Below are 72089 nucleotides of genomic sequence, written 5' to 3' on the forward strand. Positions count from 1 at the left end.
GTTAAGTAGTGCTTTTCAGCTTACTGCGGTTGCCCGCTTAATACAAAAAAATACCACGTGACATACCTGCTTGCGCGCCGTGATTGCAGCGCTCCCAAACTGTCCGCGTACAGACGAACATAGCATGTAGCAGGGCGTGCTGCCGCTTAAAAGGCGACAGGACTGTGACGAAGGCGTTGGCTGTGCGAATTACGCCAGCGATGTACTTCCCTCGCGGCGGTTCATGATAGCGATAAGCAGGCGCAGCGGCAGCACACACGGCTAAATGCTATGTTCGTTTGTGCGCGGAACGCTTGGGAGCATGCAGTGCAATCACGACGCGCAAGCGGGCATGTCACGTGGTGTTTTTTGGTATTTCGCGGGCATCCGCAGTAAGCTGAAAAACACTAACACTTCATAGATAGAAAGACAGAAGCGGTTTATTTGTTGTATCTGTTGCTTTTCGGACATACGTTATTTCCGTTACTGTATGTTCACTCTGTCATAAATCTGCGAAGACCATCGCTTTTGTCGCCGGAGCACGCCAAATCTAGTGCGTTTCGCTCAGTTTTCCTCCACTCGCCTGCAACAATACAGGGCTTTGACACTGCTGTCAAGAAGGTCTGGCTAATGTATGTAATTCCAACTTATACGCCTGGCACATTTAGGCGACAAGAGCGGTTGGATACACTTTTTCGACGCACCGTAAGTACAAAGATATGCAAGCAAATCTGTTTTGTTGCACATTCTTTTGATCCTTCTGTACCCTCTCCCCGTGGTAGGGTAGCAAATAGGACCGCTTTCCATTCAACCATCTACGTACTCTTCTTCTTCCTGACTCTCTTTTTGTTTTGTTGTACAAAAAAAAGAGAGTGCATTCCACATCAGCTTTCTACTTATATTTGTGTGGCGGTGTGCGAGGGAGGCCCTTTTAGGAAAATATTACCTGGAGTACCAATATAAATTGTCGCATGCTTCTTTTCTACCCTTCAACTACGCCGTTGCTAAGAAAAATTCCGCAGTGAGCTAGTTGGTTTGATAATTATAATTAACACTGTGGCGCAAAGAGACGAAGGGACAGGTGTCGTGTGTTGTTTTCTCGCTCAAGTCCTGTCCCTTCGTCTCTTTACGCAACAGTGTTGATTACGCAGTTGTATCGTGCACGTTAAAGTGATTACATAAAGGTCAGTTTGTGGGACAAATATTAATTAGCCAAATGAAAAGAAAATCTATATCTAAGTGAGCCAGCCGAAATAGCAGCACACGCACACACACACGCCATCAAACAAATAAACAAACAAACACGTGTGGCGTGCCTTATCAACTAAATTAGAAAAAAAAGATTCCTAGTTTCTCGTGTGACTTCGTGTACATTGATAGCTTGCCAATAGCTTGATCAAGAGATAGACTGCCTTTCCGACTTCGCTTTCTGAAAATAACTGCCAAATACAACGGCTGTTGCCCTTTCGCGATGTCCCATTGTGGTATTTGCGGGATTTATGGGGTGTAGAGCCTGCGAGCCCACACGTAACCGGAGTTTGAACAAATACACCAGTGGGAAGAAAAGTTTGAAGAATACTTAAAGCGGGCTTTGCGGCGAGAGCTGGCACGCGGCCGCGACGCCGACCTTTCCTGGCCCAGCGCGGGTCCGCCGGCGCGGGAAGATTCGAGAGCCCGGTTCTTGGCGGCGCGAGTAACCATAGCTACGGCCGTTGCTAGCAACAGCGGCGTCCCGGGTCGGCGGCTGCCCCAGACGCGCGATGGACGCGTACGGGGCGGGGGGCCGGGAGTCGGCCGTGTCGCTCACCTGCCCGGCTTGCCGCATCTCGGCGGTGTCGACGCGGGCGCGGGCCATGTGCCCCTTCTGCGGCTCCTTCTACAACCGGGACGCCAACTCCAACACGTCTCTGCGCAGGAGAACGGCACCGGGCGACAGCCTGCCGCACATAGTGAGTGGCGTGCGCCCGACGCTTACACGTGTGTCCGTGCCATTTGTTGACTTGTCTCTCGCTCGGAGGGTCGTTATCGCTGCAGGCTGACAGCTGGCTGTGCGCCATACGCCCTTCCGAACTTCTAAGGGATTCGCCGACAAGCGACAAGACGAGTACAAACAACCATAGACAATTGCCCCTGCCACGCTTCAGAAAGCGCAGTCATTCGACGAGGGGAGCTAGCTAGCAATATGTCTAAACTATATACTGCAGCCATAGTGGTTTTTAAAAATATGTGTAGGTAGCGCCAACGAACTGTGAGGCTGCTAAATGTTCCTTGAAGCTGGGACAAGATGCTCAGAAAGAATAGCCTTGTTTTCACAGACAATTCTAGTGTAAGAGCTTTTTACGAATACGTGAGGTTTTTACGAATTAAAAAGCTTTTCATTCGTAAATGCTTTAGCTGTGCCACTCGCTGGCCGCCTTTGCTATGTCCAGCATGAGGATTGACTTAAATTTTCTGTTACGAATAATTTTCGCGTAAGAGGTTTTTGTTACGAGACCAGGGATCGTATTCAGATAAACGTTCTTAAGCTATAGAAATCTTGTCTTACCTAATCGTGAAGTTGGACACATTAGTGAAGACGGCCGGCGAATGGCAAGCACCTAATTCGTCTCCTAGCTAAGCTCGCATTCACAAAAAAAAAAAAATAAGAAGGACAAGGAAAAGGAAGATTTTACGCTAATTTTTTTCGTAAGGGCAGATGCCAGTCAATCGTATTGCCCACCACGTTATTAGCGAAGGCGTCCGGCCAATGGCAAACAGCGCTTACGAACGATAAGCTTTGTGAATTCGAGCCCTATTCCGTAGGTATGCTTTATGCGAGATCTGCGCAGCAGGAGTCACAAATGGAAGAGTCGGAGCTCCAAAAAGTTTGTGTCGAGCTGAACGAGTTAGCGGCGACCGCATACTGTATACGCATGAGTTGTACTCCTCAACCTTGTATAACCTTGTATAACCGTATAACGTCAGGGCTATGACGAACATAGTTGCGTAAGAAACTCTGTGGGAGCAAAGACCCTTCTTGATAAATTAGTTGCTCTAAATGACGCACTTAATATTTCATTACAAATAACTCACTCCACGGCGTGAAGAATGCAGATAAGAACACGTCTATACGTTTGCATTCTCCACGACGAATGGCGCCGAGTGATTTCACCTCAACAGAAATGCCTCGTAACAAAATAAAGCTAAAAGTGTACTGAATCTTTAACAACAACGCGAGCATTGTTAGCGCATGCAGTGTGTGTAAGGATCGCTTCGTGGTGCGCTCACGATAAGGCTAAATAAAAGGAGACAAGCGATTTCTAACATAAGTCGATATTTTCTTTTTATTGGAAGCTGACTGTGTCCGGATCATCCTTGTTGTGATGTTCTCTGCCATCGGCCGAAGTGGGACCACTCTAACTAACGGTACTTTAGGATCCAGAAGTCGTTCACGGCGCCGCTTTCAATGCGCGGGTAATATCTCAGCGTTCCTCTCGCCAAGAGGGCGCTTCGTTGTCGTCTATACACTGGGTCGCGAGTGCGTTCAGATATTTGTACAGGAAAAACACTGACTTACAGTGGAGGAAAAGAACTAGGAAGCTTACCAGCAAATATGCGACCGGTATATTAAGCGACATGACAACAAAGAATGTCAGACGCAAATTCAGAGAAACAGAGGCAATCTCCTGGGTGGCGGCAATGGAAAAGAAATCTGCTATGAGTAACTACCTAAGAGATATAAAACGGAATCAGGAAAGAAACAATTTATGATAACTCAAAGGGAAGCTCTTTGCATTTAGAATTGTGGTCAGGATGCCTTTTATAAAGCAGGTTCACCAAGGAAGAAGAAGCGTGTGCTTTCTGGGGCAAGGCTGGGGTAACGATAGAACATGTTTTATTAGAATGTGAAGATATCTGACCAGCTGTCGGTTTAAGCTCCTCTGTCCTCCATGAAGCCCTCGGGTTCATCCGCAACAGGGGGAAAGTACACATGTCAGCAACAGAGATTAGTAAAAGGCGATTGGAGGAAATTTAGCGGTCGCAGAAAAGTAGGGAGACCACACACAATGGAGACGTACAAAAGGGAAGTTCCCTATATTGGTTCAGAAAGTGTGATGCTGGGAATTCTTTGTGTTTTTTATAAACATAGGTAGGACTTTAGGCAAAACAAGAACAAGAGTTTGATGGCGCAACCCACCACCCTGTTCCAAAGGTGACGCTCATAGTTCCATCCATCCATCCACCGACCCACCCCATCCATCCACTCATCCATATATCCATCTATCCATCTAATCATCTATCCACTAGTGGGGGAGAAGAGAGCATTCAGGTGCCAAGTCGACACATCCACATGCTGTCCATCTATCCATCTATCTACTAGTGGGGGTGAGGAGAGCGTTCAGGCGCCCAAGTCGACACATCCGCATGCTGTCTCCAGTACAATTCTTTACGTACACACATGCAAGACGGCGTATTTTCCCCGCTCCCATACAACTCCGTAACCTCCACTTAAGAAGACAAAAAGATTATAGTGTGGAACAAAAGTTGCGCTCAGTAAAAATTATTTTAGCATTCCTGTTGGCAACGATGCGTTTTTTTCTTTATATTTGTGCTAAAGCATCAAAAGGGCCGAAGACAAAGTATTGCTTCATGGTGGCCATAGTTTTATATAGTCAAGCTAACTAATAAAACAAAAGCAAACTTTGTACTATCAAAAAAATTTGGCGCGCACTTAAAAATATTTTGAGCTGTACTTTCTTTCCTTCTCCTTCTTCGAGGAGCGGTTAAATTATTTGCCCTCACTTCGTCTATTTATTTCGCAGCATCTTCTAAGGGGGATTCACATGCCGGATGTAATGACCGCTTTAGTTCACGGCCCAGGCTTGACGCGGTCCAACAGCTGCGAATCACGGGTTGCAAAAAAGATATTAACCGACTAGTTGCTCCCGGTGCGATTCTATAGCGCTCTGGCTCGTCGCCCTCAGTACGGGAGCTGTGTAGGCTATTCTGTCTGTCGTGCGAATCCAAGTGGTACCAGTCGGCAAAATTTCACATGAATCAGACCGCGAAGTCTGAATATGGATGGCGATAAGCTCTAAGAAACGCATATTGCAACGTGTCTCACCTTATACGTAAATTGCAGCCATTGATTCGCGTAATAGGGTGTCCCAGTTACAACGTTAGCCAAGATGTTCAGTAAGAAAAAATAAAGACAGATTAAAGAAATACTGTGCAATTATAAAACCTACGGTGTTCGGTCGTCAGACGTCTGACGACCGAACACCGTCAGTTTTAAAAGCGTATATTGCACAGTGTTCTTTTAAATACTTTTTGTTGTTGTTGTTATTGTTGAACAGCTTGTCTAACGTTAGCCGGGACACACGGTAGACTGCACGATAGCAGGAGTGATTAGTGCAAAGTTTTGGACTCTCAAAAAGAAAACAATAAAAGATAGACCGGGAAGACTTCCTGTTTCCCCGCACTGTAAATTTTCATTATGTATCCACCCTCCTTTTTTTTCCCGGCGTGTTCCGGTTGTACAATAAGTGACCGTAAGAATCCTGAATGAAATAAACTCTCAAAAGCACTTGTCACAGCCTTCCTCTGTTTCAATCTCTTTTCGTTTTAGCACATATAGGCCATTCACGTGATCCCCCTGCACGTGCCCTTTAAATGTTCTTAAATGTTTTGCAAGATTTCTTGACGAATTAAGGTCGAGATTCCTTGCTCACGAATATGGGTCGATGGTTTATTTTGGGTAACAGTACCGAAGAAAAAACGTTGACCTATATTCGAATAAATATCATATTTATTTGATAGTTTTCAATTCTGTGATATTACTCAGCTCGGACCTTGAATCACATGTAGCTCTGGGCTGTCCATCGGGCCCGCGACGCGGCGGAGGGGCATGGCCTCTCTGTCCCGACGTGGGAGCGGCCCGCTGCGCACTAATCGCGCGCACCGACGGACCTCAAGAAAGTTATTCATCCATCCATCCATCCATGGAAAGAATAGTGCTGCTTGACGAAGAAAAATAAATTGCGACTTTATCGTCTTTGTGTTGTACACAACTTCTTTTCTGTATGACACCTCGTGGTGCTCGAAGTACGTGGACAGAATTTAGCACTCTCACGTTGCCCGTGTTTAAGTAGACTAAATTTATAGAGTTCTAAAGTATAGCTTTATTGTATCCTATATATATAGTTTCGCAGCTGCTTGGCCAAATGCTTATGCTAACTTCTTTTGTTCGAGGCGGTCCAAATTTTATTATTTGAAAATATTTAATTGGGGCAATGTAGGCGCATTACGTTTATTTTTGCTTCTTTTGCGTTATCATGGTGAGATTGCAATGTAATTAGCCTAATCAGCGTAATAAGTTGCGAGAACTTGTGTAAAATTGTCACATTTCCTGTTTCCATCATTTAATTAAGACAACGTGCAAGTCCGACGTGTGTCGGCAGCGTGGCAGTTGAAATGACCTTTAAATATAAATGTTTGTTATACGATTTCTGAAATTCAGTGTTTCTGTAAATCAACGTTTAAGCACTTATATCTACTATAGGGGTAAACATAGTAGAGATCGGTGCGTTTAAGCCGCCGGCGATGAGGCAGTCATACAGAGTGAAAGGCTTCTTGGTTTTCAGGTTTGATAAGTCGTTTTGAAGGTCCGGGATGGGGATTAATCAACTCTGAGGCCAGAAGTTCAAGATTTCAAGTCACGAGCGAAATGACGCAGTGCCACCTGCGAGATTTTAACTAGCATTTTTCGCCCGGTGATTTACAGCGCGGCTCTATCGGGCACTTGGCGGCTGCAAATTGTGTAAGCTAGTTTGTAAAAATTAAAGAAAACAAATAATTATGGGGTTTTCCGTGCTAAAACCACGATCTGATTATGAGGCACACCGTAGTGGGGGGACTCCGGAAATTACAGCATTCTCACCCTTTCTTCACCCACCCACACGCACGCAAACACACACACGCACACACACACGCACATACGCACACACACACACACACACACGCGCGCGCGCGCGCGCGCATTTAGTCGTAGTGGGTGAGCGCAATAACGTGAGGGAAAAGCAGGCAAGCAAGCAAAAGATGGTGGCCTTCATTGTGGGAGAAGGCAGCGGTCGCAATAAATAAGTTCAAAGCCGAAGAAATTGTTGTCTGCTGTCTTTTTTTTTTACTTTCGCGGTAAACAGGTTCTCGGTCTCGCCTCATTTCGGGCCTCTTCAATAAAAATTTAGGTCCTGATAAATCGTAATAAACGAAGCCACAAGAACGTCTTAAACTCCAAGCACAAATATCAGACAAATCCATGTACTACATATCGTTCCCATGGTGGTTGAATGATCCCAGCGCCAGAGTTCCCTCTAGTAATTATTGTATGAAACTCGATGATTGTCGTGGCTGTGATACTAACGTCGTCGCCGTCGTCTTGCTGCTGTCTTCAAGCGCACGTTCGCGCCACACACGCAGCTGCTCGCCTCAAGCACAAACCGTTGGTCCATCTGGTAATGGTTTGCAGAGCCTCTAATGATGCTGGATAGACAGCTGTCAGCAAATCGCTACGCCTAACATTGGTTCCCTCAGTGCGTGGGATCTGCTTATCTTTTTTTTCTTCTGTCCTATACAGGCCAAAAGTTCGCCTGTATTAAATGCAGACTCTGATGTAAAATAAAAAAAAATAATAATTCTGGTATTTCACGTTCCCTAGCACCGATATGGTTAAAAGGCACGCCTAGGGGGGGTATCCTGATTAATTTGGACCACCTGGGGTCCTTTTAAGTGCCAATAAACACACGAGCGTTCTTGCATTTCGTCTCCATCAAAATGCGGCTGCCGCAACCAGGAACGAAAAAGGTTTTATACGGTTTTGTTCACTTTAATTTCACTTGAAACGGGTCGATAAGACCCTTTTTATATTTACAAGGTTTAGAAAAAGTTTATTTCAACGAGAGACAATACGAACACTGAGTCACAATGACGGCATAATTCCACCAGGACGATAGCATATACAAAGTACGAAGCATAGTGTGACATCACGTTTTCAAAGAAGTGTCCGATTCCACACTCACTAACATATAACCACATAGACCCACGGAAAGGCACAGTTACACATTCACATTACACACACAGTCACATTATATAAAATGATATTGAATATATACAGTGTACACAATGGTTATGTACAATGATCGTGTGACAGAGGCGCTTTAGATAATTTTGTAGTGATGCTTAGAGATGTGTATACACAAAAATGATCGTACATACGAGAGCACACACATAAATCCCAGGCACCTACATAGATACACATTCAACGAATACTTTTGATGACCTCGCTGCAACAACTAGGCTGGTCAAAAATTAAGCCACACGCGTCCATCAGTCACTGGCAGGAAACGGCATGACCTTTGTGGAAGGAACTCTTCTTCCCCAAGGAAGAACAACTCCTCTGACAGAAACGACAGTAGCTCAGAGTAGAGCCTCTCCAGAAGTGGAGGCAGAGCGCAGCGACGAGGTCCCACGGCAACTGCCTCGCATCGGTTACGCTATAGACAACAGGCCCCACAGCAATTAAAGGTCGGGCAAAGCGGCTACGTGAGCAGCGACCAGATGCAACAAAACGGTCAACTCCGAGGCCACGGAAACCAGTATGCACGGCCCTCCAAAATAGCCTAGTAACGACACATTGCAGCAGCACATGCTTGTTGGATTCTTGAAGGGGGCAATTGGGCCACAGCGAAGTTGGGACTATGTCCCACCGATATAGTCGGACACGCGTTGGGAGGACTTGGCACCCTAGACGCCACATGAAGTCGCGTAGGTTGCCAGGCAGAAAGGACGCCGTTATCGCGCACTGGGGGAACTAGAGGAAGCAGTAAGGCTGACATTGTATCCACAACACAGTTTTCAAGGACGTCTACATCAGGACATACCTGTTGTACGTGGCGATAAAATGCCACGGCCGTAGAGTAAAATGCAGGTGCGTTTAACACTTGTGGCCCGCGATTTAAGTGTACGCCCGGTAACGTGTAAAGAATTTTTGTGCCAAGGAAATAGCCGGCGAGTTCACGCGCGGGACACTGAACACGTTGTAACAGGCGGAGCAGAAATCGCGGAGCACGCAGCCGGCAGCGGACAGACACGGATGTGAACGCGAACCCACCGCGAGTGCGTGGTTGTCCAAACGCCGAGCGACAGACCCGTTCTGTATTGCCCGACCAGAACAAGGAACCAAGAAGGGTCTGCAAGGACCTAGTAACTCGTAATGACGGCTGTATAACGTGACAAACGTACCACACCCGGCCGCAAAAATACAGACTGTGCTAAGTACCTTCTTTCTAATAGGGGTGAATCATACCTTTGAACATCCTGAATATTTCGCCATCCATCTTCAAGAATTAAGAGCCTAACAGAATCTGATATGCCATCATAGGTGTAATCAAGGCCTAAAATACGAATAGGATCGCTCTTTTGAAGACGGAAAAGGGAATTTAGGCGTGTGTGTGGTGAACCAATGAACAAATAATGACATTTTGAGAAATTTAGCGCAGCACCTGAAATATTTCCGTACTCAGCGAAAATTCGAAGGCTATGGGATAAGTTATCTTCATTCCTGAGATACAATGTGATGTCATCGGCGGAGGCTGTTACCTTCACAACACTGCTACCAGGCAGCGGGCTAACGCTCGCAGTATCAAACGCAGGAATGACTCAAGGCTGAGCACAAAGAGTACTGGGGATCGAGGGTACCCTTGACGAATACCACGAATAACGCGAAATGATGCAATTTCACGACTATCAAGAAGCAATGTAGTTCGGATATTTGAATAGGCATTCCTAATAAGTTCAACAAAATTTGACGACAAGCCAAACGAGGCCAGTATACTAAATATGTATCTATGTTCAAGGCAATCGAATGCCTTTTCTTGATCTTGTGAAACCAAGAGACCACGTGCTGACCTGGTCAGCGTGTACGTCATTATGTCGCGCGTAACGAACGAGAGACTCTGCATCTCTCTGCCAGGGACTGAGCATGCCTGATGGTGTCCTATTAAGGAAGGCATCAGGCTTCGCAAGCTTTGAGTGACAACAGCTGTGAAGGTTTTGCAGTCAACGTTGAAAAGCGTGATTGGTCTCCATTCCTCTGGATGAACTGATGATGGATCGTGCTCAGGTATCAGCACAATGCGATAGTCGCGAAAACTAGCCGGGAATTCAGTTCCCAAAGCAGCGGCTGATAACAGGCACGAAAGTGGCACCAATACTTTCTCAGCAGGTATCGTCCGGTCCTGGGGCTTAGCCACGCCTCATGGAAGATAATTCCGCTTCACCTCATCAGCTGACGGTCGCGCACAAAGACGGTCAGCAACCTCAAGTGGAACCCGAGGCAGCTCACTAAGCATTGTACGAGATGTTTGAGTACCATGACCCATTTGCACAGTCGCACGCGGCATGTTTTCAAAATGCTTTACAAAGAGCGAATAATCACGCGTGGGAGGCGACATAATAGGAAGTGCTCTTGTGGCCGCAGAACCAAATGTATTCCGCTGTCTAAAAAACAAGTTTCTTGCAAAGCGCAGAACTTCAGGTTGTGCACACGTATTACGTCTGCATCGCCAAGCAGCAGCTAACAAAGACGACACTGCGATGAGGCGTTGTAAACGCCTCCGTAGCTCACGCTGCCATGACCGCGTCAGCGGAGCCAGTTGATTAACCCGAAGGGCAATACGGAATTTCGTGGCAGTATCCGGCAGTTCTTCTGACATACGTCGTTAGAGTGCACGTCCATCAACTGAAGAATGCAGACGCTACTGCATCTTGAGCACGTCCCATGATTCTGGGTCAGATCCAGAAAGACAGGCGCGCAAGACTCTTGACGAACAACAGCGCGAGCGCGTGTCATGTTAAACGCGGATGTCGAGGAGCCAAGGGCTTACTGATGAGAAAGGAGGGAAGCAAACTTCAAGCTTAACTAGTTTGTGGTCGGAAATATAAACAGGAGGTGAAGGTAAAGTTATCACATCAGATTGTGAGACGTACTGAGCTAAATTGCTTGGCACATAGGCATAGTCTAACCTGCTTGACGACGCGCCGCGTCGCCACGTCCAAACAAATGAAGAACCATGAAAAGTCGATATGTATCCAGCAACGAAAAGTGCTGGACGAGAGGAGGCAACTCCCGTGCAATCAAGGTGACCCCATTCTGGGCCTTGCACATCTGATCTCGTGTCTAAAAGACAAAATCGCCAACAAGCACCACGTGACGGCCGTCCAGTAAATACACGTCCAGGTCATGAAAAAAATCATTAGACTTAGCGGACTACGCTCGTTCATATATGCACAAAATACGTAACCTAAATGAAAATAGTACGCAATCAAATGCCAATATCCGCCATGTCTCGTCATAAAAAAATTATGATCTCGCAAGAGAGCTCTATTATTGAAAATAATAATACCCCCTCCACTAGGGTGTGATGTCGCGAAAAAGGAAAAAGAACCTAGGTTGAAAGTGCGTTTGAAAGCAAGAACATGTCCAAAGGTGAAAAAATTTGTTTTTTGCAAACACAGAATTTTACAATTTTTAGCGCGGGCCACACTGATAATTTCGGCTTGCTTTATAGGACTTCGGCATTCGGCACCATTGTGCGTTTAATGAAATAATATTCAGGGTGTCAGCCATATTTAGCTATAAAAGTACCCTAAATGGACCTGGTCGTGTTGTTCAAGTCGGCGCCCCGGGAACAAGTCCAGGGTACATGCACTACACACGTCAACGGGCACACTTCGACCGTCCCAAAAACCGCTCCAGCAGTAGCGTCTGAGTATGAATACCGCACAGGGCCCGCGACCGTAGGGTGACCATCCCCGCAACGCTTATAAGGACGGTCACATGCATCCGTCGCTTTCGTGGCACTGGATGCCACAACGGCCACAGAACGCTGCGGCGCACTGTGCACGGTAGTGGTCGCTGGAGCCACACCGACGACACACGCGGTGCGGGCCACGGTAGTGTAACATCCCACCATGACCAGGGACTCGCACGTAATTGAGGACAGGGGTTGTGGTGCTCATTTCCATCCGAACGAAGCGCGCGCCGGTGAGCATGCCACGTCGTCCGCTCATAAGACCAGCGTTGAACGACAAAACTTTGCCGTATGATGATAGTGCCCGGACGAGGACTTCGTTCGGAACGAAGGATGGCAAGACGAGGCAGGTGACGTTGGTGACCTGCGGGCCGACGGGAACGACAGGACAACGCTCGCCACCGATGACAAGGCAGCCAGCGCCGACGATTAGAGTAATTGAAGCTATGCTCTTGACGGTGACTTGGAAGTTGAGACCATCCATGTGCTCAACGCAGTAAACTTCAGAGAGGCTAACTATTGAGGCCGTCGCGTCGAAGACGGTCATAACAACATCGAAGACTTGGGCCTTCGAGGGAGTCCACGACGCTGTAGGGGCATGGCGTGAGAGGTGGACGTCCCTGACGTGAAACACGCAGGGACGTCAGCAGACACTCTTCTTCCTCCTCTTCCAATAAAGAACAGCGTGCCGCGTTTCTCCCGCGTCTAGCGATTCCCGGAGGACTAGCGATTCTCGGAGGACTAGCGATTCCCGGAAGCCCTCGGGAACAACACAACTTACAATAGCCCATAAATTTATATAACTCTCCAGCTGGCACCAGTTCTGCTGTAGGGTTGGAACGTTTGACAAGTGAATTTTATTGTTGAATGCAATAAAAGCCTATACATGAGCTCGATGCATGGCGCACGTTCCTTATATCTGAACACATCAAGAATATGTGCCTACAGTATACCATGCGACAAAAACTTCCTTTTTCTTCGCTAACTCGACTGTCAAAAATGCATGACCGGAAGTTTTCTGGGGTCATGAGTGCACTGCTGCCACAGCGTGGACAAAAAGGGTCTATAGTGGTGTTGAACATTTAATCTGCAGCCCTTAGCATTACTTCTAATACTGGACTCGTGCAGAATTTATATAAGTATATTAACTCAAGCACACTGTTGTAGAATTTGTCTAGACTTGAATAAATATAAGAAGGAATGAAAGATGGACAAAACAAAGAAAGAAAGATACAATAATTTTCATAACACATACGTACATTCTAACATTCGAAATGGAGAAGCTAACCTGTGACCTCGAGCACAATGTCATAGCAGCTAAGCCATCGCGGCGGGTACGCAAAATTCCGCTGCTTAACTCAGTCGTCTCAAAATGTTGATTTATGTGTGGCATCACCACAGGCCTCTATGTTAACGTGTACGTGCTCAACCAACGCGCATATAATAAGGTAACTTGCTCGACCTCATGACCTCATCGTGAAAAAAAAATTCAGCAAAGACAATGAATTGACGTCACTGTAAATTATGCATAGGGGTGGCCTGAACCCCCGCTTTTATTAGGCTCGGGAAGCCCGAGTTAGTGACAACCCGGACAACTGCTGGCTATGCTCGGCTGAAAGCGCATGCGTGACTCCAGCGCAATACTTGACATGTGCTACCATCTCTTGATTATATGTATATGTGATGATGCGTCATGGAGGCGTAATTAAGCGCAAGCAGGCGCATGGCAAGACGGGGATGACCTATGTGCGGTAAGGAAAGAACAAAAAGGCTCGGCCTAGCAAGCGCGTCACCTGAATGTCAGTCATACTGCTTTCGGAGGCAGAAAGCTATCGAAGGGCTTCATTTATATGTAGTACTGCAACTGACCACGCACAGGCACGTGGCAAGCGCTACGCTACTATACTATAGTAAAGAACGGGTCAACGAACAGCTCAAGCGGGGCAGGTGGGCGACCCAGTGGCGGTTAAATGCCGGAAAAGTCGAGCTTCTTGACTCTTCGTATTGCACACGACGGTTTTTCGCGCCACACATTGCTGCTCTTTGCTCCAAAAGAACGCCAATAAATGAATAGAAAACGAAAAAGTTGAAACTTATTCAAGTTAAGCTATAGGCTTCGAACAGAGTCAGAAGCAACTTGCGTGGCCCAATACATTTTGTACACGAGTGTTGTAGGAGCCCGGGGTCAGCAGTGCAAATGTTTTTTTCCTCAAGAGCATTTTGTGACTGGCATGACTTATGAGTTCTAGCAAAGCGAGGTAGCTTGCAGCTACAAATCCCTTCCTACCCGTAATGCTTGCGTGTGCTGGTACATTAATCACGGTGACTGTATACCACGTGGCTGGAGTTCCAAATGGTAACATTGAACTGAAATCCCTTTGAAAACTTCTCGCTTGCCTATAAAGGAGGGGGGGGGTGGAATGATTCGAATATATCTGAGCTGCTGTGTTAAGATTTCCGTAGAAGCACATGGGCTGTAGTTCCCGCTGTATACTTAGAACTTGTTCATTTAAGGAGAGATTATTCTTTTCCCGGCGTGCGCTCTTCACTTAAATGGCAAGAAAACCTCCGACAGACGCAGCCTATATATATATATATATATATATATATATATATATATATATATATAGGTTTGCCGGGTAAACCGGCTGTCACCAGTTTGTTTTCCCGACCGTCGCCAAAAAGGCCCGGACACAAATCCCTTCTTTATTTCCGCTAGTCATCTAAATGCCGCAGTGCACATGTAAGGCTGTTCGCTTTGCAGAGTAGCAAAACATAAAACCGAAACAAATATTTCTTCCGGGATACCTTGCTATTTATTTGCCGCTCGGTGAAGCCATGTCTGCATGCACGTCTTTTCGTCTTCGTGCTCGTGGCATGCGAAAAAGCGCTGCGCTTTTACAAGCATGTTTTAATCGAATTTTCGCGTACAGCGTACTAATGGAAAGAGAGCAGAACAAAGAGATGCCCGTCAAAGCGAAATGGCGCACAGACTGCAAAGAAAAGTGGAAAGCCTCACGGCCACGTCTCTAATAACTGTCAGCGGAGAGAGTCCGCGAATGTCATGTAGAGGGCCGAGCACCGTGTTTCCTGGGTGCACACAGCTACATCGTGCCGATTGCCTCTTTCATTTGTACACGTCGGGCAGCGAGCGCACGCTCCCGAGGTTCGCATCTTATCGAGTGACCTCTGCATTCTGCATATTTGATGCGTTTCCGCTCATTGACATGTACGCGCGGACGAGCGCCTATGCAAGTAAGAAAAAAAAAACGCGGGAAGGGGGGGGGGGGGGACGAGAAGCGAAACAGAGATAGGGAAAGGGGGTCAGGAGGCGGTAACAGCCGAATTCGCCGAAAAGAGAGGAAAAGAGGTCATTAGAGAGGCATCGGTTGTTCGAATGCTGCACATTCGATTGGCGCAGTCTCCTAGACAACCACAGCGTAAACAAGATCGACGCCGCTGAAGCGAAAAAGGAATGGGAAAATGAGGCTACGCAATCAATGCTACTCGTGCTCGTTGGCGGACTGGACGTCCACATCGGATTGTTTTCAAGTCAGGTATAAAAGTACTCTTCCGTGTAGAAAACGCACGACGTCTGCTGACACTTAACAGAAAAAAAAAATACAGAGAGAGAGAGAAAATGCTGGCAATCATGTGTCCACAAGCTCGCTTGCATGCACTGACCTTCCAAGGGCGGCACATGGCGAAGTGCTTCTCTTTATATCAATAGAATCCCGATATTGCGGCACTTAGTTATTGAAAAAGCGGCTAATTTCCATGCGAAGAATACTTCTTGATTCTTTGGCACGAGGGAAGCATGCGTGCAATCGCGGCCTCCCTTCAGGGAGGGAGGCCGATCGCACGCACGCGCGTAAGGCGAAGTAGCTCTTTCAGACATATGGCGCGTGCGCCACATGCCATTTTGCCGCATTCTTCTAGCTAGCACTTTGAGATGCAGTGTTAAGACTGCACCTCCGCCTTAGGGATCAGCCCACACGGCCCAGCTCTTTCCTCGTGGCAGATATACGTATAATGCTATGTAGAAGCTGTGCGACATTGTACTGCCTTCATTCAGCCCAGATCGAACATGTTTCAACGTTTCATCGCTGATGTGCGAATGCCATCGTCGTTTCAACATACTCCACATGACATAAACATAGGTATAGGTACGATTGTAAAACACTTATTCGCAAACGCCCGTCCAGTACATAGCAGTGGATCACCCCCTGCTAACGCTAACGCGAAATCCTTGCGTTTGCTGCTATACGCTGCACTATAGCTATCTATCAAGCTCTAAAAACGACGGGGACGAAAAACAAGGACACAAGACAAGCGTTACAGTGAAAGAAAAGAAACTGATCGTGTTTTGTGCATTTCCTTTCTGTTTTTGTGTAGCATTTCGCTTTGGTATCAAAAGCGAGATTGCGAGTGAGAGCTTTCTCAAGCAACAGTTCTGATGGTGTGCGAGTCGTTTTCAGCGAACCGCCAGCCAAGCCACGCGTCGGCACGTGACATGAGGCCAGCGGCTCCAATGTTAGCCGTAGTGGTAGAGCGACTTGCACACCGCCAAAACTTTTGTTTGAGGAAATGGCCGTCCAGCGGGCCAGGGCCGTTGCCGAGGATCTCGAAAGATCTTCCTCGTGCGATGGACCCCTGGCAGCCTAGCCCCGGGCACCAACATCAACAACCGTTGGACAAATAAAGTTTATTCCTATCCTATCCTCAAACTGAGCACCGGGCACAGAGGTGGACAACTATTGTAAACTCTCTTCTTCTTCACCTATAAACACTAAGGTCGTTCTATACGGAAGAAGAAGGACGGAACAAGAGTTTCGGCTGACGGCCCTGCTCTCATTAGCAAAATCTACAGATTTTAGGCATCTAAATTATTCTTGGAACTGACAATGGTGCCCTAACCGGCAATCCGAAGTACCATTTACAAAGCTGCCCGTTGCCATATTCCAACACTTAATTTTTACTTGCGCAGATGTGGTCTGGAGTTTCCCCTTTATGCTGGGGATTTTTTTATTATCATGTCAGTTATTTTCTACTCATCGAAAACGATGTCTAGAAATTCCGCTTGGAAACCCAGGACTGCCTTTAAGCAGTGCTGTTATACTCTTGCTTGGAGCAACGGTATCAGGATACAGCCACAGGAGCGTTTGCCCAGCCATTTATCATTTCCTGCGTGTCACAAAAAGACTGCTTTATTAATATTTCGTAGTTTACATAATTGATTTACTTCTCCTTCAATTTAGAAAATTCAAAAAATAAGAACACAATTCACAGCTAAAATATTACTAATACTATTATTCAAAATTTAACTTGCTCATGTTTAAGTACATCCTTTACTTTAGGTATTTCAGTAATAAGTTGTTGTTAATACTCCTATCAAGGCACGGCTGACTATCATATTAAACACTACTTTATCTCATTTACTAACAGTTTGTTTTCATCTTGGGTTATTCATTCATTTTCCTTTTTTGTGCTACTTATTTATTTATTAACCAATTTATTTCATTTTTCAGTCATATTACCACCCGATTCGTGGCCTATCCCCCGTAGTGGGTTTGGGCCATTAATTGAGGCTTCATCATCGTCATCATCATCATCGTCGTCGTCGTCGTCCGTGCGTGTTTCACATCAGGGACGTCCACCTCTCATGCCATGGCGCCTACAGCGTCGTGGACTCCCTCGAAGTCCCAAGTCTTCGATGTTGTTCCTACGGGGAATGGTCCTGGGACCGTCGTCGACGCGACGGCCTCAATAATTGGTCTCTCTGAGGTCTACTGCGTTCAGCACATGGGAGGTCTCAACTTCCAAGTCACCGTCAAGAGCATGGCTTCTATGACTCTAATCGTCGATGCTGGCTGCCTTGTCATCGGTGGCGATCGTTGTCCTGTCGTTCACGTCTGCCCGCAGGTCACCAACGTAACCTGCCTCTTCTTGCCGTCCTTCGTTCCGAACGAAGTCCTCGTCCAGGCACTATCACCATACGGCAAGGTTATGTCTGTCAACGCTGGTGTTATGAGCGGACGACGTGGCGTGCTCACGGGCACCCGCTTCGTTCGAATGGAAATGAGCACCACAACCACTGTCCCCAATTACCTACGAGTCTCTGGTCATGGTGGGACGTTTCACTACCGTGGCTTGCAACGCGTGTGTCATCGATGCGGCTCCAGCGACCACTACAGTGCACAGTGCACCACAGTGCTCCGTGGCCGTTGTGGTATCCATAGCCACGAAAGCGACGGATGTGACCGTCCTTGTCGGTGTTGCGAGTGGTCACCCTACAATCGTGTGCCCTGTGCGACGTTCATACTCAGACGCTACTGCTGGAGCCTTCCCCCCCCTTACCGCCGGCGTGAGCTGCAGTCGCGACTGCGCGTGACGCCATAACCAAACAGACTGCCTTGACACCGCATCGAGCAGCGTCAGCAAATGACAAAGAATAAGCATGCAGCTCGGGCAATCACAACACGCCATGTTTGCCGGCCTGCCTGACCGAAAAATAAGACCGTGCTATTGATGACGTGGCCGATCGCAACACGCCATGCTCGCTGGCCTCCCAAGCAGCAAAGGACACGCATACTGTGGCCGATAGCGCTTCCACTTCGGCTGCTACCATCAATCCTCCTGATCGCACCGAGGTTTTAAACATGGCTAAAGCACCTGACCCTACGATTTCTACGCTCGATACACTCACGAAATCTGCTTTAGCTTCACCCGCCTCAATTGCGCCGCTTACAAAGCCGCATCCGCTGGATTTCAATGAGCCTTCGGCTGCCGAAGTTGTCGGCGGCGATTATATCAACCCCGTAGCCCTACCGCTAACGAAATCATCATCAGAAAACAGCTTCTACCTCGTAGTTGATAGCAGCGTTGGATTCTCGACAAGCCTGAATGGACTCGACGTAGAAATGGCGGCCCCACGAGACGTAAAGCGTGCCCATGCGTCGGCCTCTGGCTCGGACGGCGCCCCGGATCGCCGCGCCGAGTATACAGCTGCCAAAAAAACCTCGGTCTTCTTCGAGAGGGTCGAAGAAGTGACGTCTGTACTGCATGTCCTTTGGACTTGTTCCCGGGGCACCGACTTGAACACGACCAGGTCAGTTCGGTGACACTTTTAATTAAACATGGCTGACACCCTGGACAATATGTCATTAAACACAGGGGTTCTGAAGTCCTATAAAACAAGCTGAAATGATCAGCGTGGCCCGCGCTAATTATTGTGGCATTCTGTGCTTGCAAGAAACACATTTTTTCACCATTGGACATGTTCTCGCTTACAAACGCACTTTCAACCTAGATTCTTTTTCCTCTTTCGCGACATCACGCTCTAGTGGAATCTGTATTATTATTGTCTATAATAGTGCTCTCTTGCGAGGTGATCATTTTTTTATGATGGGACATGGCGGACATTGGCATTTTATTGCGTACTATCTTCTTTTATGTTACGTATTTTGTATTATGTGTTTGGTTACGTATTTCAATGAACCAGTGCAGTCAACTAAGTCTAATAATGCCCACCCTGAAGTTCGGCTTTGCAAGAAACTCGCTTTTTAGACATCCGATTGCATTCGGTTCTGCCGCCCCAAGACTTCCTGTTATGTCACCTACCGCGCGTGATTACTCGCTCTTTGTATCGCATTTTGAAAACATGGCGCGTAGTACTATGCGAATGGATTATAGTAACGTATAAATGCTTATTGGGCTGCCTCAGGTTCCACCTGAGGTCGCTGAACGTATTTGTGCATGACCGTCAGCTGACGCGGTGAAGGCAGCATTATCTTCCATGAAGCGTGGCTTGGCCCCAAGGCCGGACTGGTTACCCGTTGAGTTTTATCGAATGTTCTGGATATTGGTGCCACTTTCGTGTCTGTTATCCACCACTGCTTTGAGAACTTTGAATTCCCGTCTAGTTTTCGCAACGGTCGCATTGTGCTGATACCTAAGCACTATCCATCATCAATTCGTCCAGAGGAATGGAGGCCAATCACGCTTCTCAAAGTTGACTACAAGACCTTCACAGCTGTTGTCACTCGACGCTTGGGAAGCCTGATGCATTCCTTAATAGGACACCATCAGCAATGCGCAGTCCCTGGCAGAGAGATACATAGTCTCCCGTTCGTTACGCGTGATATAATGACATACACGCTGACCAGGTCAACACGTGGTCTCTTAGTTTCACTAGATCGAGAAAAAAGCATTCGATCGCCTTGAACATAGCTACATATTTAATGTACTGATCTGTTACGGCTTTTCGTCAAATTTTATTGAACTTATTAGGAATGCCTATTCAGATATTCAAAGTACATTGTTTCCTGATGGTCGTGAAAGGGCACCATTTCCCGTTACTCGATCGTGGTGTTTGTCAAGGGTGCCCTGTATCCCTAGTATTCTTTGTGCTCTGCCTCGAGCCATTTCTGCGCTCGGCAACGACAGACCTTTACGTGTGCGGTCTCGCACTGCCTGGTAGCGGTGTTGTGAAGGGGACAGGTTTCGCCATGGCATCGTATCGTATCTCAGGAATGAAGATAGCTTATCCCGTAGCCTTCGAATTTTCACTGAATACGGAAATATTTCAGGTGATGCGCAAAATTTTTCAAACTCTCATCATGTGTTCATTGGTTCACCATAGACACGCTTAAGTCCCCTTTTCCGTCTCTAAAAAAGCGATTCTATTCGTATGTTAGGGCTTGATTAGACCTATGATGGCATATGAGACTCTCTGTGGCTCTCAATTCTTGAAGACGGAAGGCGGAATATTCAGGATGTTCGAGGGCATGATTTACCCATATTAGAAAGATGGTACTTAGCACAGTCTGTATTTTGCGGCCCAGTGTGGTACGTTTGCCACGTTGTACAGCCGCCATTACGGGTTACTAGGTCCTTGCAGACCCTTCTTGGTTCCTTGTTCTGCAGTGCATGCTGGTCGGGCAGTACAGAACTGGTCTGTCACGCGGCGCTTGGGCAACCACGCTCTCGCGGTGGGTTCGCGTTCCCATCCGTGTCTGTCCGCTGCCGGCTGCTTGCTCTGCGATTTCTGCTTCGCCTGTTGCAGCGTGATCGGTCTCCTGCGTGCGAACTCGCCTGCTATTTCCTTGGCACAAAAATTCGTTACTTGTTACCGGGCGTGCACTTAACCACAAGTGTTAAACGCACTTGCATTTTACTCTACGGCCATGGCATTTTATTGCCACATACTTCAGGTATTTCCTGATGTAGACGTCCTCGAAAAGCGCGTTGTAGATACAATGACGGCCTTACTGCTTCGTCTAGTTTCCCCAACGCGCCGCGCACGTTCCAGTAATGTGTCGTGGGATGCGATAAAGGCGTCGTTTCTGCCTGGCAACCTACGCGACTTCGAAGGTGTGACAGGCTATATAGAGCAGTTGGCCGTAGTCCCATCTTCGCTGTGTCGCACTTGCCCCCTTCAATAATCCAATAAACATGTACTGGTGCAATGCGTTGTTGCTAGGGTATTTAGGAGGGCCGTGCATACTGGTTTCCTTGGCCGTAAAGCTAACCGCTTTATTGCATCTCGTCGCTGCTCACGTGGTCGCTTCGCGCGACTTTTAATTGCTGCAGGGCCTATGGTTTGTGGCGTAACCGGTGCGAGGAAGTTGCAGCGGGACATCGTCGCCGCGCTCTGTTTCCACTTCTGGGGAGGCTCTACTTTCTGCGTGGTTGTTTGTTGGGAATGGCGTTTCTAACCTAAAAAGAGATGATTGCCGAAACATGCGGTGAGGAAGAGAACGACGGGTTTGGCGTGAGTGAGTGTGTTCGTCAGCGAGTAGAGGACGGAACGGTCGTGAGGCCGATTAAGCAGAGGCCGAATTCAAAAACCTTGCTTCGTAAATGTTCTGTAATTGCCATTGCCTGGCCGCCTTCGCTAGTTGTATATCCAGCAGCAGCATTGACTTGAATTTTCCTTTAGGAACAATTCTAACGCAAGAGCCTTTTTTTCTGAATACGTGCCCAGTATATATAGCTATCTGTACTTGCCCTACATATGTGCCGGTGACCGGCTTTGTACACTACAGAATGCCGCAATGGGACAGCAAAATGTACTAAATATCCTGTTTGCGAATATTATCTGCTTCAGGCGCATAGTTCTTTCATTAAAGCAATTCTCCCAAGCACCAAGCTGGAGGTCCTCACTGTTGGGCAGATAGTTGCAACATATAGTACGTACCTCTGGCGGCGAAAGTACCGTGCTAGCTAGACGCCAGACATGAACGACGTCGCGGGAAGGCTAAACTGAAGAAGCGAGAGGCCTAACCAGAGCGATCTCGGAAGTTACGTTGGTCACCTGGAGAAGGGCACAATGGGAATCGGAGTAGCGCGGCAGCAGTTTTTGGAGAGGTCAGACGATTGGACAGCAAGGAAGTCGGTGACACGATGACGAGTGTCATACTTGACGCAACTTGATGTACCTATTCAGCTTGAGCAATGACGTCGCAGGTGTACCCCGTCACAGAATCTTGAGAGATGGACACGATAGTGTCGAAGTGCCATATACGATCGCGACCATGTAAGAGACGAAGTGGCGACTAAACTGCGATGCCGTAATGAGAATAATTGTACTGATTAATGAATAGTTCATTCGGGTTTGTCGATATCAGAATCAATATCCGAATATAAATACCTCATTGAGAGAGCGAGAGAGAGTAAGGAAAGGCAGGGAGGTTAGCTAGACTTTGTACAGTTTACTACCATACACTTGAGGACGGGGAGTGACAGAGACAGAGATAGGCGTTCATATTACTCACGCCCACTAGACATGGCGCAGCGTGTCTGCAGCGGGACACTCAAGTCTATCGCCACCATGTATAGTAGAAGAGCTCGTGTGGCTTTCTAGGCTTATGAGGGGTGAGGTCAGGCACCCAGGATCTTAGTTTAGTAAAAGACCGATGGATCCAGTCGGCTCAAAAAACTCTAGAGATTCTGACCGAGGCAGATGTGAACAGTGGCAGAGGTGACTGATAGTTTGTGAATCTGAATTATCTGAATCCGATTTGAATGAACACGTCTGCAGGAAGTTCGAACCGAGAAGTATAAAACTTATGGGGTTCATCGCGCCCAAACTGCACAGGGGGTTATGAGGGACTCTGCAGCGGAGGGCTCATGATTAATTTTCACCACGTGGGGTTCTTCAACGTGCACCCAATGACAGGTGTTTTATTGCATCTCTTTCCATTGGAATGGGGCTGGCACGGCCGCGATCGAACCCCCGACCTCGGCTCGGCTCAGCAGCTCAACGACATAGCCACTGAACCATCGCGGCGCGTAGGCCATAAGTTTAGAAGCCGTTGTTGCCAACCGCTTCGCCCATTTGAAACAAGTTACAAGGAAATGCCTTTACCTAACTCCATGAAAGGTTTTGTGAACACAGCATGCATTTTAATCATTTGTTCTTGCTGTTCAACCACAGCGCCTCGGGGTACTAGGATGGGGGATGTGTAGCGGGAGACAGTTTAACAAGGATATCGCTTGAATAAAAGGTCATAGATGCTGCTTGAACGCTTCCAAAGATCCGGGTACTTGCAGATCTCTATATGTGCTATTGACCGAGTCCTCCTCAGGCAAGCTAAGAAGTGGCAGGGCAAGGAAGGAATCGATAGGCGGCAACGAAGAGTGGCCGTTTTCATTTTATATGCTTGACAATTCTCGTAGACTGCCGAGCTAAGCAGCTTCAGCTGGCACTACCAATCACCTGGAGATGGTATACGCTCAACCCACGTTCTTCGTGTCTTACCGGATCCCACTCACGTGTGGCAGAAGTTGCACAGGTCAGACGGACAGATGCCTAAGCGATCAAGTAGGGGAGCATGACGACCGACTTCGCAAGTGAGGCGACAGTGCCTTGACACTGCATTGTAGAGGTTGTGGGTGCTCACCGCACTTCGATATTTGCGCAGGGAGACAATTGCGCCAGGATTCCGTATTTATATTAATCTCGCAAATGTTGTACCTTCATGCAGATGTCCTCGAACGTTTATATATATATATATATATAAACAGTTTCCCACAACGCCAAATTTGTGCTCCATTTATATACGGTAATGAAATTTTTTGCAGGCCTTCATTATGCAAAAGCTGTAGAATTGCCTTGTACAAGTGATTGCGCACTAATTACAGCATTATTCAGCGTTTGTCTTAGTTTTCGTATTAAAAAGAGTTCGTGAATATATACTGCTAAAAAATAAACTTTCAATGAACATCAGTTGGATAGGCGTCTTGTTTGTTTCACGTGTTGGTTTCGCTACTGCCCCGTCCTTAGCGCACTGTTGAAAGTTTTAAGTGTGAATTCGTCCAGATCCACACCCTGTCGACTTCAACACCTTAGGGTAGTCTCGTCGAGCTGCACGGCACTCATCATCCTAATCCATAATACACAAGACGTAGTTACTAAAATACTGAGCTTTGTCTCACTGGTGATGCCACTATTCGTCTTGTCCGCCTCATTGTGAACAAGGAACCCGTACAGGTTCCGAAACGTCTTTCTTTTCGTTGGTCTTGGTCAGTGACTGCAAACCTGTTTTGACTTCAATGCCTGACCAGACGAATTTTCGTCGAAACCTTGACTACACCTGCTCATAATCCTTATTGGCCATGCACGCAGGATTCTCAGCGGCCGCTGGTGCGTGTCACTGGCTTCGGGCCGCTCATCACAGACAGCCTGGGCGCTATCCACGCGTACATCACAGGCCTCATCCTGCGGCCTCCGTCGCCGACTGCGCTCTACTCGTCGCTGCCGCCCGTGCAGCACGACGCCGAGCGCCGGCTGTGCACGCAGAGCGCGGGCTCACCGCCGGAGCCCGCAAAGGACACCGGCTCGGTCTACGGCCGCGAGCAGCTGCTGCCCGAGCCCGAGTACCCGGTGCGCCGCAAAAACATCCGCGAACTCAGGCAAGTGGTGTGTGACTCGGGATGAACTTTGTGCCGACGGCGCCGGGGAGTTACATACGCTGAGTTGAACGCAGAACACTATGAAAAGTGTCGAGGTTCGTTGTTGCCTCTGTCGTCGCCCCCCTCCCCCAACTCCCAAGATAAATGACTAAAAAGAAAAAGAAAGAATTAGAAGAAATTCACGTTAGCACTTCCCATCGCTCCAGTGCTTCGCAGAATTTAAAGATGGTGAGCAAAAGTGTCGACCGTGGCATCCGCGCGAAACAACTTATTTCTCAGCCCCCAAACAGTATACTTAGACCTGACACTGCACTAAAAGCGTAACTTAGATCTGTCACTTCAAAACGAGCGAGGCATGATCACGAGCCAGTGCTGCAGTGCTGAGCAGTATTGAAGATACATGTATCTTAGATACTCTTTGGGTATCTTGTGTCTGTATCATGATACCTCTGGCAAGACGTGTATCTGTATCTGTATTTCCGATACTTGAAAGAATGTATCGTGTATATTAAGGTACAAGATACTGGACTATCGCAACATCACCGTGTGGAACTATAAACGTTGGCTGAAATCCGCTTCTCAAGCTGATACTGCTGCCACTAAGTTACCTGAATAAAACTAAAGGCAGCGACATTATTTTATCTTTCGGCCAGCGCTGTTGCTGCTGCACACCTGTCCGGTAAATCAGTATGGCGTTAACGGTAGTACGTTTACGGAGAAGGTAAAAGTCCACAGTGGTTGTTAAGAATCGCAACCGACCGCCCCACCTTTGTTGAACCTGTGGCTGGTGGCCCGACGACGCAAGAGATAGAGGAAGCCGGCGAACGGACGAGGGGCGCCCCGCTGGGCTAGCGTCCCGGCCGGCGCCTCGACCCGCAGCCTGATCCGTGCCACCGGGTTTTCGGCGAACCGCCTGCTGAGTGCGAATCGCCGGCGCCTCCTAGAGGGACGAAGGCGTCGATGCGGCCAACGGAGAACTTGGATTTTGTCTTTCGTCTCTCTTCCTTTTCTCTTCCCTTCGATCTGTCTTTTGTAAAATAAACCAGTCTAGAAACACATCCCAACGAGTGAAGTTCTTTCCTTTGACGCCGTCCAGCTTAGTTAATGCGCAGCAAAAGTTAACAGTCGTCCAAGAGCGACAGTAATTAGAGGCAGCTCATCGGCGCGAGTATTCATACACAGTAGTATTTGTGCCATCGTGCAGAGGCTTCTTATTGACGTTCTTGGTCGGCAAGCTGACAAGCGACTCCCATCAATTACAAAAGTGACAAGCAACAACTGCTGACAGCACAGCGTGTAAAGAGCTTTCATGTTAAGCAGCTAAAGAAACCCCAATAAGTTGTTTCGGAATGATAATATTATAGTTTGAGCAAGACAACCAAAAATTTTTAGGTACTAACAGACATTTCATTCAAATGCAACAAGATTGGTTGTAGTTGAGACATTTCCAAGCAAACATTTTCGTGTGCATACGCATGTGCTCGTACATTATATAGATATATAATAAGAAATTTGCGAATGTATCGAAGTATCTTAAGATGCAAATGGAAAGTATCGTATCGGATACAATAATTGCGGTAGTATCTTGTATCTGTACCTCAAATACTTGTTGCTCGAGTATCTTGTTTCGTATCATGATACAATTGTAAGGTATCTTTGCCCAGCCCTGGCACGAGCACTCTTTATCTCCATGCAACCCTAGAACTTAGAAATTTTATATACTCGTTTTTTCTTTATTTCCGAGCAATAAGTGAGTAGAACAAACTTCTCCCAGCCTTAAAGAAAGAATTCAAATTATTCATAATGTTGAGTTTTGATACACTAGTGAGTTTCCATGTTTGTTTAAACACAACGTTGCCCCTCCTGCTTGGGCCGGTCAATGCCTGCAGTATTATGTGAATGAATGAATGAATGAATGAATGAACACTTAGGCTGAGATCAAGATGTATGTACAGGGGTGGTCAAATGTTTCCAGGCCACAGCTTGCACGAACACAAAAAATTAAATTATGGGGTTTTACGTGCCAAAGCCACTTCCTGATTATGAGGCACGCCGTAGTGGGGGACTCCGGAAATTTGGACCACCTGGGGTTCTTTAACGTGTACCTAAATCTAAATACACGGGTGTTTTCGCATTTCGCCCCCATCGAAATGCGGCCGCCGTGGCCGGGATTCGATCCCGCGACCTCGTGCTCAGCAGCCTAACACCATAGCCACTGAGCAACCACGGCGGGTCTGCGCGAACACGTTGACTTAGTGCCAATGTGGCGTGTCATGTATCGGATTATAAGAGCCTCAAGGTTTTTGTGAAGAGGGTACGGGACACTGTTTCTCACTACCCACAGCTTCCGAGTGCCAAAATTACTCCAGGAGCTCCGCAACTTGCGTGAGAGTGCACGTTGTCGAACACGCTATGGCCTGGGAACTTTTTACCGCCCCTGTACATTGTAGGTGTGCGTGTTCAGCCGACGCGGTACATGTCCTAATATGAGGCTGCATGGCCTCATCGCGAGAAATTAGCTTTTTTTTTCGCTCTTGCTGTTGTTTCCAGACCCGCAATGGTATATACAGGGTGCCCCTCGTAACTTTAGGCAAACTGAAAATATGCAAATGCCACGTAGCTGGACAGAACCAAGGTAATGTTATTCCACGTCGTTTGAGGATACTCAGATAATTTTGTTTCCATTCCGCGTAATTACATAGTTAGTCTTAATTATTTATTAACTTCTCAAATATTATAGTTAGACGAAAAGCGTCAATTAGAAAATGGTAGAGCAACATTAAAAACTCTCGATACAAGCTTCTGTTTCTCAGGCGCCAATATGTGTCGATTTCAAGATTCCATAGCGATTTCACGGCAATTAATTCTGGAGTCCCGCAAGGTTCTATATTGAGTCCTTTGTTATTCAATCTATACGTTAATGATCTTGCTAACAATGTGCCTGTTTCATTGTTCCAGTATGCTGACGACACTGTCATTTTTGCGCGCGCAAAGAAATACACTGATGCTGTAACAGTGTTACAGACGGCAGCTGTTAAAGCTATGGACTGGTTTAAGTCTAACCTTATTGATGTTAATACTTCTAAAACACAACTTATATGTTTTCATAACCCTTTAAAAAAATTTGAGTTGAGTCATCCTGTTTATTTGCATACTTCCTCCTGTTCTCATTGTAACTGTGTTCCAGTAAAATATGCGCATTCGGTCAAATATCTTGGCCTGATCTTCGACAGTGATCTCTCTTGGAACTCTCACCTTTCTTTCGTTTGTCAAAGACTTCGTGCTGTATCTTGTGTCCTGTATAATATTAGATATTTTATGCCTTTTTCTGTCCGTAAATGTGTTACACACGCTCTAGCCTATAGTGTACTAAGATACGGAATCACTGTTTATGGTCACTGCACTGTTCGCTGGCAGCGCAGGGTGAATTCGCTTCTGCGTTTACTTTTAAAGAATATTGCCTACGACCTGCCCATCGGTAATAACATTGATATTTTCAGAAGATTAAAGTTTCCAAATTTTAACGCTTTATTAACAGAAACCATTGTGCTTAAACATTTTTGGTGCAGTCAGTTCACCATTCCATATGTTCCTGCACGTGATTTAAGACCAAAATACCGTTACTGCATTCCTCGCTCTCAACCCGGTACGGAAAGCGCACGCGTCAATACTATGTACCTGCCTGTTTCAATAGTATGCCACCTAGTGTATTCCGCATGAGAACAAAATACACCCTGAAAAAAATTTTGCGGTATGTCTCTGCGTTGCTTCCTACCCCATAATTATTTAATCGAGTGTTACTATCTTAATTTCATACTGCTGTCATCCCTTTTGATGTTGTAATAGTTATGTCTCCATATCTGTCTCTCTGAGTTGTTAAATTTTCATTTTCTTTTTGCTTGTCGAGTTTGTTGCAATACCTCTATTCTTCCTTTGTTTTGCTAATGTTCGCTGTCTGCCAGGCGCTGCCACTCAAGCCCTTGTGAGGCTTTGGTAGGCCTGATTTTTGTGTATGAAAATTGATACGAATAAAAGTACTATCTATCTATCTACAAAAATACATGCTACATAAAAGTGTTTTTGAAAGCGTGAAAGAAGCCCACGAGTACACGCAAAATTGCCGCGCGACTGGCCACTCGTGGCACTTTGCGTGTATTCGCGGGCTGCCTTCGTGGGACACATCGTATAATGAGTGTAAGTTTGGGCATGTATAAGAAATATACGGTAGGGGAGGGAGTGTCGTCAGGGTTAAAAAAGAATGCATAAACGCCACTATAGTAGTCTAAGTATGCGTAAGCTTACCCCCAAATTTCAGTTGGCCCACCCCAAATTTCAAGTTTACCCACCCCATAATTTCAAGTTGGCCCACCCAAAATTTTCAAGTTAGTCCACCCCAAAGCTTAAGTTGGCCCACCCACAAATTTCAATTTGGCCCACCCACAAATTTAAGTTGGCCAACGCCCAAGTATTAAGTTGGCCCACTCCCAAATACTAAGTTGTCCCACCCCCTAATTTCAATTTGCCCACCCCTACTATAGGCTTCCCCATGCATTTTATATGGAACCCTATGCAGGGTGTTTCACGTAACATGAACCCAGGATTTTAAAAAGTGGTTAAACGCAACTGAATGAAACCAAGGACGCATGGTTTGCCGTCATGTAGCACTCCTTAGGGTATTTTTTATATTCCGCTTAATTAGTTAATTAACTAAGATCAGTTATGCAAAATTTTTAATATTAACTTTAGGGCCAAGTGCGTTTCGTTACCTTGTAGAGGTTATTCTAAAATGATCGATTCAATTTTTTTGTGGCAACATACATGCTGCGTGGTGATATTTTCCGTCGTTTAAAAGAAAGCCGCGAAATATGAGATAAAACCACGTGACTGCGCTCGTGCGCTATTGCGATTTTGCTGGTGTACTCGCCAAAGAATGCTTACGCATAATAACAGCGATTAGCATGCAAAGTAACCTGTCAGTAATAAGTACCATATAATGTGGACAATACATAGTCCGCTCCCGGTGTATAGTCCGCAGGGGGCAAGTTGAGCAGAAGAGAGAGAGAGAGAGAGAAAAAGAGTTGTTTTGTTTTTGTTTTTATATTGTATGGTCCACAGGGACGAAGTTTGACTGAGTTTTTTTTAGCTTTCCTGCAACCAGTATACAGCGCATGTAAACATTATTCAGTGTCAGTATGCAGTACACATCCACTATTCAGTATACATGATTCAGCACCGTCAAAAGTGTTATTGTGTTTTGTGCGTGTATGAAGTTGCGCATAAATGCGTAATGCATTTTTCCAACGAGGTGTTGCGCACGCCTGTGCTCGCAAATCCAAGCACTGAAATGCAACCACTTCAGGTATCGCAAGCAGCATTCGCTCGCATAACATGTGCTGCAAGTATGAGCCGAAAAAAATCGTTGTCTTGTGCAGCGACGATGACTGCGGAGCTGATTTCTCATTGTGATTTAGCGCGGCAAAAATTTGCAGCCGCAGCCTGGCCTCATTTGCTTCAAGTGCGCCTCCAATCTTAAAAAATTAAAGCATCTATCCTCCGCTGCCGTAGATAACCCGCACACCGCTAAATTTAAGCTTATAAAGCTTGTATATAGTCCGCGGACTATAACCCGGAAATTACAGTACTTTATAAATACTCTGTCTGCCGCCTCACAGGGAAATCGTTGAAGAAGGTCGGGCGTCGTGCTGCTTTGCCAAGGTGCAGGAGTTCTACGAGCAAACGTTCAGTTCCCTAGTTGAGCTGAATGCACTATTTAAGGTGAGTTATTTGGACTTCCACTGCCGTTTGATATCAAGGGCTGCACTTTGTTAAAGAAATGAACAAAAGGTGTATGCGACAAGCATAGTCTCACACGATAACCTTCAAGCATAACGTTCAATTGACATTTGTGTGTCAAGCTCGAGAAATGTTACCGACAATAGTCTACATAGAACTTTTCCGGCATTTCAGTGATATCGATAATAAAATCATCAAAGGAGACGGCTGACAATTTGAAGTTTTTCACGCCATTTCACACATTTGCTGAAGCTTTCCGCTATTTATTGTTATCGCTCGGACGCATTTTGCAACGAATGATTACAATTGATGTTAACATTTATGTGGCTCACATAGGTTGTTGACTTTTCCAGGAAAACCCAAATCAGGATGATGCAAAGCTTGAAGATCCGGAGATCAAGATCGACTTGTTGCATGCGGTGTATGACACCTTAGAAGAGCTGGTGAGAGTTTTTACCACGTTTCATCCCGTTGGTCACCATTCTATAGTTTCCCTCCTTTCAATTATGATGTGTAGATTTCTGTAGCTTATCTTATCTTAATTATATCATTTATTTTGCAGCCAGCGTACGTGAGCAAGGCGGTTTTAAAAGGAATTATTAACTCGTTACTAGCTACAGACATCAGGTAATTATATTCGTTGCCTAATCTACGTATGTCGTACGTGCTCGTGACGTAACCGTCCAAACACTCAACCAGTCTTCCCGACAATAATACCATGTTTCAAAATATCTATGTTTTCTTTGTTTCAGATTAAAGACAAAAGATGACACGCGAGCTGTATATATTCTGCTTCAGGTACAGACAAGTTTTGTGTTCATGTTACGCTGGGCGCTATATCGTAAAATTATTCCAAACTTTTCTATTCCATTTCTGAAATCAGCCCTCCATGATTGGTCAAAAAATTTTCGAGCCACCCCCACTTCGCTTGTCTCTCACGCGACGTCACGAAAACTGCCAGAACGCTCTTTCGGATAGGATGTGTGCACACTGATTATGCATGATTAGACCGAACGAAAGAAAAATTATTATTTCTGATTCGACGCATTTTTCGCTATTAGCCCTCTGCTATTGGCGAAACGTTCTCGCGCTGCGCCCACTTCGCCTGTCTGTCACGCGACGTCACAAAACCGCCAAAACTCAACGCGTCAAAATGACTTGTACACGTTAAAGACGCATTAATATGCAGAAAAAAACCGAATCTTTTTCTGAATAGCCGGAGACTGCCCCGTATCGGAACGAATAAATGATGGCTGCCCGCAGATTGCTCTGGCACTAGCTACTCCGAGCGGCCGGGGAGCATGGATTTATTTGCATATAATAAACATTTTTCCGAGGCAGTATAGCGTTATCGAGCCCTTTCGGCACGTATACGACATCGATTTGAAAATTCTTCTTTGCTGAGAATCCATTCTGGCGGCATTTTGAATGTTCCGTTGCAAGTCGCCGCGATTTTCGACGAGCCAGTGCAAGGAAAATAAGGGGAAGCAGACCGATTGCCGACGCCAGCACCCCCCTCCTCACCCGGTTATCTATATTCAATGCGCTTGCTCGGCCCCAACGAAACCCTCTTCACTTGAGCGTGCTCCTCACCTCTTGTCAGCCAATTCGATAAGAAAATCTATTCAATGTAGGCAATGCCATTCGCTTTGAAAGCAAAAAAAAAAAAAAAAAAAAAAAAAGAAGTGACCTCCTATAAACGAGGAGCGCGTGTTGGGTTTTTCAAACAACGTTTCGGGCTACCGCCCGATGCTTGCGTCGGTGTTTACGTAAATGTGACGCCAGGAGAATGGAATAAAAACATATTGGAATAGTTTTACGTTATAGGGCCCCCTTTCTTGGTTACCGCTGTTGCGGCGCGAATATAACGTGTATGCTTTCCTTGTCACTCTTTCAGAATCCCATATTTAGCAGCCAGGCGTCATACACCGTATTTGCACATCTTTTGCGCAAAGTGGTGTCATTAAAAAGCTCAGACCACCAACTGCTCATTCACTGGTTTTCAAAGTAAGCACACATTCGCACCGTTTTGTTGAAGGTATTGGTACACATATGCGTAAAACAGTGAACAATAAATAGAAGGCACTGCGTCAAAAATACTATTAGTACGATTACTCGGGATATCATTTTTTAAATTCTGCTCTAGTATAAATTGAAAAGCACTTCACAAAATAACAGCTGTACAGGTTGGTAATATCTAAACGAATAAACATAAAGAACTACGTCTAGTTGTAAAATTGTTGTCAGCCTCTTGTTTGACTTTTACCACCCCGCTTATCGAAGGTTCGATAAAGGGAAGAGCACAGTTGTAAGTATTAAGCACATCGAAAAAAGTTCAGCGTATTCTTTCTCTCCCTTTCTCGCTCATGACTGAACCACCCACCAGTTCTACGCCGGAGAGGCTCCGAGCCTTAGTGAAGCGTCTTCTGCAGTTCATCACCATACGAGAATTTCCTCCCGCTAACGGCCACAAACTGCCGTCTATCAGCAAAAGCCGGTGGTGGATTCCCTGCGCTACGAGAGTGCTGGCTCTGATAAGTAGGTACTCTTTTAAGAGAGCGCGCATTGTATCATACTGCTTCTGCCTTCCTCACTTTTTTTCTGACGTTTTCTTGACATTACACTCCGGAAAAGCTCCGGTTACTTGCACTATTTTAGCCAATCTCGTCGATCGTCAGTTTTAATCGTGACATTGTCGTTACTTGTTTCTTTTTCATTTTTTTTATCATCGATGATGATTACAAGCTCCGACGGCGAGCGTCTTCTTCCCTATCGACACACTATTCTGAGAGCCAAAGAGCGCATTTACAGCGAAGCTATTATGGCACGTTCACATTGAGGAATCCGGTGTCTACAGCGAATGGAATTCTCCTGCCGCCGAAAATCGCGTCGTTCACACTGCTTGCGCACCGCGCCACCGGAACGAGATACAGCGCCATCTGCCCCATAAAGTGCTAACCTCCAAGCGAGCGCGGGATATCCCGAATGTTCTCGCAGCTCGAAATTGCGCAGTTGTCTCCACCCGCGTCGAGTTCGTGTGTTAATTTTGCGCGTCTCCACCATTGCTTGGAAAGGCAATGATGAACCCTGAGCAAGAAGAGGCAGTACTGCTAGCCCTGTTGGCGAGCACGTCTCTGGCGAAGCGTGACGCGCAGAAGCATTCGCCGAAGAGACGACGCCACCGGCGTTGGTGGCTTCGTCCTGCTTTGCAAGAGCGCGCGTAGCTTGGTCGCGCCACCTTGTCAGGTCGCTTAGACCTTGTGCTTCGCGTGGTACTTGTCGAAACGGACGGGGCGGTTACGCACAAATTCGATGAGCATTTCCGATGTCGCGATGCGTTCGAAGACTGCGATATGACGAGCGCGTCGAGCTTGGCCGCCATCTTTCGAATTGCTGAGACGCGCTCCGATTGGTTCGCGGTGAGGGAATCTGGCGGCAGCTGCCGCAAAAATCGTTCCGGGAGCGATCGGCGCGGAAGGGGCTATTCCGGCGGATCTCGCCGCCGCCGAACTGGGTTCCGCCGAAGTGGGCGCCGCTCCAGACGCCGAATGTCTCAGTGTGAACGCGCCATTAGGGGGAGCGCCACGACGGTTTCCGTGTAGTGCTTTCCGCAGTGCAGCAGGCATGTGGTAGCGTAGCCGGTATCGAATGTCAGCCAGAGAACAGCCAGAAACGCAGACTGCGTCGAAGCCCCGCTGTGGCTGGGGCCAAGGATGCCGCTGGTGATGTCGCTGGTGGATTGATGTGCTCCTTTCGCGAGACGGGGCGCTGCTTCGGCACATATTGCACTGCTGTGGTGCTATTCCGTACGATGTGAAGCTCCGCCATATTGTTCAACATTGTCATCTTGCCATCTATCTCTGATAGACAGGGCGGATACAGGCCGTATCCGCCCTGTTTCGCACTGATTGGCTTAAAGCACTAACATGGCGAAATTCGACAAAATAGCGAAATTGATACTGTACAGAATAATGGCCACGAGCATAACGGACGGTTCAAAGCCATTTCCTAGTTGATAAATGCTGTAGCGGTAAAAATAGCGTCCATGTTTATTTAACCGATCTGTCTGCGACTCCCCAAAATTCTCTTCTGTAAAGCGTGCTTCACCCCATGATATTGTTCTTGCAGGAGATGCCGCCTTGATGTGCACTGTCCCAAATACTGCTGGTTGGCGATACTTCGTGCTTGTGGTTTCCCAAATGCAGATCCCGAAAGCAAAGATGCCATCGACCTTTCTGCAAAAGCGCAGCAAAATTTTGTTAGCACAGAATGTCATTGGTGTCCCGCCTGATTTTTTTTTTTTTTTCCTGACATGAAGTTTGCTGATGAGGGGACGCGTGGGACTAGTCTAGGGTCTCTTGCCTTAGATGCTTCAGAGGTCGTGTGAAAGGCTAAAAATCCCCGTCTTAAATTACAGAGGTCCGCTCTAGCGGAAAAGGCTATTCCTGCTTGTCGCGGCATTGTACATGACTCAGAACCCCCTCATACATACGCAAATAAACATGATCGCTCTTTTTCCTTTTTTAGCAAAAGCGAAAATACGGCTTGCAACCGCATTTGTTTAGCTTCTCTTAGGCGCGTTATTTTGCAGTTCGTTCGATGAAAAACTTTGCAATAAGTGCTTGAGAAGTAGGCGCTTAAGAGACTGAATCAGGCCTCTATGTCCAGCTTCTCCGAAACAGTACTGTGTCGTAGTAACTGCGTTACAGTGACAGTAGTTACCATGTTAAAAATCATTGTTGCAGATGCGGCAAACAACAAGAAGAATCCGAACATATTGAACTACACCGAGTTCTACAACAGTGCCTTAGACCACATCGATCTGATGTCTGAATACTACCGGTGGCAGTCTCCGGGAAAGCACACAAAGCAAGTTTCTTCACCTTTTACAGACTCATAGACTTTATTTGTCGTTGTTATATCTTACGAGAAGAGAAACTTAATTTTCTGAAATATATAAAACCACAGCTGCAATGCAGCATTCACAACGATTTTTCGATCCTCGTTATAAAAGTAAAGTATAGTGCTTATAGCCAGGTGATGAACTGCGCCCATAAATAAAGGAATGTATCCATGGTTTAATGAAATTGACTAACCTAAACATGGTGTTTGACGAGCTGCAGCTGTTGTGAGAAAAAAAAATAATGGAATGATTTGGCTGCAGTTATAAAATAGTTTATTTACTATAATGGCTGCCGACACTGAATCCGTGTAAATTATCTCGCATTTCAAGCACTTGTTCATACAATACGCAAACGCAACAATTTTCGTGCAGGTTTTCTTACTGCCAGTATCCTTTTATTCTAAGCATCGTGGCGAAGAAGTCTATCCTGCAGCGAGATTCTGAACAACAGATGATACTAAATGCGAGGGTAAGCATTGATATAGTGAGAAATCTGACTGCGATTGTTATCATAGCCAAATATATCGCTGCTTTTACTTGCAGAGAAGTCTACTGAACCGCGCTCTTCACCATCAGGCGCCAGATATTGATGTATTTTTTCTCAACCTGAACGTTCGGCGGTCACACCTCGTGTCAGACTCACTTAATGAGGTAAGTCGGTATCAGAAATGTCTACATACATTTCATGCCGGCAAACTGACAACAGCGTTGGCTAATTCGGTGCTGTGTATAATCATTTCGGAACTCATTGTGTGATTACGCAATATAGCAATCAGCTCAGAAAGCGCATAAACCTCACGAAGCATGAGAAGCGCAGCGCTGTTCTTCCCTCTAATCCTTATTTGAAACATTCACACATGTATTATACGTAGATAGGATGTGAAGGTGTAACTGACCAAAAACCAAACAAAATCAAGGTATCAGCGCATCCAAATCTATCAGGCACATAAAATCAACAACTTTCTATCGTTTCTCGTGATCTTAAATAAAGTGACAGCTCCTTGTCTGTCAAGTGCACTGATGACTTGCTTGAGCACATATCGGCCAACCACGCGATTTCCGCTGTGTAAACAATTTCTCACGTGGATTGATCTGTACTTCGAAAGACGTCATCTGGTATGATGAGCGCTTGATACGCGACGAGTGCTCTGTCTATGCCTCTTTCATTGTTCATGCAGTTTGCGATTTATCTGTGCTGCTTGTAGGCCATGAGTGCGCTGTGACACCTCGTGCAAATCTCTATCATCGTGTGAAACAAATAGACAGCTAAAAGACAGAGGCAAAATAATTTCTGCTTTCTCTCCTACAGATAGCAAGAAAGCAAAGCGACCTAAAGAAAAAGCTTAAGGTTACTTTTGTTGGCGAGCCAGGGCTGGATATGGGGGGACTGACAAAGGAGTGGTTTCTCTTGCTCATAAGGCAAATCTTCAGCCCCGACTACGGTAGGTGGTTTTAAGCAGTTCAGATATGCATGCAGAGCACACACGGCCTTTGAACGTTTGTGTATTTTTTTACCAACATCTGCAGGCATGTTTGTATATCACAACAAGGCAAGATGCTACTGGTTCAGCACAACACAACTAGGCAACCTACGAGAATACAATCTTATAGGCGTTATATCCTTCACTGCGTGCCGTGTCAGTCGGGCACTTGAAAGGTGCTCCTATTTTGTTGGCTAGCAACTAAGACAGTTAAACTTTGTGTACATGCACAGCGAATGTGGCGTATTCCTTACATTGCACACCTAATGGGACTCGCTGTCTACAACTCAATCATTTTGGATCTCCATTTCCCGACGGCGTGCTACAAGAAGCTGCTCAACCCTCCAGTTGTTCCGCACAATATTGAGAACGCCTACGTAGGGATCTGCAAGTTCACAACGGAGGACCTCGCCGAAGTGATGCCGGTACTGCTGCTGCTTTCCCACATTTCTGTACAAAATAACTGCACATCTTTAAGCATACATTATGTTTCACACACGTTAAAAAAATTGGTATTAAAAGCGCCATTTCAGTGTTGCGTTCTTGAAGTCCACTCTTGAGAAAAGCCGGCCCCCGGCTGAAACGTTGCTTTGTTATTTTATTTTTTTACCGTGTACCAACGCTTCCCCGTTGTTACCTCATTTGTCTTTTGTCATTTGGTCGGCACTCTTTGGCCAATTCTGGCCCTTGCGCCGATAAACTTCAATCATCATCCGTTCTTTTGGATGTGTGCTGGTCTACTGGAAGTACGGAATACCTACACTCCCAATCACATGCTTTTTTTTTAAATATACTGTCTTAGTTTCATACTGAAACGGTACACGCGCGTATTTGGAGTCATCCTCTCAACTGCGTGAATCAACCTGCGTGTGATGTACGGTGTTGGCAAAAAAAGTTACATGCGGTGGGATTCACACAAATATCGGTATTCCAGGGAACCTTGCATGAAGCCCAACATTCAAAGCTGAGGGCTGCTGCCCTATAGTGCTGCTTATGTACGCCTTCTGAGCGAAAATTTTGATTATTTCTTCTATGATATTGCGCATCGTAACCTTTTGGCACCGATAGTCATTGTAATTTATTTTTTCTGCATGTCGTTCCAACGGAAAAAGTAATAATCGGTACTGGTGTTTCTGTTTATTTCAGGATGTCGCTGTTGGTTTAAATGAACTGCTGGCGTACGAGGGAAACGTTGAGGAGGATTTTTGCATGAATTTTCAGGTGATAGAAAAACAAGAATAGTGATATATCTTGCACCCCTTTCTGATCGCCGTGACAACGTGCCGCTTTCTGTCCCTCACAGGTTTCTGTAGAAGAGTTCGGAGAAGTGAAAACCCACACCCTGAAATACGGCGGCGAAGACATTCCAGTTACAAGCGAAAATAGAAAAGGTAAGAGCAAACTTGCGGACAAAGCTCTGAATTGAGAAAGAGCACGGAGAGCGTAACGTACGTACATTGATTGCGAAATGGAGCAGCGCAGGTAGCGAGCACTTCTAACATCTCCTACTGATCCCTCACGTTACCTGCACTTGCCTTGACTACTAGGAGTGGCCTTCGGCTTAGGGTTAATGCGATGTTATTGGTATCACAAACTGACATCTGCAATTGCAGATTAAAATATAACTCAGCTGAGTGAAGATATCATTAATGGGTGGCTTATATAAGCACATGCATGCATTATGCTGTCTGCTGTCAGCAGACAATTCGCGGTGCGAGCAGTCACTGAGAAAACTCCATTGCTGCGTCACGTGACCCCACGCACCTGCTGTCAAGACTCGTACTTTGCTCGTGTGCTTATCATTTCTCTAGTAACTATGCTTAACTTCGTTAGTTTCTCAAGGGTCATTGCTCTCAAGTATTTCAAGGACCATTGACGTTGAACCAAACTTGCTTCATCGTCAATGGTAGGCCGGGATGTATCACGGTGCTTCGTGTTGCCATTGACAACGGCATCGCGAAAATATCATGCCTCGGCATTTACAAATCACCACAATTTAAGATGAACTCTTTTGTAACCCTTCACTCCGAAGGCGAACCAACTTCTTTCGCCCTAATAATCAAAGAGCGGACCAGGCAGATGGCCAAGTTTTGTCAAGCCACATATGTGACCGTGGGCAAAACCATCTTAGTCATTACTGCACGCCAACAGTGGATGAAGAAGCATTATCTGACCCCTAATTTGTATTGTGAACTCAACTGCTTCATCATCAGGGCAAGAGATGGACGTCAAAGCTATCTGGTCCATGTTAGAGTAAGCTTTACCTCTGCGACTACTGCATATAGGAACGGAGAAATCGTTTTGCTTGGTGTTCACTGAATCAAATTTTATATTGTTTGCTGCGTGTAAAAGAAAGGAGAGTAAAAGTTTACAGAAGAAGAATCGTGATGTAGACGATCACTTTCTTAAAGAAGTTGCGAGAATTCGAAAATGAAGTAAAAAAATTGCCTCGCCATCCCGACCCTGCGAAAATGGATGGCGAGCGAAGCTGTTAGAAAACCACTCAAATGCCGTCGATGGGGATATGAAGTATTCTATTGTTCCGCCTAGCCTTAGCACGACACCGTTGTTAAGCAATACGAATTTGGACTCTTCGACGCTCATCGTATTCACGTTGCTCTTCGGGAGTCTTAACTTTGCGTGGTCTATCCACAGCGGTCTTGCAATAAACTGAGTTACTAATCAGGTCTCCCTTTTATACGTGAAGTTTCATGACGTTACTAACTGATTCGTATGCTGCTGTTGCCCCTTTCCCAACGGAGCAGCTTCATCATCAGCCTGGTTACGCCCACTGCAGGGCAAAGGCCTCTCCCATAGTTCTCCAACTACCCCGGTCATGTACTAATTGTGGCCATGTCGTCCCTGCAAACTTCTTAATCTCATCCGCGCACCTATAACTTTCTGCCGCCCCCTGCTACGCTTCCCTTCCCTTGGAATCCAGTCCGTAACCATTAATGACCATCGGTTATCTTCCCTCCTCATTACATGTCCTGCCCATGCCCATTTCTTTTTCTTGATTTCAACTAAGACATCATTAACTCGCGTTTGTTCCCTCACCCAATCTGCTCTTTTCTTATCCCTTAACGTTACACCCATCATTCGTCTTTCCATAGCTCGTTGCGTCGTCCTCAATTTAAGTAAAACCCTTTTCGTAAGCCTTCAGGTTTCTGCCCCGTAGGTGAGTACTGGTAAGACACAGCTGTTATACACTTTTCTCTTGAGGGATAATGGCAACCTGCTGTTCATGATCTGAGAATGCCTGCCAAACGCACCCCAGCCCATTCTTATTCTTCTGATTATTTCAATCTCATGATCCGGATCCGCGGTCACTACCTGCCCTAAGTAGATGTATTCCCTTACCACTCCCAGTGCCTCGCTACCTATCGTAAACGGAGCAGCTTATGCAACCGTAATCTTTACCGGGAAACACGCGGGGAGGAGGAACGCGCCTCGCATTGTTCACAGGCGCCTTATCATCCATCATGCGGTTTTGACGCTTGTTTTGTGCTTTGATTTATTGAAATGAATACTGAGCTCTGTGTTGTATACCTGATTCCAAAGGAGATATGCACTTTTCTACGTCTTTTTTTTTTGTTTTTTTGCTGACGGACACGAACAATCGCGACCAACTAGAGGCTAACAACTTCGCTGTAAAAGGTGCATCACGTTTACATCTTTACATTATAATACTACAATTGTCACCATAGGGGGAGTTGGCTCAATTAGGATATACAAAGGGGGAAAAATTGATTTGCCATACACCCCACTGAAATATACCCCTGATTTGTAAGTTAGACTTTCGCAATACTCACGTAGTCACTGTATCAATTTCACTTGTCTCTAATATGTTACGTTATATTTATTAACTCTAGGTGCTCTAAATACAGTTTGCGGAATCACAACATCTTTTTCTATTATTAATTTACGGGATTGTAAACTTGGTACTCCAACCTTTTGAATTTTTCTCATTTTCGGCAATTGCTATAAGAAATCTGAGGCATAAATTAAAGGTTTGCTTGATGACACTCGTTTGAATTGTTGCCATTGAAAAATTAGATAGAGGAAAAAAATTAAAAGGAGAAAATCTACACTAGCCAGGCGATTTCAGCCTTTGTCAAATCTAAAACAAGCATAGGTGGTTGGACATGTCTGAAGCATCGTCAACTCATTGGCCAGCACTACCAATAAAACCGAGAATTACCTTAGTAATCAACAGATGGTCGGCATGGATGATGAAGCATCGTCTGGCCTTTGACTCCACAATGCGAATAAAATTTGCTTCTTCATCAATGCGTGACCAGGATAGATGACGAAGCACTACATTTGTAGCGGCACGGCAGTAGGAACAAAATTTGCTTATTCATCCATGGATGCCGGCTTGGATGATGAGGTAATGTCTGGCCATCAAACCAAACCAAGAAACAAGCTTGCTTCGTCATCAACGAGTAATTAGGATGGATAACGAAGTTTAATATGGTTACTGAACCTGCACCGCGAAACAAACTTGCTCGTCGTGAACGGCTACATTGGATGGCGAAGGCTTCCAGATTTTTCAATTCAGATACACTGCTGGGCGGCTGCCGAAGTGACGTTTGGGGAAAATCCAGGTGCTGCGTGCGAGTTATCGAGTTGTGGGCAGGCGAAGGTATGCTGGTGCAAAAGAGATAAGCGATATATCCCTCAAGAGGTGCCCAACATATCAGCCTAAGCAGCAACGTCGTTCGGACCCCATTATAGACTACTTGGTCAAACTCTGCCTTAGAGTGCCGCGGAATCATGACCACTTTCCATCAGCTATTGCAACCGCCGGGCAAATTCTGTCGTGCATGCCGCCGCATGGCAGATAATGAAGAGAGGTACTGCGTTGTATGGCCCCTGAGAGCAGCATTCCAGTCCTATACGTTGTGTCGATAAATTGCACCGTACTCGCCGATACGCGACAGGCGACAAGGAGTACGTGCAGTTTTGCCCTCGATATTTAGAGGGCGCGTGTAATCTCAGGCATATTGCGTGTGACCCATCTTGGCCGTCTTTGTTACACGGGCTACAAACTTTGTCTATTTCGCATCAAGTCCTTTAATCATATTGCTGGGCGCACCTGTTACTTTTCCTTTCGGCAGAATACGTGGAGCTGTACGTGGATCTAGTCCTGAATAAGGCGATCGCTCAGCCATTCAAAGCCTTCTACCTTGGATTTCACAGCGTTTGCGCTTCCAACGCCCTCATCGTACGTAACTTTAAAACTTTTCTCATCAAAGTAGTCTAACCTTGTTTCAATTTCATGACCCATGCAACAGCGCGCCATGTTTTTGTTTCTTTACTTACGAACGGCAGATGCTTCGTCCCGAAGAAGTTGAAATGCTCGTCTGTGGTTGTCCGAAACTAGATCTGGATGAACTACGAAAAGTCACTGTATATGACAGCTTTGAGGAAGATGAACCAATTATCAGGTAACTGCGCCATTTCCGGTCGCGTGCATGAACGCAAAAATACAAATGAAAGTCGGTAAGCTTTCTTGCTTAATTTTTTTCCCTTTACGAATGATGGTGCGATGAAAGCTCTCTTGTTGCGCTTCAGCATGTAACTGTAAATATTACGAGAATTGTGCAGCGGCAGTTAAAGTTGGATTTATAAATATGGATAGATTAGCATCTGTATTCAGAACACGGCTTCATGGCGAAGTGAGCAGACGCACGAAGGAACTCTCTCTTCATGGTACTTCGGGCTGGGGCGTCCTTTACAGCTCCAGTCATTTGCTCTGTGCTTAGAAAAAATTATCTCAACAAATATCTAACGTATTTTTGCTTAGCACGACGATGACACGATACGACCAGGAAGATACAATACTAGCTGTTGTACACTATATACATGACCGGTGTCAGTCCGTAAATATGCTCAAGTCCATGTGCTATCTCTCGATTTATAATTAGGTGTCCAAGCTATGCTAATTACATAAATAAATAAAACACACGGTACTGCAAGGTACGATTTTATTTAAGACCTGAGGTTTTCGGTCATTGCACCTCATATGCTGCCGCTTTATATGAATTTTTTGGCTCCTTGCTCCGTTTAGGGACTTCTGGGACATACTGAAATCGTTCAACTCTGACGTACAAAAGCAATTCCTTCGCTTTGCTACGGGCAGCGACCGAGTACCCGTCGGTGGCATGGGAGAGATGGCGTTCAAGATTTCGGCTCAGAACACCAACACGGAGATGTAAGTGCCTTTCTTTTAGGGGAACACATCCTCTAGGCAGATGTCCCCTCCTTCTTCAAGAGTATACGCTATAGAGCTACTGTACCTATATGCAATAACTCCGGAGTAGGCAAGTGTTGTGCCCCTCCTGGTGCCAATCTTTAGTCTGTTCCTCGCTTTCTTTTCCTCTATATCACTTGCATATGTATTACAAAACCAAATAAAAATAATACTAAAAGTTGAATCCGTATTCACAGGTGTCAGAAGGAATGGGTGAAACAACGATCACTTTCCTCCGTCGCAGTACCCAGACAAGGTGTATATAGGAGCAATGCTCGAAGTATATTCTGTGCGCACCTCACTAGTGGCATGCTGCAATACAATTACGGCAATTAGAGCGAGGGCGGCCGCTGTTCAACCTCCCCCCATCCATCCTTATCTTTCCTTTCCGACGTCACTGCCACTTTACAGCTCACTATTACTATCCAGCTAGATAGATAGTGAGTGCTTTTCTATTCCCCGTTTTTTGTGCTGCAATGAAAAATCATGTAGACCTCTCAGAGTTGTCCGTCGCAAATGCAACTTTTTGTAGAAATATACACATTGTTCACGGCTTGATGTCCTTGTCGCTGCTCGAAGCGCAACAGAGCTTGTTAATTTGAACATGTCGCATAGAGAGGATTCTGAATTACAGTTTTAAGTGCACAACGCTTGCTAAGTCACTTAGACGCTTTCAGGTAACGGTAGGAGAATGTAGATTTTAAGATGTAAAACCATAAATGTTCTATGCAGTGGGCTGGCTGATAATGGAAATCCACTGTCCTATTAGCTGCCAAGGCACAGAAGGAAACGATAGCAACTATCATTACAGAGTGTCGTGTTCCGAGAAAGAGGTTTCTGAAAGTCGGGGCCATATAAATCGCCGAAATTCAGTTAAGTTTTAGGAGCATATGCCAGTAACGCTACTGAATGTTTTCAAATAATGCCGCTTAGCCACCCAAAAAGCGCCAGTTTAGCGCGATCCCTGAAAGATGGCGCGAGCTTACCAAAAACTGTGATGAGCGGTACGGCAGCTACGGCCGCGACTGTTGTTACCTCTTCCGAGAGATGGCACCACTTTGCCGAACCAACTCATTGCTGCAAACGCTTACATTTACGTTCCGAATGACAATTTGATGTTTGCCAGTATAGAATCTAAAGGTGACGGCAAAATTACACGGGAATCCGGAAAGAGGCAGTTTTCGACAGATTGCACACTGAGATGTCCGCAATAAATCCGCAATAAATTGGGTAAAATTATAATTACAGACTGATTATACTTACAGACTGATTATAATTACAGACTGATTATAAGCGTATTACACTGCACTCGTGCTACGTGACCAAGGAAAAGAAAAAAAAAGCAGAAGCATGAGGAAAACGCGCCAGACGTAAGTGCCCAACACATATTCAAAATAGCAGCAAACACTGAAGGGGAAATTGAACGAACATCAACAAGGATTGGGATTACGGTAAACTTGAGTGCATCGTGATGAAAAAGTTTATTAGAGAAGGAAGAATGTCCGACGGAAAATAAACAAAAAATAGCGCGGCTGATGGAATACTACAATCAGGGATAGATTAGAAGAACGGTGCAAAGCGTCCATATATTGATAAATATGTGAACTTATTAGAACAAAATTGGAAGCACAGGTCCTGGTCAGTAAAAATAAAAAACGCAAATAATCGCTGTCTCTCAAAAATACACGAGAAAAATAACAGCACACCAATGTAATTCTGGAACCACATCAAATCTCATGTGAGCAAGAATTAGGCAGTCTATGACGTACACTACGTACGATGAGGAAACAATTGGGAGGCGCAAGCGATGCACTGAATTACGTTACAGGAAATGTAGCCGAATGATTCAAAAGTGGTGACAACGGCGGTTGAGAGGGCGAATAATAAGCGGTACAAAGCAAATACTGGAAAGCGAGTATAAGAAAGCTTTAGTAGTCAGGAAAAAGAATATTTTGTAATAGGAATCGATACACAACGCTTCATATCGTCCGTGATACCGTACCACAAGAGTATACGTGTCCAATATATATATATATATATATATATATATATATATATATATATATATATATATATATATATATATATATATATATATATATATATATATAACACCCAGTCATGGGTGTTCTTTTAGCAAAGAGTGCAATGTGCATGTACCAATATATATATATATTTGACACGTATACTGCTGTGGTATGGTATCACGGACGATATGAAGCGTTGTGTATCGATTCCTATTCTTATTATGAGCATAGTGAGCATCATCTGAGACAACACTCCCACATGGTGGCAGTGTTGTCTCAGATGATGCTCACAATGCTCATGGTAACCTCATGTAGTCTCAACCTAATGGTATGAGAAGAGAGAAGCATTAATTCATCTCATTTGTCCAAAGGGATGGTGAAGGAGCAGGGCATAATAATATGGCCTGTTCTCTCACGTTACATATATTTGTTTGAAGAACAGACTTGCAGAGCTAGAAACAGTGACGGTGGTCTTACCCAGGTAGCACAAAAGAGATACGTAACGTTTTCGTAGCGTTTATCCAAGACGATAAAAACGGGTTAAAGAAGACACGAATGAGAGAACTTCGGCGGGAAAACGTCGTATATCTCTGCTAATGTCCGGCTTAATTACTTTCTTGAGACGATCTAGAACAGGTCTGCAAAACGTATTCGAAAAGCTGGTATAGAAATAGGATTGGGAAAGACACAAGTAATCCCTTTGCCAAAACTATTCGTAACCAATTTCTAAACGTTTTTAGGACGTTATCAAAAAGCTGGTCTAGAAGCGGTCTTGAAAGGTTTACGATCATCTGAAGCTAATTTTCGCGGGTGACGGGCGCGATTAGACATCGTTCTTCAAAACACGCGTTCAGTTTCGCCTCACGCGACTGGCCTATGCCGCGCAGACGTCGTCAGCCGCACCCGTTGGCACGGCCTAGGCCAATCGCGTGTGGTGCAACTGATCGGGCGTTTCGAACAACGATCTCCAATCGCGCCCCAGATGAGTAGAACCATCGGTGTTGACTGTATGAGCCATGGCGCAGTGCCAAGCACTGTTCCCCGCATGGCCGGCGCATCCTCTACCAAGTCGCACGAAAATGAGCCTGTTAGGAATAATTAATCCTTAATACCGCCTTTAGTAAGCTACGATGCTTACAACCACAATGGGAATGACAGCCTGCAAAGAACAAATGGCCACGTCTTGGCAGGTGGCCAGACCAAGCCCTTCATGCCAAGAGTGCATGAAATGAGAACATTGTGACTAAGCAAAAACACTTTATTAAAATGTAATGCTTATGCAAGGTTCGAACAAGCTGTGTGAGAAATGCAAATAGAAGTAAAAGTACATCAACAATGACAAAAGTCGCAGAAAGGATTCGTAATGAACTCGAAAGTGAACATTCACTAGCACATAAACAAAATTCCAAGTACACATACAAAAATGAACAGAAAAAGCTGGAGTGTACTAAAGTGTCTAATTTATTATAGTAAAGTGCACGTGCTATTAGATGGACTAGAGTTATGGAGAAGTGACATCGGAGCGAATGGAAGAAGTAGACTGAAAAATGCAAGAGTATGAATCGGATGGTAACTGCCTCCAAGCAATGTTACCATCAGCTAGAAGTTTGGAAAGAGCACAAAAAGAAATACCACCGCATACCATCATAAAACAATCCTGTGACAGAAATAAAAAAAATGGGAACAATGCAAAACTGGAAATATTGCCTTTAGTATATATCAAAGAAGGTAATGGCGAGAAAAAATAACCATACAACAAAAAAGTAATAAAGTGAAATTAGTACAGAATACTTAAACGGGGGATTCAGTGTAACAAGTGAACACTACTGTAGTACAGCGAACGATGAGACAGTAATGCTGCATCTTGCCACTCCAGAACGTGAGAAATGAATATGCAAGCCTCATATTAGAAACTTACATAAACATGGAAATAAACTGGAATGCACTGGAAGCTGCATTTGTGTAACAAAGGAAGCAATGGTCATAATAAATAGTAAGTGTTCTATCTAAAAAGCCCTTTACAAGAGGCAAAGTTGTACCTCTCTGGCAAAAACAAAGTTGCAACGAATAATTTGCAAACCAGCAAATACATTAATTAGCACACTGACATGTCACACTTTGCGCACATCTCCAGTCTCCTAAAGTAAAAAAAGCACTCTGAATGAGAAAAACGTTTAACACATGTAGCCTAGAGCAAATTCTTTGCCAGTTCACTCACACTTTCACATCCAAAATCATTTGCCACAAAGTCCAGGCACAGTTCCACTGATGTTTACCAATTCACCCCCACTTTCACGTCCAAAAATATTTGGCACACAGTCCAGGCAGAGCTTCATAGATAAACAGCTTGAGAGCACCCTACTGATTATTGTGCAGTCCCGCTGCTGGAAATCGAACTGCCGCACATGCTGGTAGTGGTTTCAATGTAGACACACTTGCTGCCCTCGACAGGTATGCTCAGATATCTGCACTGGTGCTCCATTTTGTCGAAGTAGACACATTGATGCACTACGCTGGTAATTGAAATGTTTTGAATGCACAAGTATTGGCTTCACCAGAAAGACTTGCCCACATACCACCACTGGCATATATATGCACTTGCTCTTCACTCAGTAGCATTGAACTTAAAGTGTTCCCTATGTAGGAGCCATGTGTAAAACCGGTGTCACACGACCACTCTCGATCGCGATCAAGCCCGATCCGGATCCGGAAATTATCGATGCGACTGGCTCACTCTCGTAGCTTGCGCAGAGGAGCCAATCACGACCGAGAAATTCGATTTGTAACGGACTGGATAGCGGCTAAAAGAGCCCCGTGTGAAACCGGTATCAAATAATGCACACACGTGCGCTAGGAAAATGTGTTGCACAAGGACAAAGAACAGCGACATGCCCTGTTGTGCGAAGCGCGCGAATAGAACACATGTATATATATATATAAAACTGCGAGAGTGCTTCGCGAACTCCATGCGCACACATGGCACCCGCACGAACTCGGCAGGCCGCCGACTAAGTAAAGCGCGAAGGGCGCACAGCGTACATTCCGACACATGTCCCAAACTGCAAACAATCGTACTACCTAAAGCATACAAGTTATTTTATACCAAGGGCATACTCGACTCACGTATGCAGTATCCACAAGCGAGTTATGCAGCGTACATGCTGTATCCATTCGCCAAATAGTAAAATTGATAACAAGCACAAAGCTACAAGAGACTCAATACATTACTACCATTTGAAGCGTCAAATAAAATTGAATTTGGCAGTTTCATATATTGGACACAATATATGGACACATGTGGTACCCGGTAATACCATGAAATACCCATCACGTGGGTAAAGGGGGCGAAAACACAATCGAGGACCTGAAGCGCAAACGATAAAAGCACGGTATGGTGCACGCAAAATTCTGTCAGTGCTCTGTAGCGCAAGGGAAGAAAATAGGGCGAGCACTTGACCTCACATTTTGGGATACCGCACTAGTACTGAATCATTAAAAAAAAAAAGCCTGTTTGAACCAGTTCCCTTGTCTGCAACACTCTTGCTAAACGGGAGACTAAAATACCACGATGACGGCTCTATTGCGGAGATCGGCAAGGTGCGCACAGACAGAAATTTTGCCGCCTTTCTTCGCATTCTGCAAAATGCTTTCTTGTTAGGATCACGCATAGCGGCCGATCCCGACGCTAGGGACACACAGGCACGATTTCGTCCCTCTAACTTTCATCCTTATACTGCCCTTAACGCCTTAATTACAGCGTCAGTGAAAAGGCGCCTCACATAACATGACAATGAACTTCAAGAGCTGATTAGTGCCCTCCACTCCGCGCCCTCCAATTGAAAACACTACTGATTTCCAAACTAAACTACACAAACAGATCGCACAACCCAAACTAATCACAGAAAGTCGTTTTCTTGACGGCAAAACCCCGCAACACTTGCATGACAAAGGGCAGCGGCAGCACATTCAGAACAGCCGCTATCATATACCACAGCGCAATGCAAGTGCGATAACGCTATTATGCCCGGCTCAAACAGATCGCACAACCCAAACTAATCACAGAATGTCGTTTTCTTGACAGCAAAGCACTGCAACACTTACATGACAAAGGGCAGCGGCACCACATTCAGAACAGTCGCAAACAGACCATAGTGCCATGCGAGTGCGATAACGCAACTATGCCCGGCTTCACGAATAACGTGGCCGCCTTGGTCACATAACAATTGAAAACACTACAGATTTCCAAATTAAAACCACACAAACATATCGCACAACCCAAACTGATCACAGAATATCGTTTTCTTGACAGCAAAACACTGCAACACTTACATAGCAAAGGGCAGCGGCAGCTCATTCAGAACAGCCGCAAACACACCACAGCGCAGCGAGGGCGGTGACGCGACGACGCCATGACGACGCGACTATGCCCGTCTCGCCCGGCTGCCCGGCATCACGAATCACGTGGCCACCTTGGTCACATGATTTGACGACGGTATCGCCACCTTGCGCAAGGTTGGATCGCGTTGATGGGTTGTTAAATATTGTAGAAGCCGCTAAACAGGCTGACGCGCCGTGGCGTGGCGGTGGCGCCTTGAGTCGTTTTCAAAACGTATTCACCCCTCGTTTTTAAGCTGCCTGGCTTCCAACGTTATCAAAACGTATTCACCCCTCGTTTTTAAGCTATCTTGTTTGGAACGTCTTTGATGCGTCGATTTTGGTCAAAAATCCGTTTCAGACGTTAAATCCCTTAATACGACGTTTTCAAGACTTTGTGTGCTACCTGGGTAACGAAAGGAGCCTAGGGCTGGCGGCAGCCTTACAACACTGCTAGCGTCGGTGCATGTTGTTTGGAGGGCCCTAAGTGATATACCAAATGTTTTCGTTTTTTTGTTAATTCCAACATTTTTATTTGTTTAATTTTTAGTAGCATGTTAGAGCTGTTCAGGTAGGTACGTGAAGAGGCGAATCTGCACGAGAAATCGCAGTGTGCAGGTTGCTGATTATAAGAGATTCAGTAATTAACTTTTAGCTATGTATTTTAGAAGACATGTAAAAACTGCGAAATTAAAGCCATTCAGTAGAGAAGTCACGTGAGCTCAGAAGTCATGTGTGCCTAAGATATCCGTCCCCAAAATCTGCTGAAAGAATGCACTGTCGTTCCAGTTCAGATCCTTCCGGACTGCTAATAGACGCATTTGTGGAACTGCTAACTGGGACGCCAACGTATTTCGTAGCACATATTAACGACGGTCATCTCGAAAGTAATGCTAGCCTTAGTATTTCTGTTCAGCCGACATGACTTCACTACGGCTGGGCTTCAATTTCAGGATTTTAATATGTGCACTAAAGTGAATAATTAAAAAGTTAGTCAGTGGCTATTTTTATTTTGGTCTCATGGAGATTGAAATTTCTCACTCAGGTAATTTGCGCCACTTCCAGAAGTCATCTGAAAAGGCGGTACGGCGCTATCGGACACAGGCGGTAAAAAAATAAATAAACGATTATGCAGTTTATTATTCTTTCTTTTTCCTCGATTGCACATTATTTCTTGCTTACAAGCGGATGCCTTTTGGTCTCTCTCTCTCTTTTTTAATCCTCCACGAATGACGCTTGAGCAGCACCCGATTGTGCTCTTTATCTCCTTTTTTTTTTCCCCTAATGGCGCATTCATTTACAGCTCAAGAGGCAAACAACGATACAGAGTTTCGGACGGGAAACTAAAAACGAAAGGTTGAGTCTTACTTTTGAATCGTGTGTAGGGGGTACGAGTGGCATTTCCTTGAAAATATTAGATATGCTATTCGTTAACTGTACTTCTGCTGCGCAGACGGGGTAGTCAATTTAATCTGCCACAATCAAAGCTTTCAATGGCAATAAGTGTTTCCTGCACGCCAGTGCGCCAGAATGCAAAGAATGCACAAGCGACAGAAGTTGCGTTGGCGCGACTCGCCGCTTCACCACCTAATCACTGCACGGGGCGCGTTTCCCACTAGTTCTATCTGCTACACTCTATACAATGATGTACCTGTTCCACCACAAATGGCGCCGGCAGACATGACCGATAATTTTTGCACAGTTTTAGGCCACCTGCGAGGCTGCCTGGAAGCAGCTGGGCCTTATTTTGTTCCCTGCGCGCGTTCGCAGGCTGCCCGTGTCGCACACCTGCTTCAATCAGCTGGTGCTACCCAAGTACAAAAGCAAGGACGTCCTTCGCGAGAAGCTGACCATCGCAATCTCCAACGCAGAGGGCTTCGGCCTCGAGTAGGACCAAGACTAGCCGTCTGCTATCGACCAGAATGGGGCCTTACGTAGATTCTTCATGGTGTAAACAACGAGCACTTATTATTCCCAGGGGCTGCACAGAAGACGCCAGTGACTACGCGTATACAAGGCACTTCACTGCGCGCGCTCCTCACTGTAGTGAGCACGACCCTGCCTGTTTTCTCCCTCCCCCGCTTTGAGTGCGGCAGAGACTCCTTCTGCGTCTCTCTGTTAACGTACGTATTTGGGGATAAACGCGATGGGCACTCGCGCGCAGTGCTCGCGGTTCAATGCGGCGTCTCAAAGTGACAAGAGAATGTTCTTTTTATATTCTGTGTGTCGGCTCTTGGAAACGGTAAGTAGTTTATAGGACAACTTACGGCCTATCTCTACGGGTCCAAATCATACGCAACGTAACCATATCATAGTTAGTGAACTTTGTGCCACTATTGTGATGTGGTGCAGTCGTTTAGTAAGGAGCGATACCGACGGCTTGAACGATACAAATCTCGAGTCTGCGAACAGCTCGAGGTTCGGGGAGCTATCCAAAATAAAATGGGTTTAGAAAGTCATGTCCTAAAGGAAATAAAGTGAATTATACTGTGCAGTTGCAGAAGATGTTTCTCAACGACAGCGACCACACTAGACAAGAATTTCGCCAGTTTGGATGCTAGCACGCGCGAAGACACCTCAGCGATTACATTTATAAACTAAAACACGAACATTCTGCATATAAAGGGACAACACTGAATTTGCGAGGTGTGACACAAAAGAAACGAGACTAAGTGGGTAGCTTGAAAAAAGAGTGGAGTTGGCAACAACTGTTTTGCTGACGTAATCCCACACACCTCCTCTATTCATGCGGCCAGTTTCGACGGAACCGATCACGCCAGTTGGGAGTGCTGCATCATTGAGTGAACATGTGCAACTGCATTCTGCCGGGAAAATGTCTCATGTAAAAACCGAACAGCGAATCAACATCAAGTTTCTTGCCAAACTTAAGAGATCAGCCACGGAAACATTTCAAATAATAACCGAGGCTTATGGAGATGTAACTTTGTCTCGTGCACGTGTGCTTGAATGGCATAAGCGGTTTTCAGGGGGAAGGGACAGTGCGGAAGATGATGAACGTGCTGGGCGTCCAAGGTCGGCGATTACAGAACAAAACATTGCCAAAGTTCGTGATGTGATCAGTGGTGACCGAAGATTAAGTGCTCATGCAGTGGCGGAGTTGGTTCACTTGGATAGGGAAGCTGTTCGACGCATTTTAACGGACGAATTACACATGAGGAAGATTTGTGCGAAGCCTGTTCCAAAGGTTCTGTCCGTTGACCAAAAACAGTGCCGTAAAGACGTATGTGTGGACATGTTAGAACGCATTGCAAACGAGTCAAATTTGTTGGAATCTGTTGTAACATGTGATGAGGCATGTATTTTTACCTATGACTCAGAAAGTAAGCGCCAGTCAATGCAGTGGAAGTCTCCAGGATCCCCAAGACCCAAAAAAGCACGCATGTCAAAATCAAAATTCAAGGCAATGTTAATTGTTTTCTTCGACATTAATGGAATTGTAATAATTGAGTGGGTTTCCAGTGGTCAGACTGGTAATCAACACTACTACATTGAAATACTAAAAAGACTTCGTGAAAAAATTTGGAAAAAAAAGGTCACAGCTGTGGAGTGATGGATGGCTGTTGCACCAGGACAATGCACCCGCTCACACGGCCCTATCTGTCAAGCAGTTTCTGACCAGCAAAAACATTACTGTGCATCCTCCTTATTCAGCTGATTTGGCTCCATGCGACTTTGTTTTACTCCTTAAAGTTAAATCTTGCTTAAAGGGAACCCATTTTACCTCAGTTGAAGAGGTTCAGGCAAAAACGGAGAATCTCCTGAAGGGCCTTCCAAAATCCTCGTTCCAGAACTGTTACCAGCAATGGCAGCACCGAATGCAGAAGTATGTGAATGCTGAAGGGGACTACATTGAAGGTGATGATGTCACAGAGAACTGATTCAGTCAGTACAATAAGTTATTGAACCAGTCTCGTTTTTTTTTTTTTGTCACACCTCGTATATAGCAAACAAAGCATTGCATTTCACCCGCCGTGGTTGCTTAGTGGCCATGGTGTTCGGCTGCTAAGCACGAGGTCGCGAGATCAAGTGCCGGCTACTGCGGCCGTATTTCGATGGGGGTGAAATGCGAAAACAACCGTGTACTTAGATTTCGGCGCACGTAAAACCCCCATAAACTTTTTTAAACGTTGCATTTTATTTATGCCACCGTGTGTGATGTTCGTGCTTTCATCCACATGAGATGTGTTATTCTGTTGTCCTTCTTGTTTGTGGCTTTTAACCAAACTTGTACATATTACAGAAGAAAAAAATAATGATTACAATTACACTTACTTCACTCAAAAACATAATTGTCTGCAGTGACTAATTACTGCCCTACGAAGTAATTGAGCAATTACTCATAAGTAATCGATTGGTCTTGCATCGCTCTCCTCACAATTTATTTAACAATGCTCAAGTACAGTGAATAGAACAAACTGGCCCGGCTCTTTGAGCGCATCTTCTGCAGCCTTTCACACGTTGTGTACCTTTACTTACAAGTGCTTTTTCGAAATGGTCGTCGGTCATCTTCCCTCGTTTTGTTTTTTCGTTTTTCTTCTTTTTTTTTATGAGGGCATCAGCAGCGACATTGAAAACTCACTCAATATGCGCGCTGGAGGGAAGGGTGGTCTTGTAATCTACTAACACCTAGGGCAATGTATAAACAGCGGACGTTTAAGCAGCGAAGGAAGGCCTGGAACTATTTAGTATGAAAAAAAAAAAAAAAAAAGCGAAGTGGAGACTCACTGAACATGAGCGTTCTGACGTGATTGCGCTCAGGCCGCATACAAACACGAAATCATCGCGAGATGAAGAATGGAATGTCAACAATACAGGCCGCGCGACCTGCCGTTAAGATGGGAAAATTGATACTGAGCACCGGGTTAGCCTGGATGGACAAGTGCATCCGCGAGGATGCTGCATGGCACCACCTATATCCCGTTTAATTCAAGTGTTCAAAGCTGCGTCGCCTGTTACAGCTTTTCTCGTCAACAGAGTAACTGAGTGCATTTAAGTGGTTACTGAAAAAAAGTAACTGAATTACAGTCAGCGTTGCCGAGTAAACACAGTAATCCATCAATTACAAAACTACAAAAATATGTGATTGCAAGCGATTAATGACATTGAATTGATTACGTGCAAGTCTCCTTTTTTAACCTAGTCTCGCACTTAAGAGGGACGAGGACGCCATTGGCAACGTGAGTAAGGGTCCCCGACCAAGAAGCGCCCGGGTCAGGCCCAGTGATGGTAAACAGGAAATCGTGTATTTACATAAAGGAAACACGCGCATTCACATGCCCTATAAGTAATCTTTTACTGGGTTTGTGGGCGAGGTCCCTTAAAATAAATACAGGTTCAAAAATTGCTTTATGTATGTAGATATAAGTACCTTAATTATGGAGCTACTATTTTAGGGCTCACTATAGCAAGAAAAATTTAAGTTTGTATTTACAGAGGTTATGGTAAATTATAAATGACACAAATTAAGTGTTTCTTGTAATGCGATTGTGCTTCGTAATATTCATACTACAACTTAGTCGTCCATATGGATAATTTCGCCAAGAGTAAGTAAATTAAACGTCCCAGTGAAGGCGCGACGTAGGAGGATGCATGCAGAGCTCAGCGTGCAGAGCTGAATTCCGATGCACCGTAGCTGGCGATGTACTTATTATCTCGCTAAATAAGAAAATCAAGACGAATCTGGTGGCTGGCTCGCGTGTCAGTCAAACTGAGGAAGAGTATGGACATCGCATTTTTTGAGACCGCCAATAGTCAAACAACCGCAACTTCAAACAGCGCGAGTTGATGGTATAGATGGTTGGACTTTCTAAAGCAGTAGCGCAAGAAGGACATTGGACAAAAGAGCGTAATGCTATGCAACGGGCACGAAAATAACCCTAGTCTTACTGCTCAAAAGCTGGTAATATATCGGCACACAATGCTGGTTTGGAGAGCATGGAAGAAAGCAGCATCACAAACGCAAAGATATGGCATGGCAACTATATATATATATTGGTTCTAATCGTCTATTGCAGCAAGTGCATGGACAGTTTGTATGTATAGCTGCGTTAGGAATAACAATTCTTTATACAAATGCATAAGAGAGCGCTGACACAGGTGTGCTGCAGCCTTAAGGTTTTCTTGGTCTCAAACATTTCGCGCGTGATTTTCTCCCGTTTCCTGCTCACTATCGTTCCTTTCAAGCTGCAGGGGAATTCGGCTAAGTGTCCTGAAATGGGTATTCGGTATGTTGTACTCAGGCTCCCTCAGCTGCTCATTAAGAGAGAGCGACTTGCTGGTCCAACGTATATGCGTTTCCCTTTCTTGCGTTCTTTTCTTTATTTTTTCACAGGACAACGGAATGAAATCAACGACATGTTCACAGAGAGTGACAAACCTCTGACGGTGCTGCTTATATTACAGCTTCGGAGTACGTTATCTTCATAATTAACCTACTGTCATAATCTTGCTCAGCCATTCGGCGCGGAAAATACAATTTCTACTCCCATCACTCCGCCAATCTCATTCAAATTATGGGAGAGACGATGAATACACAGAACAACCGGTACTCTTCTTTTTTCTCTTCCCGCAACTTCGGTTTCGCAGCTGCTATAGCTTTCTTCAAACGCTTGAGACAGTTGTTAATATTCGCGGCAGACGACAGAAGGCACTTGGGGCACCCTGCATGAATAGGCGAGAAACTTGAGTGCGAAAGCTATCGAAACACATGCGATCACGGGATATCGTGAAACATTCAACAAAACTTGACTGTATGAGAGCTCGCTTGACAAGTTCAGAATGTGCCGAACTGTAGGGGAGTAACGGCTTGTTGCCTCGGGGTTATATTGTAGGCTCAGCGCATACGGGTTGAGAAGTTAACCTCTAAACATAACATCCTGGGACCGAGTTCACAACGAATTCGATCGTAAGTGCTCTTCGCCACTAGGCGGCCGCCTTCGCTAATCATAAGTCCAGCATCACGATTGACCGAAATTTTCTATACATATATGTAAGCAATTCTAACGTAAGAACGTTGTGGGCATACGAGCCCTGATACATCCGTTCTGTGGGACTTCGTGCGTTACGACTAAATGCTTGAAGCTTCGGGAGCAAAAGGCTTAGCTAACTCAGTTTAGTTATTTATTTGTTTATTCAGTTATTCACAATACCTAAAAGGTTTGAAGAAAGGGAACATTACATGAGCGGTGGGCGCAAAAAAAAAACTGGTGGGTCCGGTTAGATGCCTTGATAGATGGTCTTCTTCAATTAGAGTTTTGAAACGATAAATGTCGGTGATGAGGGCGATGTTAGATTAGATGTCACAAAAAAAAAAAGCAGAAAAAAAGAAAAAAGAGAGAAGAAGTTGATATGTAATGGAATGAGCACGGGGTGTATACTAAAGCATTAGCATGCTTTAAGCGGTAGAAGCGTTGCCGCTGAAATAATTATTTTGTTACCTGGGCTCAGTGAATCAAATAATCTGAAAAAATAAACAAAGGCGAGCAGTTTTGCGTCGGGAGGCGAGTGAAGGGAGACAAAACCAGAATGTTAAAGCTGAAATGCTTGTGTTATAGTAGAAGTCAGAAAGAATGATCCTGGCAGCTCAGGTTCTGGACAGATTCGAGAGTAATAATCATATTAACCTGGTCGTTGTCATAAATAGCACAGGTAAATCCTAGTTTAGATCGGATTAAGGTTTTATATGCAAATAGTTTGACTAATGTAGATACTGACGACACGTTGCCATGCAGATAACCTATAGTACACGATTGCAGGAATTAGCTAACTGATTAACATGATGGGTTCAAGATAAATCCCAACTCACTCATTACTGCACTCCTAGCTATTTAAATGTATGAAAATTGTGTTAAAAAAGAGTTGGTAAGAGAGTAGGAGGGCACTGCATAATTACGACGGCGATGAAAGCACACGTGTTAGCAATTACTGACGTTGAGGGACATTAACTATTTGCTGCACCACGCCTGGAATTAGAAGATGTCATCATGAAGAGCAGAACAGTCTAGTGGATTTCTTATTGGTTGATATAAATGCAATCTTCCACGATGAGAAAAGCAATGACTTGACTAATACTTCATTAAGCGAACTCAGAGGCACATTTATATATAGCAGCCCACTAACAGTGAATTCCTGCTAGCTTGTGATACAATGCCGTTTTGTGTGCGTTGAACTTTTTTAAATATTCTACGATATTGTACTGCTTTATGGCTCTGTGATGACCTCAGGTCTGATTTGAAGTTGTTTTTCTTTTGTTTTTCTTTTTGTTTTTCTCTAATTTTTAAGCGCATAATTAATTTCTAGAACCTGCAAGATGAAAGGTTGTATTTGCGTTGAATTGTGTGTTGTCGTATTGTGTTGCACTCTTCACCAATCCTCCGTATAGGCTGCTTAGTGTTGTGCTGTCTCCTTGAGCTGTCCTAAAACGCTTTTTTTTTTGTCACCCGCAGCATTGCCTTTGTTGGTGTTTGCTGCAAATAAATTCAAATTCAGAAAAGCATATGTTGAATAAGTTAAGTAAAAGGTCTTAATATATATGAGAAAGGAGGCGCCTAAGGACAGAGCCTTAATTGGGGCACACTAGATAGAACCGGGAATAGGGTTGAGGAGATTGAGTTAACGAAAACAAATTAAAAGCAATTGGTTAGACACTCACGGATCCAGCTAACGACGGCTGCGTAAAGGTCAAGATGCGATAGCTTATGTAGGAGAAGAACATGTGACACTTTATCAGAAGCCTTTTCAAAATGCAAAGAGGGCGTCAGTGCAGATGTCATGGTCGGTGTGAGAATGCGAATCATGTAAGAACAGAGCAAGTTGAGTGCCCGCAAAAATGATCTTTACGAAATCCTGCTCATTAAGATTAACTGACAGATGACAGAAAAGTGGCAATGTGGGAACATGTAACATGCTTTATAAGTTTCGAACACACTGGTCATGGATATTAGAGGGTATAGTTGCTATGATTAGTGCGGCCCCCTTTTTAAATATGGCAATTGTTTGACATACTCTCTAGTGAGAGGGGACTGATCCACTTGGGAGGGACTGTTGAAAGATTAGCGTTAGAAAAAGACTCCTGATGTGCTTACTGCTTTTTAATTCTTTGGAGTTAATGCCGTTAGTACCATACGAAGACGATTTTTTTTTTAATGAACAGATAGCTTTAACAATTCCGTTCGAGTCGAAAGTAATATGTTTTCTATAGAGTGATAAGCAGAAGCTGGCAACACGGGAAGGATTTCAATTTAATGCCATTAGTAAAATCAGAACAAAAACAGAACATTAAGCAGATGTTCATAGCATCATCGACCTCGGTTTTGGGGACTGGAGAGCCAGAATTGTCAAAAAGAAAAGCAGTGTTAGTCAGTTGGAGATTAATCGATTGCCAGAAACATTTTTGATTATTATGCAACATAGAGAGTGGGAGGGCAACGTTGTTGAAGAAAAAAAAAACATGTTTAGCATGTGGTACCTGCTTGTCATACTGCTTGAATGCAAGAAAATAATTTTCCCACTTAAGTTCAGAATGAGAAGAGCTGGCGGAACGAAAAATGCGTTTATTCTTCCTGTTTAGACGTTTTAGAGTGCTATTAAACTATGAGGATTGTTTCAGTTCATTAATTGTTATGGTATACGAACGTATATATTAGGGAAACGTAAGAATTCCTATTCGATCAGCAACCAGTTCGATTCAGGCTAACGAAGATGTAAGTCGGCCGCAAAATTATCGTAAAAAGTTGTTAAATCTCAAGTCATGCTGTTATAGTCGCGTCTGTCGTAAAGCGTGAGTATATTAAGGTTATTTTTTTAGGGTTGAATAGATGGCATGAAAATGTAAGTTTCAATATCTTATAGTCACTGAAGCCATACAGATATAAAGGATTTCAGGATGTGAAGTTAGTACGAAATTCAAGATATTAGAAGAATGGCATGTAGTGCGGGTAGGATGACTGACAACCAGCGGCGTAGTCATGGGGGGGGGGGGTGATGCTTATGTGGCTTCGGCGTCCCCCTTCCCCAAAATTTTTTCGTGTTGTCATGCGCCGCCGACCAAACCAACCCCCGGTACCGGAAATCATTCTGTATTTTGTCTAGAACGTATTTTTCACGCTCGAAAATACATTTCGGCGCGAAGGTTGTGAACTCGGGCTGGATTTCATGGCAACGTCCATGCACCTGGAGTCGCATAACGCAAGGAGCCCCATTCGAGCACAAAGTTTCAAGGGCGTTTTGATGACGAGCGGGCTCGTCGCGGCAGAATCTACGGAGCGCATGGATTTCAATTCGGAGACTTTATGGGTATAAAGATCACATAAACTTTTGATGCGAAACGTGCATTGAAATTTCCAAAGTCGTGCATTAGATTTTCAATTCCGGATCTTTGTAGGTTTAATGTTCTTATAAGCATTTGAGGCCAAAGGTGCATTGACTTTTCTAAAGTCGTACATCGAACCATACAACGAGACAAGCCAAATCAACACACTATCAGACAAGTTGACAAAGCACGCAGCGAGGTCCGATGAGACGAAGCGTTGTGATGGTTCATTTGTGCCGTCATGTCACAGAAAATAATATCAACGTTTTTTTTCACCTGCGCCAAAGCATCCATGTCAAGACACTAAAGCCAGCAAAGGTAACTACATTCTTATTTATTTTTTCTACTTTGACTTTTTTTCGCGAGGGCACATTGAGCCTCTTCACTTTTCTTGTTCTCACTATCCGCGGGCTGCCAGAGCCAAGCAGAGGTCATGCGTTTTCACGTGTTGCCCTGACAACCGCGCGGCGCACTTCGGTGCGCGTTCGTTTTTCTCTGGCCGAGTGCATTTTGGCCCCACATAGTTTCGGACGCTTTCTGGCTATAGCAGACGAGAAAAAGAAGCAATGGTCGCTCGCCGCCACCACTACGGCAACTCGACGGATTGCAACGCGTTCGCTTGAGGGCATCACCTTCATTTTGATGTTATCACAACCTCTCCGGAAAGTCTTTTGTCTCGCCAGTGCAGGATAACGAGCAGCATGCATATGGTTCTCTGTGGACCAAGCGCTTCACGTTTTCTTCGATATTCCTTCGGTAGTCACATTAGGCGCCCAAAGTAGGCATTCGATTGTGGCCAACATGCTTTCCTTCGCGTTTTTTTTTTTTTTTAATTTCGGTGCCGCCGCCCCACAAAAGAAAAAGAAAGGACGTTGTTGCGGCGCAGGGAATTGTCGCATGGTGAAAGTTCGATTTTTTTATTTCTTCTTTTGCCGAAAGTAATGGGCCACGGGAATCTTCAGTTGCTGGATAATCTTATTTTATTATTGCGATAGCAATTATGTGGACGCTCAAGGCGCATTCCAGTCGTCGCAGTCACTGTCATGTTCCATATGAAGTCCAAGGGCAATAACATCATTACCGCACGAAGCATGCCTTATGTACGAGTGAAAGCGTAAGGGGGGGGGGGGGTAGCCGACGATGGTAGGTTAGTCTTGTGTGCGCAACGGAGAAAAGCGGGGAGGAAGCGCGCCGCCTTCAGTCGCGCGCGATGCATCGTAGCGAGTGGAGGGAGGGGGGGGGCGGCTTAGGATTTTGTGATCTGTGAATCTGTGATTGCGCAACATGTTTATTTGCCTTGTTTGACGCACTATACAGGTTGTTTCAGAGAACTTTAGCCAGAGTTTAAAAACATGCCGATGCACTCTAAGGCGACGCGACCAAATGCATGTTGCTCACTTTTTTATGCAGTGTACCACGCTAATTTTTGTATTTTGCTTATTCAAATAATTAGCCAAGATTAATTAACCGACTTCTGGAGTAACGAAGCTAGAAAAAAATTAGGAAGTTGCAGAGCGGTTTGCAAAACATCCGAATGAACAGTTTCTGTCTTTCTATCTATTAAGTATTAGTGTATTTCAGCTTACTGATGATGCCTGCGAAATACAAAACACCACGTCACATGCCCGCTTGCACGTTGTGATTGCACAGCTCCCAAATGTTCCACATACAGACAGCCATAGGCGCGCTGCCGCTTCAAAGGCGACAGGGCAGCAACGAGGCGTTGCCTGCGCCATTTACGCCAGCGATGTGCTCCCCTCGCGACAGTTCGTTATAGCGATAAGCAGGCGAGGCGGTTATCGCTTGTGCTGCCCGAAGCAACAAGTTAGTCATTTCGCGATAGCTGTAAGCAAAGCGAACATCCCTAAATTAAAAAAAAAACTCAGTTTTCAGAAGGCTGAAAATGGTAGAATAAGAGTATCCTAAATGGCCAGACGCCGTCTTTCACTGAATTTACGCTTATTTTTCATGCGCTTTCCCTGCAAGTGCTCGAAGAGGTCACCTTCTGTAGCGATACAACACTGGGATCTTCTGAGAAGGCTTGCTGTCGCTGCCTTGAGCGCCGGTGGTGAAACTCGGTGGCAGACTTCAATTATCTTCTCCTGTAAGGCTTCTGGAGTCGTCGTTTCCGTCTTGTATACGTGATAATATAGCCCCACAAGAAAAAGTCAAGAGGGTTGAGGTCGGGTGACCTTGCCGGCCACAGGAAAGGCCCGTTTCTCCCTATCCATTGCCCTGGGGAGGTAACATCAAGCCATGGTCGTGCTTGACTGCAGCTGTGGGCCGCGGCCTTGTCACGCTGATACCACATTGCGTCAAGCCGGACTAGTGGCATGTTGCAGCAGAAGTCTTCGACCGGCCCTTTGAGGAACTCGCATACCTATTGCCGGTCACAGCGCTGTTAAAAAACACTGGGCCAATGACTGTGCTGTTATATGTTCCGCATCAATCGTTAAAATACCACTGATATTGGTGGCGGGATCTTCCTAACTATTGGGGATTTTGCTCATTCCAATAGTGTGCGTTGTGAACATTGGCAATTTCGGGAAAAGTTCGCCTCGTCAGTCCAGACGTGTTGGATTTCTTTTTCTTATTTATAGGGAAAATAAGACAATTAAGTGATTTCCTCTTGATTGCTTTTACCACGGAGTCATACATTTAAAAATAACTCGATGTAGTAGTGGGACAAGTAATAATGCAAATTGTACTAAATTGCATTTTACTTAAAACAGTCACGGGATTTATCCCAGTGGAAGACTTGGAGCATCACCATCCGAGGAGCTCATCGACATTTCCAAAAATGCAAAAGGTTGACGTTGCTAATTATTGCGGCCTAATGAACTCCGGTCAACACCGAACAGTCCAAGGGCGCAACAGCTGAAGGGTGCAACAATAGTAGACGCCCGTGAGTGACGTGTGCTGCTTGCGCCTCACCGTCGGGCGAGCAAGAAGCGACCAGGATCGCGGCTTGATACGGATGCTCGTTTCATGGTGGCATAAATGGTGGCACCATGATGGCATAAATAAAATGCAACGTTTAAAAAGTTTATGGGGGTTTTACGTGCACCGAAATCTAAGTACACGGTTGTTTTCGCATTTCGCCCCATCGAAATGCAGCCGCCGTGGCCGGGATTCGATCCCGCGACCTCGTGCTTAGCAACCCAACAGCAAAGCCACTTAGCAACCACGGCGGGCTGCAGTGATTGTTATTATAACAGTAGATATATACTGATTTGTACAAGAGCAACTAACGCTTGCGTTTACAAGACGGGGCCGTCACTCTGAGACATCTTTATAATGGACACGTTTCATTTCAGCGGGCGACCTGACGTCTGCAAGTATCGTCTCAATACAAAACAGCCACGTACGTGTTAGATTCGGAGACTATGTCGAAAGGAAAGAATGAAAGAGGTCTTTTCTTCGTCCGATTGTTGCCAAACGAACCAAGTGAGATCTCACACTTTGTTAACTTCAGAAAGTGTTATGGCTTGCAGGACATCTCATATCAGCATCCGAATTTGGATTATACTGATCTTACTGTAGCATGCAAAGAGTACGTTATTTCTCGCTATGGCTCGTGTAAGTTACTTTTAAATATCCGAAAGTAGTGATGCGTGAGCGGCTCCGCTCAGCTTTCAATCGGTATACCAGAGCAGCCAGAGCGGGCTGCGTACCTGTATGAACGGCGACAAAAAAAAGAGACGAACTCCGGCTCCGCGCAAGTGAGCTTCGCTGCACGCCGTGTTTGTACTGCAGCGAAGAGTCTAAGGCGCGCCAGCGCTGGAGATGCCTCGGCAGGTGACGCCATCAAACGGTTCCTTCAGCGTTGGAAACCACCGAGAAAATGAAACCGGCCGTTTTCGCATAAGTTAAGCAAGTCGTGATGCAATATGGCATTTTCCTCACGCGCACTTCGCTAAAGCATGAGTTAGCGTTGAACAATTATTGATGCAGTAACCTTCAAGCGCTCTACAATCCCAGATCGCTCGCGAAAATTTCATCTTATAAGACACGGAGAAGGGTAACAAGACGTTTTCCAAGCCACGTTGTAAACATGCAGCTTCCTCGGACAAGTGACGGCAGTAGTGCAGGCCCGAGCAATTGCCTTCGTGCCGGGTTGCTTCAGTATCATCTCTAGGCAACAGGTTCCGAAAACCTGCGGTTCACACAAATCTCTCAGTAAATGACATCCACAAGGATTCGCCTTCAATTCACTAGAGTTATCTGGAATTTTCAATTCGTTTTCATCGCTGACGGGATTCTATACGGCGGCCACTTATTTTTCGCATTTGTTTACTTTAGGTTCGTTTTTTTTTTCTCCAACTCTTTCCATTGAAGTATTGACATCACAAGCCAATCATTTCTATAGGCAACACGGCGCGTTGAGCCTGCTTCGCAGGCGCACTCGAGTTTGGAGTAATTACACACTCGGCAGCCTCGCAGGGGGGCCGCGCTGCGTGCCTAACCCCCTCTGTGCGATCGCTGCTGCGCTGAACATCTTTTTTTTTTCTCTCCCTCTCTTTACACGAAATTCGGCCGCGTGCCGTGCGTCGGTGGCCACGGCGCTGGCCCCGCGGCGGAGGCGACCGTGATTCAATGCCGTGACGTCAGGAGCGGCGTTCGGTTCGGGGCGCCTCCCCGGGGAGGCGCGCGCGTCGCGCCACTTCCCTAATCCCGACAGAGGCGCGTGCCGCACCATTTGCTTTTTAGCTGCGCATGCGCACGTGTCGAACGGGCCCCGGGAATGCAGGCAGGCACGCGTTCCACGCCGTGTAATTGCATGTTTCAGAGGCGCGGACCTGAGCAGAAGGAGACGTAATCTCGTCAAGCCGTGCCGACAGGACCGAGTTGAACGTCATCCCGAACAAGGGGCCAAAAAACTGCCCCGAGCTTTCGCAGAGCGGGAAAAGAAAAGGCAGAAAGAAAAAAAAAAGTGGGCAACAGCGCGCCAAAACGGCGAGAACCGAGCGTGTGTCGTCTGGCAGCGTTAGTTCCACCGTGTTCCTTAATGGCAGATTAAAGACCAGTGCGCGAGCCTTCTGTAGTCAAGCTACACCGCGAGGCGACAACACGAAAGCAAAATGTCAAAGACTGTGCGCAGTGTCATAGCTATGGTGAGCAACTGTGTTCCAGCGGGCAAGTTTTTTTCTTTGTTCGCTCTCTCCCTACAGCCTCTTTCCCTGTGTCCTCGTTTGACGGGTGCCCGAGGTTAGAAACGGCGTCCGGGGCGTTGAAAATCACAGCCCCCGTTTGGACGCAAGCAGCTCATGCGTGCGAGCGGCAGCGCTTCCTTGCCTCCGGCTGGGAAACTCGACACTTGGCCTTAGCGTTTTTTTTATTTATTTTACTTTTGGAAAGTGAGAGAACGCGGAGGGCTCCCTTAATGGCCTCCTGTCCCCTTCGCTGCCTGGCGACAACTCCCCGCTTCCCCTTCAAACATACACTTACGCACTTTGAGGCCGAACGACGCAATGTAAGCTCTTCGATCGGACGCTCACCGCATCGGAGCAGAGATCCCTGACTGCGTTGCGTTTGGGCAGTAACGAAAAAAAGGTTTTTTAGAACGGGCCTTCGAGAAGACGCATCAAACTCAGAAATATATAACTAAGCGTGCTTACATACCTTAGAACTCACGTACCTTTCCCATTCATCCTTTAAAATTTTCTTCTATACGCCCGCCGAACATAGAAGAAATGCCTCTGCAAATGTGCGAGGACAACTTATTGTTCCTCACCTAGATAATCCCGGCATCATAGCAAATCAGAAGTTGGCAGGCTTCGCATTGGCACTGTCTTATGTATCACGACAATTTTCTAAAAACGAGGGAAGAAGCCACCACGTTACTGTAATATATAGGCCCCAGCGTCTTTCATAGAACGAGAGAGGCAAAGTGGAGACAAAGAAACACCGCTGTTTTCCAAGTGTGGCAAAGTTCTAAACGAGCTCATGGGCTTGCCACCTCTCTCACTTTTATTCTTGAATTTATAACTTGGCCTCGGCTGTGTGAAGTTTTCCTACTCTTATAGCATGAAGACAGACGACTAACTTTGAACTAGATACCTACCAACCAACAAATAAACAACCGAACAAACAAACAAACGAGCAGCTGCGTAAGAACTAATTTCCATTGAGTTAGCAAGCATACCATCGACAATTATTCGAAGCGGGTGACTAGTTTGTATCACGTCCTGTTTTGTGGTTTATTGATTGAACAAATTATTTGTCAACATTGGAAATGTTTTATCGCCGTCCTTTCTATACAATATTTCGTCAGTCATGTGAGATACAAAATAAGATTGAATAAAATCACCACGACCCTTTTAGCACTGGCACACTTGAATGCACTCAATTCAGGTATATTTCGCACAACCACTGTCCAGGAACTTAGGCATCATATACCGGCATGACATGGTCCCAGGCATTCATGTCGACATTCATGACATACAGAGCAAGAAATTGTCAAAGTGACCACATCAGCAGTAACATACATTGCAATGGCGTAGCTATAAACAAGGAAAACAACACGTTTTTGCTAAGAGTATGCAAATACACAGGCAAAAGGTAGCGGTAACAAATGTGAAATAATAACAGCCAAAGTGCCACGCATTAGCAGCGGCCTGCTGTCCTACACAGCAATGGCGTAGCTATACAAGAGAGCAACACGTTTTTGGTGAGAGGCACGCAAATACGGAGGCAAATGCACATGAGCATGAGAACAAGTAATACAGTAATGCCAGAAAGCATTTATAAGTTTGCATACATGACACTAAGTACATTTTCATAATGTTTTAAAACACTTGGGCAGTCTTTACATGATGGGCAAGGTGAAAAATAAACGGTCCTTGTTCAGAAACACTGGAATGCCACTGTGTCAGCTGTAATCCAGATTGATATCTTATACGATGAGTAACAACATGTGAAGTCCTACAGTTGCAAATGTCTTGTTTTACAAACCGATTTAATTCATCTCAAATGAGTTCCCCAGAATTTCCTCTGAGGAGGAAAAAGATCTTGTGGCTTCCACAAGAAGCGCGTTCTGGCGCGCTCCAAATGCACAATGAGGACGGTGTATGATTCTTTTTGTCTTGTAGAAAGTCCCATATTGGGCAAACTGGACGCTGCGTTAATGACCGTAAACGTGAGCATGAGCCGCTCGATAAGGAATAAGGGTATTGCGCACCCAACTGCGCTTTGTAGCATATACATGTGCGCTTCACGACTTCCATGAATCAAAATTCTTAAAGAAAACAAATATCTAAATACCAGAGAGCTGATGGAAGCGTTTTATATCACCTACAGGGTGACGCATGGGTAATCGGCACAGCAATTTCTTTGTTTAGTAGCGAGCAGAGGTTCTTGCATGACATGTTCCAGTGACGCAATCGTTCCGGTCACAATTTAACCCCTCATTTGTTTGTGTTCTTTTCATGCGATTTCGTTTTGCCCGACTGCACATATGTGGTAACCTACCTAAATTGTCGGCTTCTGACAGAAATAAAATTAGTTGGAAAGTTGCTCCAATCCGCGGGCCTCCCTTCTCGTCTTTGTGGTACGCTGTATTGTTAATTAAACATAATGAACCACCTAACCGTCTTTGAATGTTGTAGCACGTAGCATCGCGTTACTGTGTGAATATTTCTATTTTCTCTTCTCTCTCCTTTTATTCCCTTTAGCCCTTTCGCCAGCACAGGGTAGCCAGCCGGTACTTACACTGGCTAACCCCCCCTCTATCTATCTATCTATCTATCTATCTATCTATCTATCTATCTATCTATCTATCTATCTATCTATCTATCTATCTATCTATCTATCTATCTATCTATCTATCTATCTATCTATCTATCTATCTATCTATCTATCTATCTATCTATCTATCTATCTATCTATCTATCTATCTATCTATCTATCTATCCAGCTGAGCAACGCAACGCGTTTGATTTTACTAGTCTTTATTTGCTGGTGTCTCTCAGTATCTGAGACCGGCAGCTGGTGCAGTGTTGTGTATTGTAATGCTACTTCGCTGGACCTTGGTGCTAGAAGATTCTTTCTAAACCCGTAACGCACTTGGTCGGCGCAAAGCCAATGGACATGCCACTTGTAGCTACACGTATGCGTCCACACATGCACGTGCCACATACGTCGCACATGGCCTCCACTTCAGCCATCAACGCTAGAGAAAATACAGGTAAAATATTCACCTATTACTCTCCAACGAAGTGAAAAAGGAAACACATTACAAACAATTAAATATTATACTCCAAAATTTTTGCAATAATGTGTAAAAATTCATTTAATATTAACTAAATATATTAACTGAGATTACACAATGCTTGAAGAAACTCACCATAGCCACTTGGCACAAGCAAAACTATGTCGAAAAATACGAGCTAGCGTTAGACTGAGTAAATACTAATTTGTCATTTGTTCGTTGGCCAGATCTTCTTAGCCTTTTCTCACGATAGCAGGCTTGAAACTCAATCAACTGCACAATCCGCTGACATCCGCAAGCTTTGTATATAATCCTGTTGGATGAGAATAATCGCTTCTTCTCTCAGTGCCATGCAAGGCGAATCAAGCATACAGAAAAGGTACTCTTATACTTCACAAAGGTGGCAGAGTCAGATCACTTCCTAGGGATGTTCTTCTTCTATTTCTTCTTCGTCGAAAGAGACATTTGTGGCCGGGGGCGTAACACTAAGTACACTCATGGTGTGTCAATCAATCAATAAAGCAATCAATCAATCAATTAATTGATTAATTAATCAATCAATCAATTAATTAGTTAATATTGTTTCTGATACCATATCGCTAACTTGATGTGTAGGCAAGGTCATGGAGCGCGCACTCCTAACCCGTCTAAACACTCACCTCGAAGACACGTGTGCTTACCCCCACTCGATAATTGGCTTTAGACAGCATCCTTCCACCCAAGACGCTATGCTCCAACTTCAGCATCAAATCCTAGATGGCAAATCCCGTCACACGAAGGCGATCTTGGGCCTCGACCTCGAGCGCGCCTTCGATAACATAAGGCACTCCACCATCCTCGAACGCATCTCCTTGCTCAACCTTGGAGAACGCACTTAAAACTACTTAAGAGACTTTCTATCCAATCGGAATGCCTTCCTCTCGGTCGGAGACATTCGATCGGAGGAACTCTCCCTCGGCAGCACGGGTGCACCGCAAGGCTCTGTCATTTCCCCAATGCTGTTTAATCTGGTTATGCTCGGATTAGCACAAGAACTACAAAATTTCGACGGCATTGAACACACCATATACGCCGACGACATTAGAATCTGGGCTGCAAAGGGCAGTGACGGCCAAATCGAAACTGCCCAACAAGACGCCATTGACGTCGTAGAAAATTATCTTGAAGGCACGGGACTCCGCTGTTCCCCTGAAAAGTCGGAGCTTCTCCTATACCGCCCCACACTCCGTGGACGCCCCCCACGGGGCTCCACGAATAAACGCCAATACGAGGAAATAGAGCTCAACCTGAGGGATGGCAGACCCATACCCGTGGTCCGTAGCATCAGCGTTCTTGGTATGACCATAGAAGCCAACGGAGCTAACTCTACGGCTATCTCCAAGATCCTTCGACAGACCGCTAATACATCCAGACTGCTGAAACGAGTGACCAACCGACGAGGGGGTATGAAGGAAGAAAGCCTCATCCGCCTTGTCCAATCTCTTATCATCTGTCACATTACTTACGTTGCTCCCTTTCTCAACTGGTACAAAGCTGAAAAGATTAAACTGGACATCATCATCAGAGGAGCCTATAAGCAGGCCTTAGGACTACCCAACCACACCAGCACGGAACTTCTACTACAATTAGGTATCCACAACACGCTAGACGAGTTAATCGAAGCCCAACGTCGATCTCAGCTAGAGCGGCTTACCCTCACGGAAACGGGCCGCAGCATTCTAACCAAGCTTAATATCACCTACCACCGTCAATGCGAAGACAAACACCCAATACCACGCGACATTCAGCAATGGATACACGCCGAGCGTATTCCGAAAAACATACGCCCAGACCACAACAAAGAACGCAGGGAAGGCACGAGCTACCTCCCTCATCAAAGCTTATGCCAACACCGCGGTCGTCACCTTCGTCGACGCAGCTGAGTACCAAGATGGACGGCGCTTTGCGGCGGTTACCACAGCAGGCGGCTTGCTCCGACATGCTGCCAGCATCGTTACCCAAAATGCCGAGACGGCCGAGGAAGTGGCCATCGCCCTGGCCACTCTTGACCCAGCCTGTCACACCATACTGAGAGATTCTCGCGCAGCAATCAACAACTACATCAAGGGTCGTATTTTTCAGCAGTCACTCCGTATCTTACAAGCCCCGCATTCGTCTGAAAATCAAATCACCCTCGTCTGGATCCCAGCACACGCCGGCGTTGTCCACCCGCACCTCACCAACCTCAACGAGGTTACACACTCCGTAGCACGAGGGCTAGTCAACCGTGCCGGAGAGGGTGCAGGTGCACCCGCAGGACGCGACCGCCTTACAAGATACAACGACCTTGTGAAGTCATTTTACCTCGCAAGAAGAACCTTCCCCGCCCCTCACCGCAAGTTAAACAGAGCACAGGCAACCACCCTTCGCCTGTTACAGACGAATACATACCCCTCCCTCATACGCTATCACACCATATACCCCGACATCTACCCGAGCCAGACGTGCAAGGTCTGTAAAACTGAATCAGCAACACTCCCCCACATGCTATGGGAGCGCAAACATCAATACCCAGACCTTAATCCCATGACCCTCTCGTCGAGATGGCACGCCGCCCTGTGCAGCTCCCATCTCGACGACCAACTCTGGGCGACCCAGCAGGCCTACGAAGCGGCGAAGAGGCAAGACCTCGACGTCCCATCGTGGGAGGATATAGGCACAGCCGACTGAACTGCTGGTGCTCATTAAAGTTCACTCTCTCTTTCTCTCTCTCTCTCTCTCTCTGTTTCTGATACATATAACGACATATCTTTATGGATGTAGGACCCCAAAATCATTTCTAGGGTTGTGGCAGTGGTCCGTTCTTTAACATAAGGGATTACAAGTGCCTAACACGGCAAAAAGATACAAATATTACAGTAGCTTTGTTACAAATACGGGCCAAACGTTTCTTTTTTTTTGTTAGCATGGTTACTAGTGTAAGTAGATGAACGGGAACAAGTTCCTTATATAAATAAAATGATATGGGTGATGTGATGCTATACGATAAAGTGTTCCTCAGTTTCGCAGCAATATCAGAAAATGAATGTAATCCATAGTTAGTCCTTATGTAGTGTATGCATAATAGTAAAGATGAGTAGAACGTAGTGAACATGTGGGTTTTTGACAAGTTAACGTTACTGACGGGCATATAACAGTGTTATGTAAAAGTATGCAAGCAACTAGTAAAACACGATAATTGATAGAAGCTGTTATGGGTTGTATGTTTAGTAATCCATAAACACATGAAACTGAGTTGCTTTTGTGTGTTTTTTTGTACAAAACAGAATAGCACGTAGAATGCTGTGTAATTCTGTGCTTCTTTAAGGGGTTTCAGCGTTGTCTGGTAGGTTAATCCGTAAATTGCTATAGCATATGTAATGTGTTAATGTATGAAATAATAATATAACGTTAACAATGTATTTAACGGGAAAATGTAACGTCACCTATAAAGAAGAGGTATTTTCCTGCAATTCTTAAGTGTTCTTTCATGAACATGTGTGTGCCATGAAAGCTCTGCATCCAAGCGGACACCGATAAATTTGTATTACTGACTCTTTCTAATGGTGTGTTATTCATTACAAGCGAGTTATTAGACGTAAAAGTAGTGTTTTTAGGGGCAAAGATAACATAGTTACTTTTAGCGGTGTTAGCGAGAAGTTTATTTACATGAAGCCAGAATGAGGCCACGGTATACCTCCGCTGCATCGACCCGCCCCTGCACGATTACGGAAGCCGAAGAGCTGGCCATCACATTAGCCATCCGCGAGGGCCTACACGTAAACCAACCACTGACGATCCTCACGGATTTCCAGCAGGCCTGCCGCAACTTCCTACAGGGAAAAATTGGAAGACCTGCTGCACAAGTCCTAGCCGGAATACTCAAGGAGGACCCTGAGGACTTCATCACCCAAACCATCATCTGGATACCGGGCCACACTGGCATCACGGATAA

General features: G+C 45.4%; 1 protein-coding gene across 1 annotated transcript; it reads left to right on the forward strand.

Annotated features, from left to right (window-relative positions):
- Positions 1 to 1698: 1698 nt before the first annotated feature.
- On the forward strand, positions 1699 to 52069 carry LOC126543219 (probable E3 ubiquitin-protein ligase HECTD2). The gene is made up of 20 exons (XM_050190354.3): positions 1699 to 1928; positions 24457 to 24743; positions 30416 to 30518; positions 30890 to 30979; positions 31099 to 31163; positions 31289 to 31334; positions 32434 to 32543; positions 32923 to 33074; positions 35282 to 35405; positions 35812 to 35908; positions 35983 to 36090; positions 36749 to 36881; positions 36967 to 37055; positions 37184 to 37345; positions 38067 to 38141; positions 38224 to 38311; positions 42041 to 42147; positions 42255 to 42370; positions 42994 to 43137; positions 51348 to 52069. The coding sequence occupies exons 1-20, from the start codon at positions 1740 to 1742 to the stop codon at positions 51466 to 51468; spliced, it is 2406 nt and encodes an 801-aa protein (XP_050046311.1). The 5' UTR covers positions 1699 to 1739; the 3' UTR covers positions 51469 to 52069.
- The last annotated feature ends 20020 nt before the right edge of the window (positions 52070 to 72089 follow it).

The sequence above is a fragment of the Dermacentor andersoni genome, chromosome 1 (genome assembly GCF_023375885.2).
Source record: "Dermacentor andersoni chromosome 1, qqDerAnde1_hic_scaffold, whole genome shotgun sequence".
In the NCBI taxonomy this organism is placed as follows: Eukaryota; Metazoa; Arthropoda; class Arachnida; order Ixodida; family Ixodidae; genus Dermacentor; species Dermacentor andersoni.

Coding starts and splice junctions, on each gene's coding strand:
- LOC126543219 (XM_050190354.3), top strand. CDS start 1,740: ATGGACGCGTACGGGGCGGGGGGCCGGGAGTCGGCCGTGTCGCTCACC. Junction 1,929..24,456: donor GCGACAGCCTGCCGCACATA/GTGAGTGGCGTG, acceptor CCATGCACGCAG/GATTCTCAGCGGCCGCTGGT. Junction 37,056..37,183: donor AATACAATCTTATAGGCGTT/ATATCCTTCACT, acceptor TACATTGCACAC/CTAATGGGACTCGCTGTCTA.